The sequence below is a fragment of the Dreissena polymorpha genome, chromosome 5, assembly GCF_020536995.1.
Source record: "Dreissena polymorpha isolate Duluth1 chromosome 5, UMN_Dpol_1.0, whole genome shotgun sequence".
In the NCBI taxonomy this organism is placed as follows: Eukaryota; Metazoa; Mollusca; class Bivalvia; order Myida; family Dreissenidae; genus Dreissena; species Dreissena polymorpha.
Window position 1 is genome coordinate 21,720,270 of NC_068359.1, and position 72,089 is coordinate 21,792,358.

General features: G+C 33.4%; 1 protein-coding gene across 1 annotated transcript; it reads left to right on the forward strand.

Annotated features, from left to right (window-relative positions):
- The first annotated feature begins 7,072 nt into the window (after positions 1-7,072).
- Positions 7,073-45,407, forward strand: LOC127831872 (myeloid differentiation primary response protein MyD88-like). The gene is made up of 12 exons (XM_052356945.1): positions 7,073-7,483; positions 11,546-11,678; positions 14,055-14,117; positions 16,424-16,441; positions 23,358-23,420; positions 25,053-25,067; positions 33,505-33,522; positions 37,813-37,830; positions 40,861-40,896; positions 41,743-41,932; positions 44,014-44,105; positions 44,315-45,407. The coding sequence occupies exons 1-12, from the start codon at positions 7,274-7,276 to the stop codon at positions 45,034-45,036; spliced, it is 1,578 nt and encodes a 525-aa protein (XP_052212905.1). The 5' UTR covers positions 7,073-7,273; the 3' UTR covers positions 45,037-45,407.
- The last annotated feature ends 26,682 nt before the right edge of the window (positions 45,408-72,089 follow it).

Sequence of the window (72,089 nt, forward strand, 5' to 3'; positions counted from 1 at the left end):
TATTTAGAAACATACATTGCAAACTTTATTTCAAAGTCAGCAATTACGCCGACTACATTTTTAAAAGATATTTCTCGTTATATTTAGGTTTTTTTTATATTCGATTTAAGCGAGTTAAAAGCTTTTTTAAGGATGTCTATAGTATACCTGTAGCAATTGGTAAACTTATGTTCAACGTTTTATAAATCGAGAACTGTGAATGTAAACAAGCTTAACCTTCCACTATTGCGTTGTTAGCACCCGTAAATACAAATGATCGCCGCTATCTGTTGAGAACAAAAGAACGTTTCCCAGAAATATCAAAATTAACCCCGCTGTAGAAGCATGAACGAGGTTACAAAACATATAACTCTTGTTATATTTAATTTGTTTTTTATATTCGGTTGTAGCGATTATGAAGCATTTTTGTTGTTGTCTATCGTATCCCTGAAGTTGTTGTTGAAAAGCCTCAGACTATGAATGACCTGTACAACGTCATTAAGACGCAGCAGATAGTGGACTATTTTAATCATTCATGAACAATCTCTTCCGCGACACGCATAATACAAACATTGTTAATCGATTCTTTTCTATATAAGCTCCGTTCAAAAATATACGCGAACAACTAAAACCACACTGGGTGGCAGATGAAAGTCTGGTCATTAAACACAATTGATGATACCACCATGTCTTCTCTTTCTGGTGGTCATTTGGTTGAGTAATTAACCGCCAATGTACCTAACTTTTGCTTCAATTAGATATGTTAAATATTGTAAAAATGTAAAGTCCACTCATGTCGAATATAGATTATCAGAATCTGTATACCGTAAAGATACTAGCCCGTTAAATTAAAAAAAAAGTATTTAATAACTTGAAAATTTACGTGTAAACATTTAACGTATTTACCGGTATCGGGTTATTAAAACTACATCATTCCTTATGAAGATTGAATGTTACGGCAATTCACGAACGACATTGTAAAATACAAGAAATTCTATTTGACAACAACGAGGGTTGTTGTTTTGCACATGTCGGTCAGTCCGTCGGTCGTTCCGTCCACCAAATGGTTTCCGGATGATAAATTAAGAACGCTTAGGCCTAGGATCAGGAAAGTTTATAGGTAAATTGATCATGACTGGCAAATGACCCCTATTGATTTTCAGGTCTCTAGGTCAAAGGTCAAGGTCACAGTGACCTGAAGCAGTAAAATGGATTCCGGATGATAAATCAAGAACGCTTAATCCTGGGATCTAGAAAGTTCAAAGGGACATTGGTCATGCCTTTCAGATGACCCCTATTTAATTTCAGTACTCTATGTAAAAGGTCAAGGTCACAGTGACTTGAAACAGTAAATGGTTTGCGGATGATAACGCACGAATGCTTACGGTTAGGATCAGGAAAGTTCATGGGGACATTGGTCATGACCGACAGATGACTCTTATCGATTTTCAGGACTAGGTCAAAGTTCAAGGTCACAGTGACCTAAAGCAGTAAAATGGTTTCCGGATGATAACTCAAGAACGCTTAGATCTGGTGTCAGGAAAGTTCATAGGGACATTGGTCATGACCGGCAGATGACCCCTATTGATTTTCATGTCACTAGGTCAAAGTTCAAGGTCACAATGACTCGAAGCAGTAAAATGGTTTCTATCTCTATCTCAATACTCTAACGTATTCACACAATGACTGCCACTACAACTGAAAGCCCATTTTGGTGGGTGTAATGGTCAGCGATGCATGCATGATAAGCCTCGCCTCAGCCAATAGAAGCTGGCGGTATTTTATATGCTTGTATTCCATTCAGTTAGTTGCGCTTTGATAGCTGTTGTAAATAAACGTGTGTAAAATCTATCCCTCTTTGGGTCTTGTGTTTTAAACCATCCTATTAAGGTTCTAGAAATTAATAATCGTGAATTAAGCAACATTACAGGGGGCATGCGTGATTTACAAACAGTTCTTGTTGTAATTCATTTTTTCTCTTCTTCAATCAATACGGCGAAGGCTTTATTTTTTTTGGTCAAATTGTTTGTGTTTTAGTCTTCAGACCATCTTTACTTTGATGCTAATGACTAACGCGTGTTTTTTTTTGTAAAGATGAAAATAAATGTAGTAATATACTATATTTGCACTAAATAGGAAATATTATTTAGGTGTTAGGTTTTTTCGGAATCTCTTTTTGATTTATTGACCAAACACTTGCCGTCATCCATGTGTAATCCATGTACTCGTACAGTAACCGTGTTTCGAACCTCACAAGCTTTCGAACTTATTTATATTTTCCGTTTACCGCGTATGCGCGAGCGTTTACGCGTCATCAATCTGTGTGTACTGGTGCCACGTGATCATGGTAAATCACATGCCGATAGGTTACACCACAGTAAATTGTCGTTAGTGTGCAGTTCAACATGATAGCTGATCCACTTTGCAAAAATTGACAGTAGAGAAACATTTCTTTTTTCTCTCTCCTCTTTTCTGGTAGCAATGTTTCAGGTGTTTCCACAAAAAAGTGTATTTAAACACAAAGGATACTCACCATCAGCTATGATGAATGCATACAAAATGGTAATAGAAACTGATGCACCAGTAAAAACTGCTGCTAGACAGTACGGTACCACACAACACCCTAAGAGATAGAGTTAAAGGCTGTGTAGATCCGCAGACTTTCATGACAGGACAGGGTCCATTATTCTCCACTGAAGAGGAAGCAAAACTTGTCAGCCATGTTAAATGTATGGCAAACCTTGGGTATGGTTTCGCAATAAGTGAGGTTGTAGCCAAGGCAACTGACTGCAGTGTTCTTGAAGAAGCGAACACATGACAACCCATTCCAAGTGGTTTAATGGTTTCAGACGACGTTGGTCTGAAAAAAGATAGTACAAACTACAGCCCTGAGTCAGTGTAGAGCAAAATCCACAACTGAGCAGGCAGTAAACTCATACTTAGACAATCTAGAAACTGTCATTAAGAACAATTATCTACACAATAAGCCAAAATGTATATACAATATTGATGAAAAAGGTGTACAAACTGAACACTCTCCCCCATATGTTGTAAGTGGCAAGGCATGTGTCCCAGCCATAACATAATCAAGGTTAGGAATCACTACAATCATTGGTGGTGGCAATGCGTTAGGAACACATATTCTAACATTTTTTTTTATTCAAGGGGCAGCGTATGAATGAAGACTTGTGTGTCCCTTGTGATCACTAAATGGGCACCTTGTGACGTCAATGGCTGCAAACATTGGACACATCTCATATATTGCTGCAAGCAGCGAGTCATTCGGCGTAATGACATATTCATCTGCCTTTGTCATGGCCAATCAAGCACTGAAGAATAAAAGCATCAGTATAAATATGATTTGTTTAAGTAGTTAAATGTTTAAAGTTATTAACTGTTTCAAGTTTTATTGTTTTGGACCAACAGTTATGAACTATACTGTTATTGTGTACATGGTTCGAAAGCAGGTGCTCTAAGAAGGCGACCATATTGGATTTTTTGTGAAAGGGTGGCGGAAACTACCTAGTATATTTCAAAGTTATGATTGGGGATATGCATACTTAAATCCATTCAGGTATGTAGCAAATATTATATTTTTTGAAGGCATTGTTTATTTCGTTGTTATTGTTATAAAAACTATTATTTGATTGCATCTTATATTTAGGGGTTCGAAAGCCGGTTCGTCCACGCTACTGTAATAAGTGCTTTTGCCCACAAGTGCCTTGCGCATGTGTACAAATTCGGAATCAAAACAGTAACAATGAACTTTTCTATTAGGATTTTGGACAGCTGAGTTTTTGAAGCCGCTCTGCTGGGCTGCTAACTTTACGCAGCCCAAGCTGCTTAATATCTGGACTGCTGACACCACGAACCTCCGTTAACGAAATCATGCCATCTTATCATAGTAAAAATAGGCACAAATATCATGCGGACAGAAAATATTTCTGAAAAAAAGCATCAAGAAAAAAGCTAGCCTTGTTGTCCGATGGAAAAGATGAATTAAAGATAGAAAGAGATATCCGAAAACATTTTAACCAATGATGCTACAAATAAAAATCGATTCTATAATCGCTATTAAGAAAAAGTGATAATGACCTGTAAGGACATGTATTCCCTTAGTGCATCCGATTCTGTGCTGTGTACTATAAGGCGTTTAGCGATAATCGTTTGAGAAAGAATTTTTGGTACGTTAGCGCAGTTGTTCACTTGGTCCTCAGGATTGACTCATTACAGCAGAACAAACCAACATTAACCATATGGTTTATAAATATTAAAGCATTTTGAATTTATAGCTCGATACTATGTATATACTTTCAATACAATGTTTAAAATATATCTTTATTTAAAAAAATAAACAAGAGATAACGCTTTTAAAATATACGTATTCCTGAACTTCGATATTCATTTATATCGAATGAATTGCGACATAGGCGACATAGAGCAGCCAAAATAAAAGCAACTACGGAGAAGTTAAGTTCGAACAAGAGTACTACGTGTTACAACGGACATAGTATTGTCCTTTTCTTTGTTGTTACAACTTTTTAAGTAGTCGATTACGTAAGTGACAACTATTGATATGCGTTACATTTGTTGGCACTGCCAGGTTATCAATATCTATCTTACTAATATGCTGTGGTCGAAGTCCTCCCCAATACATGGACTGTTTTTTGTTTTTTTTTATTGGTGGTTATATTTCAACGTATATCATTATACATTATGAGAGCTGATAACTTAAATGTTAACAAGACGATTCTGTCGATGTATCTCATTTATGCGTATTTTATCTTGATCATTAATTTACAATGTAAACTATAATACGTTTATATTCAAGTAACTCAGTAGGTTTTATGTAAATTAATATTTCTGTAAGTTTTGGTTCTTTTAAGTCTTTTGTTTGCGAAGCAGCTATATCTTACACAGAAAAGAACAATGCACGCTATCAGGAAGCCGATAGGCTAGCTTCTAAAGAATATCGCCGGACAAGACATCCGAGGATCATGAGTTTATATTCCTAAACCGTCCATATAATATTTGCACGGATTTGTCTAAAAGCATTTATTACAGTCATTTAGCTCCTACCTTTGATTCAAAAAGGGCAGTTGTCAGTTTATACTAAGCATGAGCTTACCCCTTTACCACTCAGAGACGCACTTTGACGCATTTGAAGTCTCTTAAAAATCAAATTAAATTAAAGACCTTTCTTACTAGATTGAATATTTAAATGCATCATTTCCAACCCTACTGATGAGCAGCAAACAGCATAAATCCTGAACAGTCTGCAAGTTATCCACAGGTTGTTCTGGTTTTATGCTGTTTGCACATAACCATATTCATTTTGCCTCTGAGTGGGAAAGGTTAATACTGGTAAACCTGCTGATGTAGGAAAAGTGTGTGTAGGTTCACTCTGACCGCCGTGACATGAGTGAAATAGTTTTGTTTGAAACCGCGTGAAGTAGGTTTAACCCCTTCCCCCCCAAACCCGCCTCCAATACACCCCGCTGCTGGCAGGCTTTTGATAAATATGATTATAAAGTTATATTATGAGAAAAATGTGTTAATCATATCCTGTATGTCTTAAAGGTTGTAAAGAATGATATTTTATACCGCGATATTTTATGAAGTCATCAACCACTTTGTTTGTAAACCTTATAATTTTATTATAAGGGAATCGTTCAGATCGATTTTCGGATATTTGAAGAATGTCATTAAATTAATCTACTAACAAAACTGTTCTATTTTGAATAGTTTTGAATATTTATAAAAACATGAAGAATGATATGGTAGTTTAAACGCTATGTTGCAAATACACGCTTTTTAAAATAACATATGAAAAGCGTTACAAACAGCTGGTAATATTTTTTCCGAATTCGATTGATGATCATAAATATAGAGAATACTAGGTCGGTGCCGAATAAAGCAAAGTTTATTTTGCGAGGCTTAGAAAATCTGAACCACGAGCCTTGGCGAGTGGTTCAGATTTTCGGGCCGAGCAAGATAAACTTTGCTTTATTCGGCACCGACCTAGTATTCGATTTATCCCATCAATTTTCTTAGTCGTAAATTATTTCTTTAAAAATATAATAGGAAAATCCAACTAGACGGAAAATCCCAAAGACATTTTAAGCAAACATTGTTTCATTATTTTAATCGTGTCGAGCATCATACACTACAAAAAGATCAGTAACTAACCTGTTTTTCTGTTTATCATACCTCTACGTCCCCAATTTTTAAGAAATAATAAAAAAAGACACTGCATCTTTAGCGTGAAACAACATGCATTGTGTCGTATGACGTGTTAATAATGACGTCACGAGTACGCGCACTTAATATTTGTAAATAATGTTTATTTGCTTTTTGAGTTGCATTATGTGTTAAAAATATATTACATCTTGGTATCAAATTGTTTGTTTTGTTGAATCTGATTCGATTTTACTAAAAATGATTACTTTATAGTTGATTCCGAGTAATATGAACATTCTTCGCCGCGCGTGACAGCTATATTTCAGCACTGCTGAAATAGAGGAAAATTTATTCCACAGTGGTTTATTTCGACAATGCACGTCTGATGATGGGATAAAAACTAGTATATATATGTTTAACATTTCTTAGACAGGAGTGGCATTTCGCTTCTCTCAATATAGAGCAAACGTTATGTTTTAAATCTATGAGAACTTTCTTCGAAAACGATCATTTGGCCAAACTGTTAACACGTGCTGTATGCGTTTCTATGCTGCCATACAAACGCGTTTGTGAGGTTTTTTAAAACAAAACTATACAATTCAGAGTTATGACGAGCAAATCAATTAAGTTAAGCTTTAATCTTATACACAACGCCATAAAATTACCCTGCACAAAAGGACACGTATTTGCTTAATCGTTTAATTGATCCCAATATAACGCAACGTTATGTCGCCATACAGTGTTAAACTTTAATAATGTACAGTATAGAGCGGGTATCAGAATAAGTTTATCGAAAAATCAATCGCTACTTAATGTTTAACTTATCTCGTTGTACAACGTGTTGAGTCAAGCAAATCATTAATACAATAGCATAAATATAGGTAAAAAATTGCCTAGTATTCGTATGTTTAACTTTACGTATCCAATAACAGAATAATGTTAACAGATGTGTATGATTACTGATTCAGTGAATATTAAACGTGTCTGCATATATATTCTTAAAAAATAGTGGATATTTATTTAATTACTGTAATATCTTAATTACTAACCACAAAGTAAACATAATTTTATAATAGATAAGTTATTTTTACAATTTCGTGGTCTAAGAAGAGAAATGGCCACTTCAGCAAATCAGGAATATGACGGGGTTCCTTTAAGTGCGCTTCGGAAAGAGACACGACTAAAGCTGTCAAAGTATCTAGATAGAAAAGGCATGCGGTTGAAGGTTGAAATCGACAATATTCCTACGGACATTTTTGATGACTTCACTGGTCTCGCCAAACAGGCAGGTCAAGAAGACTTTATTGATACCGTCAAATGTCAGGTAGGCAATACTCAACTTGCATTAGTAGTGTTTAATCTGTTACCATAACTGTATACATTTATGAATTCTTGTCGCATAACATTGCAACATCGTTATTTTCAATGATTTTACAATCAATTATATGCATAGTGAATACTTAGTTCACATGTCGAAACCGTCATTGAAACACTAGATTAAGTATTGCAATAAAAGTTTGGTATAATATATTTAAATTCCCTGGCATATTTACAAGTTATCGGACGCAGTCACAAACGATATATAAAAAAAAGACGTGAGTGGGTACATCAACATGTATAACATCGGCGCTTCGATGTACGCTAAACGATAGCTACCGGTCACGTGACAAAGTATCGACAAGCTATTTACCAATACGGTCCCGATTCATATCCGTCTGATCTAGAGTCCGTGATTCTACAGAACAGTTACAATGGATGATTTTCAACATTTCTTTAGGTGCAGCATTGCTATGGGTTATGATTGAAATTAATTGCTCATTGCCATGTTTCCATCGCCATTTCGTCGGTTTCATATAATTTGTAATCTCCTTCCACTCTATGAGATAATAGTATAAGCATTTGCTATGTAATGTTGGGGAAGTCGTTCCGTTGTTCGTACACTAGGTTATTTAACCCCTTGGTTAACGCTAACCGCCGGTTAAAGTTATCCAAGCTGGGTAACTAACCAGGCAGGATCAATGTGTTGCTGGAAATATTAACACAGGCTGGATAACTATCCATGTTGGGTAAATTTATCCACTGGTTAACTTAAACACAGATCACATAATCCATTGTAAGAGTAAAATTGCCGACATGTCGTCAAGCTATAAATAGGATTTCATATTCTGGGAAAAAGATTTAATAATATTATAAAATCGTTAATTTTAGATCAGTTATATTCAATCCATTACATGTTTATAGATCAATGAAACAACTATGTATTTTCTGTGTTGTATTTGACATTTGTCGTGATTCTGTAAATAAATTGCGAATGAAAACGTTTATAATTAACCATTAACGCGATCATGAGCGTAAAGAAAACGAATTATTTCGAACCTGCCATTTGTAAACGTTATAGCGAGCATGGTATATAATCATTGAACGCTTTGTCGATCTTTCGATATTTCCGCCATTTGAATTACAAACTCTATCAACATTTTCATTTGAACCGATATCGACTCCGCATTTCATCGCCATTTAACACAACATTCAAAGAATGTTGGCGATTCTTACGTGGATTACGATACAAATAACATTCGGCCATTTTGTTTGTTTACATGGATACATTATAACCAACCTTTAGACCAGGGTTAAACTTATCCAGACAAAACGCTGGATAATTTTAACTTACAGTATGCAACAGCACTTAACCAAAAAAATTAACCCTTGGTTAAATGTATCCGACGTTTATGCCAGGGTTAAAATTTACCCAGGTTTCGAACAACTGGGTCCAGTGACAAATGTTTCGGCAGTAGCCACTTTCCTTGTGAAAAGATTATGCCGCAGTGATTCTAAGAAATCATCTAAGCAATCATTAGACTTGGCATAAAAAGATCCACTATCAAGTATTTTCCAAGATTTCAGACGTGGTTTGAAGGAGCAATGAACTAGCACATGACTTCATGACAGGAACAGGTTTCGCTAATGTCCGAAAGACTGATTTTATTCCAATGCCGAAATCCTTGAAATTCAATCACAGCTCGAGTTAGCAAATCTGTACCCTCGCCTACCCATGTTGTGATGGTATGACGGGATCGTTCCATTGTTGCTTTTACAACCTTTTGAGTCAGGGCTGTGCAGATGAGAGCAATCATGCCTGCCTTGTTTTTTATCGCAAGTCAAAAATGCATCTTTTTGCATGAGCATTATGTTTCTTTGGTAAACCTTGCAATAGGGTTCACGTGTTTTCATCGTCCCTGGTGTATGTGTAGAAGGACAGTCTCCGTAGCCATTGAACACCACTGTCGTTTGTCCGAAATGCTTTATAGTAAAATAGACATGGCTACTGCGATATTTGATTTGCCATTTTTCCATGGTAAACAATGTAGCAATGAGCCACCATCAAGCATTTAACAACCTATTTCAGGAATGCAGTTCATCACAGCTTCACTTGATACGTCTGCAGCATGATCTCTAATAGCCTGAGCTATCTGATGCATATCTGCTTAACGAAGTATGTTCGTGGCTTCAAAGAGGGTAGGGGGAGATGGGGGCTCAGCTTATACGACAATACGTCGTCAATGGAAACGGAAATGCTAGAACAGAAGGGCAGAAGCAATGGCGTGGTTATACGCATTCTTTGCACCGGAGCTTTTCCCAAGAGTTTTGCTCTGTCTTTTCTCTTGAATGTTTAATTTAAGGTCGACTTTCCTATGGTATCTAGAATGATCTTTTCCCAACCGCCTCAAATGCATGAACATTCACATCTGACCCAGCCACTATCCAATTGTCAATATTTCTCAGGAGGATCAGCTGTTAAGGGTGAGCAGGGTGTAATCTTTGTCTGCATTTTCTCGAGATCAGAAGCATCTCTTTGACTCGCGCATTAGTTGAAACTTTATGTGGAGAACGTGTGGTATACGTAAGGTCTGTGAAAAAGTGCCTCGCACTATTGCACCCGGTTGTAATAAATGCAGAAAGGTTCTAAAGGTTTTGCATTTTTCTCGGTCGTCCCGTTGTCTTGACTAATTCACGCAACGGCGGAGAACTGGAAAATCTACTGGCAATGCTCGATGTGTTCGTTATATAAAGTAACTCTGAAACATGTCTTAAAGCATCAGCATTCCATTCAACTACACTACTGCTTGAGTAGTATTTACATCTCTGCAAGTATTTAAGCTTCACTCGCTACCGGTTGAAATCATTAACTCGGGTCACTTAAATTTCTTTGACTACGGCAGGCGCAGATTTCGAATTTTAAGAATCATTTAATCTACTTCGACATTGCGCAAAACAAACACAACATATGACTACAATTTATCAAAGTTAAACCAACCCGCCGAGAGCGGTGGCACTGGTGTTTTGATGTTTGTCTTTATTTATGTCGTTTCCACCACTGAGGAAGTAGAGGAAACGAATAAGTAAGTCGAGGTAACGACTTAACCAACCAAACAACAAGAAAGGACATTTCTTCCTATTTGAAATGCCTAAGTAAATAATGGGAACGAGATAAACAAATCGTGGAAACGAAATAATCAAATAATCACAATACAATCGCTATTCTGTCCGATTTATGTGCGAAATATGTCATTCCACCTCGTGCCAGTAATTTTTTAAACCTGATTTTATATTGATATGTCATAGCCGGGGGTCAGTTGTCTCGATTCCGTTAGTAACTATGTCATAGAAACGAATAAGCTACCCCAACCCAACTAGTTATAAAGTCGTTCTTCGACTTATATATGTCGATTAAATGAGCAGCTACTAAGTCTTAACCATGACTTGCCTACTCGTTTCCGTGACTAACGTTGTCGTTCCAATGACTTACTAACTTATTCCCACGAAAGGTTTATGTAGTTCCCACTGTAAGTCGTGGGAGTCGTGACATAAATGCCACGATTTCTGAGAGAAAGACAGGTTTTTATAAGCTCTGTGGTAAGTTCTTTTCCCGGCTCGAACAATTTTAATGCAGGGAAACAATTAAGGGACATCACTTTACGATAGTAATCTCGAAATCGAAACATGTGTTCGATTTACTATACTAAAGACTTACAATATTCCCCAATTTCATAAATGTTCTAAATTATCATCATCAAATATATATTCATGTGTTACTGTTCTTGAAACTGTGTTTTAAAACAAAGGCCTGCTTCGCCTTCGTAATATGTATATACATGTATATAAGGGCCATTAAAATATATAACAACACGTTATTAAAAACAAATGTTTTACGAACTTATAAAATCCCGGTATTCCATTTTAATTTTTAAAAGATGTTTCAGTTTATCTTAGTTTATAGTATCGTCATGCAATATCGTTCTTATCATATACCACAGCTATATCTGAGTTACTTCGAAGAGGATTTTTTTCATGTAAGCCCTTATTGCATATAAAAATATTTTTGTAGAATCAAGAACAAAGTCCGACTGGGAGGTTATTTGACCGATTGAATGATTGCGGCTACACAATTGAAACTTTCTTGGGTTATCTGCTGGTTATGAAACGTTATGACGTAATTAAAGACTGCATAAAACTAATAGGTAAGCAACATTATATTAATACCATGTATTAAATTTTAACTCGCACATGTAACGAAACACTACAAAAGGTGAATATATTAATGTTTTATTTTGTTTTATTGTACTCTAAATTCGTGACGAAATGGGCCACATTTATATAACGTTTATCTTTTGACATCAAGGTATATAAAAGAAGTAATGTATTTAGAAACGAAAATCAGCGATGAAATGAATTGTGGTGCGAATTTTGTTTTCAATGTAAAGAACAGGCGGACACATTTATATATAACATAAATTTGAGTGTATCGATCATGTAAATCAAATGTCATGGTTGCATATGAAAAGTAGTTGTTTTCAATATTTTAAAAGAGTCTATTGTTAAAGAATAAAAACATGTACACGAACTGGAAAAGTTATATTGACCATGCAATCGTAAAAGGGGCCTTTTCACAGATTTTGGCATTTTTTAACTTATTCATTAAATGCTTTATATTGATAAATGAAAACATTGGATCGTAAAGGCCTAGTAAAAAATCAAGAATAAAATTTAAAAAAGGAAAAGAACATTGCCCGGAGCAGGTTTCGAACCAGTGACCCCTGGAGTCCTGCCAGAGTCCTGAAGTAAAAACGCTTTAGCCTACTGAGCTATTCCGCCGAGTACACATACTTGACGTATTTTATACCTTATATAAGCAATATTCGTAGTTTCACCAAATTTAACGACAAAAACAGAACTCTCCAAATTATTCAATCGTTTCGCGTTGCAACGCTTTATAATTTTTAGGTTTTAAAATCGTCAAAAGATGCATATAATGGCTATATTAGACCATGGTAAATGTTCAGTATTACTGTTTCCTCACAAATATCATAACTAAAACGAAAATTTGCGAATCTGAAACAACTTTTTTCAATTTTGTCAATTTACCAAAGCGTGAAAAGATCCCTTTAACAAGTCGTTAACAGTCGAACAACGCAATCACAATAAATATCAATTTCATTCATGTAAATCGGAGATTTAATCGAATTCTGAATTGTTCATTACGGTAACGAATGCGTTTGTATTAAAAGCGATGTTTTTACATTTAAATGTCTTTTTCCGCGCTAGATAGAATGAATTCATAAGTAGGAAAATAAAATGCAGTATGCTTAAATGATTTAACAAAATTATATAAGAAATACTTTTTAGAGTGTTAAATTGGTTTCACTATTATAATTATAGTAAAAAACACTGCCCTGACCATCGCAGCTCTTGTTTTTCAACGGACCAGAACCATTTTAAAACTCAGCAAATAAAAAATTACAACAAATATTCTGAGCAAGTGTCATGAAGATTGGGCCAACAAATTATTTAACTTCTATAGTGTGGATCCAGTTTCACTTGAGCCGCATTAAAAAAAAAAACTGCACTGCCCCTAAAAACGCCATATTTTTCTACTTACCGAAAGAAGTTCCAAACTTGGTACGAAAATCCACCATAGATATAGATGAAAAATTAACATACCCAAAGGTGGTTATGTTTGTCAAACTGGCGGAACCATTTTCAAATTGTTGCCAATTTTAACAAAAACAGTTTTATTGAAATCGGCAACAAATCAATCCAATTCTTCAAAATCAACCTTCTACGAGCGATGACATTATTTTATGTTTAGATTTTTTTGGTTTTTTAAGTATTATGGCTGTTGTGATAAATTTCACCCTGAACAACACTAACTTTGTAAAAATAACGTGTTTGAACGTCCTACCTATAATACTTTATCCTTTTCTTTGGTGATATTCACTTAAAAGAGACATCATGTTTACTTTACTGTGCACAGGTAAAATGTCATTTGTGTAAAATAGAAATAGAAAGCTTTCACCTTCGAACCTTTTTTTTGATGAACCGATAAGGTTTACGCAATTATGCTTTTGACTGCAATACTCTTCTTAGTAATTGTTTTCACACAGACCAAACCTGACCGTGCACAGTTTACTTATTAAGTATATCACATTGATAACCACGTGAAGGATATATTATATACGCGCTTTTTAAAACAAACAAAGTCATTGGCTTCTACTCCCATTGCCAAAAATATGGCATAACGTGTAGAATGCTTTCAAATCTCTATCGAATATTTTTCCTTTAGTTAATTTAACTATTTATACATTCGTTTTAATATATATGTCCGTTTTTATTGAATTGATGTTTTTTGTTTCCATTTCATATATTGGTATTACACAATAAATGCAACAGACGATGAGACTTGTACTAAAGTCAGCTGAGAAGTTTTGTAATTGTTAATATCTGGAATGAAAATTACTGACCTTTCAAATTTATCATGTTATTATAACTAATGGAATCATCAGTACTAACATATCATTTGTTCTGATATTATCACATAGCTTATAGATTATTTTCAGTGGGCGATCTACTGAGATTTTTAGACCCAAAGCTTGTGACTAGATGGAATGAATTATCTGATGGTGAGCACCTTTTTATTGATGGATTGTAAACGGATATAGACAAAAGTATGATTTCGTGGTTGCCGAACCTGATTAAATTTGAGCACTTTAAAAAGATCGATGGATGTTCAATGATTTCCAATTATATGGACACATAGGCCATAATGATATTTCTGCACACGAGAGACTTATATAATGCGATCATAAAGTATAGAGTTGATCATAACGTTATATGCTTAATGTTTTAAGACTGAATCTACCTGGATTTAATTGTAATCTATCATTCAAAGCATATCTCAAAATCATAATTGGAAACTTATGATCTATGCGCAAGACGTTTTTATTCGTCGTGTGCTAATTATAGCTGTCAAGTTTTCAGTAGTTAATCGACCGCGGTGCCATGATAATATTGAGCTCGTGGTTCAGGTTTTCTAAGTCTCGCAAAAAAATCAGCTGCATGCACTCTCCAAGAATTCTCCATATTCTGCTACATATTGATTTGAAAGTGATCATCGAATACTACCGTGTGAGTTTTTGCTTCCGCATAGCGTCAAATAATGTCATTGCCTTTTTGAGAGAAAGTCACAGAGCTTTAGGGATGGATGTCCATGTGATATATTTACAATTTAATGAACTTCCAGAAAATTGTACAGGTGAAAAATTGTATTATTTATTTGGCTAATTTGTATCTATGACAAGGCATTAATTGCCTTTTGTACATATGGTTATTCAGATAACACAATCTTGAAATTAAAAACGTTAAAAAATCGACCACAATACGTTTAAGTAAACGGGGGATTAAATCGGGTTAAAGTCACGCTGAATCTTAACAAAACATGCAAACGAGCAAATAAACACAAACTCACCATTTGTGAGTTACTGTTTGCATTTGACTTTGACTATATAATTTAAAAAAGAACGATACCAGTGATTTACTGGGTGTGTTTTAATTGCAAAACATTTTATAAGCCTATGTTAAGTATACTTCTTGATGCATTATAAATAATTGTTTGAAGTTAACATTATTTACTGTCAAAAGAGATACATATTTAGAAGCATCTTAAAAATAAATGTAGATCTACATACATGTGTATACATATGATTGTTATCTTTGTAAAATAGTATCAAAACCGTTTTCTTTTTTATTTTGACAACTTCAGTATCAATAATACTCGCATACGTCAAACCCAGATGCATAACCAGATGTATAATAGCAGAAATGGATTGTAAAGATTTTACAGTCTCTATATCTGGCAGTCGCTTTGTCTATTAAGATACATGCGGAATATTACGCTAGTCAATTGTTCCTAGAGTTTGTATCAGTCGAGAGGCTTGTGTGATGACGTATTACACGAGAGGCGGAGCCTCGAGTGTGATGAGAAATAGCACAAGCCACGAGACTGATACAAACTCTTGGAACAAATGACTAGCGTAATATTCCTTTATTATATACAACAACTAACGAAAACATTTAACAATTGAATTTTTTGCTTTAACAAAACTGACAAAATAATGACTTAAACGGTACGCCATAGTTTATTTAAGACGCGTATGAATAGAGTTTATGTAAATTAACGTGTAAACATTTGAACCGGGAAAACACAGGTTTCCGACACGCTTACCTTAATGCCATTGCTAATCCAATTTTTATAACAATTTAGTTGACAGCTTAAATCCAATTATAATAACAAAAACGTTGAAACGATATGCACTTTCACTTCTATTCGTCCATGCCTTTATCGAAACTTAGTTTAAACCACACAATTTTATTGTATTCCTATCGAAATTTACATTTATGCATGATAAATACTCACTCTGAAATACGTCTTGCACTCGTTCGATGTTTTAAACAAACAGTTTACTGTTAAAAAACACCACGTCCGACATGTCCTAATATTCCAGAGAGTTTAAATGCAACATTGTGTTTCGTCACAGAAATGACGTCACATGATGTACTACGTAATATATTCCGTTATATAAAATAGGGGTTTCCTATTTAAGGTGGTCATAATGTGACGTCATTAAATGGTTCAAAGAAAGTAGTCCGGCTAGTATGGTAATACGGATCGGAAAACAGCGAGAAGCATAATACGGGATTTATTTCAACGATTGATACAACCTGTATTTTGTTAAAAGCATTACATAGGTATATAATAAATACGGAAATTTCATTTGTGGGTTGTTTAACGTGTGACATCTGATGGTAGTCATAGACGCAAATATCAATTAGTAAACGTGTTTCGAAATCTGTTCCACCTATAATTTAAGTTACATAAAATGTATTGATTTTGTTGGCACATGGTTAAACTTTATATTTTCTGTTTCAGATTTTGAATCTTCTTCTTGTAAGTATTTTAAACATGTTAAAGATATTCTTCAAATTATACATATATTACATAGATAGTAAAAGTATATATAAAACATAAGCTTTGTGGTATTTTCATATTTGGACGTTATTTCATTTTTTTTTACATATTCATATGTAATCTAATACAATGTTTATAAAGTAAATAATAATATAAAACATTTTGCATTTATAATAAAAAGGACACATGAATTCTAAATAGTATAAACTATTTTAATTTATTAATCAAAATTGTTATGTCTTGTGTATAAATGCACCTCCAAAATGCTATATAATTTTGGCAATGCGTGAATTCAAAGCCTGAGAAATCATTGGGATAAAAATTGATTACGAAACGTTTTAGAACTGTCATTACAAATTTAAGACTTAAATAAAATAAATACCTACTTCTATTTGACGAATTAAAAAGTATATGGGAAACATTAAACATACCAAATGATTGTTAAAATCACAAATATATGAAATGTAGTTGTGTGTGTTTTTCTTGTTGGTGCAAATGTATTTTGCAAAAGTGTTTGCAGCGCAATCTATTCTAACATGTCGACAATAAATATTAAACGCTTACAGCAATTAAGAAATACAACTGGCAACCCCTTTTGAATCAGCTTTGACGAAAATGTAAACCATACAGGAGACTCATTCAGGTTGAAAAAAAACGGTCAATTTAAATGTGCGGTTTACGTTTGAAGTAGTCTCTTTTCCTGAATATTTGGGCTATTTTAAGGGTAATTTTACTTTTTATACTGGATTAAAACAATTTTAACATAAGCGACAATTTTACAATTATGGTGTTGAAAAACTCTACTATAAACATAGATGAAAAAATTACCCTTAACCCAGGTGATCATGTTTTTCAAACAGGCGGAACCATTTTTCAAACTTGGCCCAAATTTAAAAAGAAAACAGTTTCATTGAGATTGGCAACCAATTGTGATATCAAGAGTATAAATGAGGTTTCTGTATAGCCATTTAAGGAAAATTACGCAGCCCACTGGAGCCATTTTCTTAAACGGACCGGCACCAGGTTTTCTAAGCAAGTTGTGCTCAGGTGAGCTTAAGATCCTTAACGTACCAATGTTTCAAAAATAGATTTTTTAACGCTAATAGTGTAAGGAGAATTTTATGTTGTTTGTAGGGAGGAAATATATCCCTATAAAAAAAGGGAAAATGAGCCCTCAATACTCACTACTGCTATGATGAAAATATGTTAATTTATTCAATATATGACTATTCAGTTTCTGTTCATTAAAACCGGTTGTTTGATGTTTTTCAAAAGAACAACGATCGGTACATGCTTGGCCAGAAATGAGACAACACATTCGAGGATCATCGGTTTGATACCCAGCCCGGCCTCATAACTTGTGTAGAGATTTGCTATGTTTTTTTTCTACGACCATTTTCTCTTACCTTTGATTCGAGTAGAGAAGTTTTCAATTACTGCCATACGTGCGTTCACTAAAAAGTGACAAACCTGCAAATCCAGAAAACGTGCGAATCGGTCAATTTTCCGTTGTGATATGACTGAAATACTATTAAAAACGGCGATAAGCCAAACTTAAAAAACAATCTTAACATAAACATAGATTTTTACAAACATTCGGAATGGTTAAATGGAATCAATAATTTTGCATAGATATAATGTTTGCAAACTCTTACCCTGCAGTAATTATATGACTTTATGATGAACGAACATATTTATTAATTATAAATACGAATACATGCTTGCTGCAATAAACAAGCTGCTAAGTAAAGATTTTATTAAGGGTCTTTTTATAACCAAATCCTTTCTTTCAAAATTACCTCTGCACATATTTTAGACTGTTGGAATATGATCGCGATTAAAATTTATGGATAAGTAAAACTTGAATTCAAGTGATTACACAGTAAAATATATAGTTAGGTACATTTATGACAATTTGTATGTGTGCTTAAAATATATTTATGACTACCGTAAAGCCAATAAAAGACGTTAACATTGCACGTTGGTAACTTTTCTTTTTCTATCAAGTTAAACATCTTGAAGAATAGCGACACAGTAAATATATTTATTACTCATTATTTTTATTACTCCATAAAGTTTGGAGAATTTATTTAAGTCTGTCTTTACATGCCTGTAATTGCTAGATTTATATATGACTTTGGCATAGATATCGATTATAATAACACTTATATAATTTAAAATGTGAAAAAAGAAAAAGGGTGTACCCAAAATGTCTGGGATAAGTGTTTTTGTAGATAAAACGGTCATCGCATTAACCACTCGGCCATCCGAACTATATTATATTTGCCAACACATTTGATACTTTAATTAACTGAACAAAGTGCTGTAACACAATCTAACTAAAGCAGCATACATATTCAAAATTATTTAATCTGTTCGCGAGTTTAACACTTTAAAATCATCAATTTCTAATATAAATAATCATAAACGAAGCTGAATTTCCAGTTTAAGTTATTGCAAAGCTTTATATGTTTGTCTATTAAATGATAATTAATAATAAGCAAAACCGCATTTTCGGTATACATCATACAATTGTAATTTTGTTCTCTTTATATATTTGAAACATATCATTTTCTAAATCTGTTCATTAGTACCTTTAACATCGAAGTTATTAAGTTTTATAGGGAAATAGACTTAAAGTTTTTAAATAGCCCTAAACTCCGCCAAAAAAGCTGGGAAGCATTTTAGATTTTTTCAAGTAATTGCGCCGTTCCATTTATTTGATTACTTTTTGTAAAACATTTAGCTAGTTTTTAAAACTCAAAAAAGTAGTACATTGGTGCTTAGTTTAATTTTAACCTTTATATCTTTCAGGGAACAATTATCACACTGTTCTTAAATGTGTCTGAACACTTACTTGAAACACAGTCTATGCGAAAGCTCTTAAACCTTTACTGGCCTTAAGGTCCTGCTATCTCATCACAAGTTACTGAGTGCACGAAACTACCCACGTTTGTTACGAAACACATGAGTACGACTGTTCCCCATGTTGCGACCTCTCATAACAGTAAACAATATTAAAAATTTTGGTGTGTGTGTTCAGGTTAAAAAATTATAGTTTGATTGACAATGCTTAACGTTACAGGAAAATGTATTGTTTGTGCTCAAAATTACCACCGAAACCCGAAATTCGGATGTTAATCATACAATCAATTACAAATGATATCCAGTGATAGTTCCGTCAACAAACCGATAGACTACAGCACATACATGACAAAATGCTTTTCCTTTGGTAGATATTACACGGACTGTAACTGTATTTCTCATGGGAATTTTTGTTTTATAATATAAATATAGATTGACCAATCAGAGAATCGAAGTAGCTTAACCAATCGGAGCGAGTTTAATAATTGATCCAGTTTTTTTGGAGGTAATCTTATTGATACTGAAAATAGAATAAACTGATATTTTAGTCGAAAATAAAAAGGTAAGCATACAAAAAATAGCACCATACGATATTGCACACAAAACTTTAATATTAAATAAAAATTCAACCCCTTACTCTTGCCGTTTCATAGTAGATTTTGTAAGTTACTTACATAAGAAGTAAATATGATTAATATGACCCCTGTGACAAGGCCAGTTTTTAGTGTGAGCGTTAGCTCACGCTAAAGTAGAGAGGCAGTTTTGCAAATCACTCTGCTTTAACTACGATAGGGACGACAACTGCAGCTAGTACAGATAACCAATGCCTGTCTACACTGTAGCAGACAGCATGTATAAGGTTAAAGAGCTTGTTCAACGATATTGTTCAGTCTTGAGTTTTTAACAGCTTGACATTTGCCAGTTTATCATTGAAATCTGTACATATTGGCTGCTTTCAGGGAAAACGGGGCTTAATGCTGCATTAAAAGTCTGTCATGTTGGCAAAATTGTTGCTCAATAATTTAAAGAAACTACATACAGTAATAGAAACACATAACACAACATGAACATGATTAAAGGCTTGTTTTTGTTAAGCAAGGAAACACAATTCTAAAGATGGTTGCCGGTGTAGCAACCAATTGTGAAAAAAGAGACATATTGTTGTTATTTTGTCTAAGTTATCTCTATGACATAAATATGAGGATAAACAGTGCACACAAATCTCGACCTGTGCTTAAAGACTCATTCTTTATAAATTTGAATGGGTTGTGTTCATTTCAAACTTGCGATATAAAAAGCTATAACATAATTTTGAAAACTGAAGTGCGTCTAAGATATAGCGAACACTTCAGTGCCTTCAGCGCTTTGATTTACTTCAGGGGCGTGATTTGAAGAAGTTTAGTTTTAGACCACTATATATATAAGAGAAGATAAGATTTTTGCAGTTTTAATTGTTATATCTATTTTTATCTTCGATGACCTAAATATTCAATGGACCGGAACGATTTAGTCGAAGATAAATAAACTTAAGTTCGTGTTTGGGACTAACAATTTAGTTTTCAAACACAAGTCAAAATTTGTATTTTTTTAACAAGAAATTAAATTTTAATCCGATACAATAATGACTTGATCAAGATTCGAACATGACCAAGATACACCTTCTGACCATGTAACATCAAGATTGAACCATGAATGTACCATCTAGAGCCGTAACAAGACTTAGTTGTTACCCCTTACTTAATCAGTTCAAAATTATGTTCTGTCAAATTCATCATAAACCTATGTTATGAAACATAGTAAAAACGGGTTTTATTTACCTATGTTGGACCAATTGAGCTCGTATATTATATTACCTAAACATTCTTGGGATAAACATTCTGACCAAGATCCAAGAAGACTTTGTCATACACATGGCTCCTTAATCGGTAATAAGGTTTTCACATGAACCAGTTTTAAATTTAACCTACAATTTGTCAAGTTTAATATTCTATCTCAGGGTCATCAAGATTGCACAATACGTGCGGTGTCCAGACTTGTAAAATGATTTTCCTTAAATTCGGCGATGTAACCTAGGTACTGGTCTCAATTGCCCCTGAATTCAACTTTTCATATATATTTCCAAGATAAACATTCTGATTTAGTCATACTTTTTATTGGTGTCAAGTTGGTGTTACTGATGACCTACCTTTTCTCCATACTTGACCCAGAATCGAAATTCTCATTGATATTGTCAAGATGCACAATCTGAATCAGTCTCATCCAAATTGAGTCATGAAAACGGCTTTTATAGTGGTAACAAGGTCTGATCCTTTGAACTAGGTTTTGACCAGCAATTACCCAGAACCTGGCCGTGACATAAGGCAGATAAACATTTTGATCACGTGTCATCAAGACTGGCCTTTTGAGTTGAAAAAAGTTGACGCACTTCGCAATGCGACGGGCGCTGGCCTGATCTCAAAAGGTTACATGGAGAACTTCGCCATAGTACATTTAAATCTAAAATCATTAAAAAAAACTCGCGCATTGTTATTCCCATTGATGTAGATAAGCTGCCAAATAAAAGAGAGATTTTTTACTTTTGACTCCGCCACTCGTGGATATTTGTTTAATGATAGTAGGTTCTAAAAAAGAAATCGACGAATATTCTATCAGACACATTAAACACGAAGTATTAAATGCATGAACATTCTAACATTGCGCATTTTAAGTCTTTCTTCAAAACATACTATAGTTATTATAAATATTCACTTAAACTAAAGTGAAAACACATTATTAGACACATGGCTTGTTTTAGAATCTTGCGAAGGTTTAACAATCCATCAGCCGAAAGGATTCATCATTAAATCTACGTCTTCGAAATGTTTCCTTCCACTAGCGAATGGCATTGTTTTATTTCTAGTTTGTTACAGAATTTTTAAGTATTATTGCTATTTTGATTAATGTTACCCTGAAAAACACTTACTTTGTAATTGAACTTTATGACTAACACAAAAATAATACATTTACAGAATTAAATTATTATATTGTTAAATAAAAGTTGATGCGAATGGTGAAATTAACCTTATTTACCAAATAATTATTTTCCGTATTATATGACCTTATTTAGTTGTTGAAGGAATATTTTTTTAAAGGTCGAAAAAGAAAACAGTTCAACTAACGCGACCTGCTCTAATTGTTCGTGCCGACTCTCTTTTTTGTTTGTATTCAACGTGTAGTTTTCGATTACTTTCGCTACATTCGATCACACTCGGTAAATTCAGTCCAGTAGAGAGAAATTAAGTTACATTTATATTTTTAAAGAAAAATGTTATCGAACATCTTAATATAATCGGGAAAAAGCCATGTATGGTATTCAAAATAACAAAAACGCTTGACCGTCCTACTTATTATATAACCTATATAATTTTGTTTTGAGATGTTCAGTTGAAAGAAGAATCATTTTCATTTGAATTGAACAAGTAAAATGTTTGTTGTGTAAAAAAGAAATACTAAGGTTTTACATTCGAACCAGTTTTTGATTTACCGATAAGATCTAGGAATGCTTTGGATTAAAATAATCATTGTAGTGATTGTATTCACAACCACCAGACCTGACCGTGCACAGTTTACTTATTAAGTATATCCCATTGATAATAACGTGAATTTTAAATTAAATACGCCTTTATGAAAGCAAACCAATTCATTGTTTTCTAATCACATCGCCAACAAATATGGCAACATGTTAAATGCTTTCAAATACCTATCGAATGCATTTTGTAAAGTTACTTTAGCTATTTATAAATTCATTTCAAAGTTTGTGTCTGTTTTTATTGTTTTGATGTGGTTTATTTCCATGTCATGTATTGGTAATACAAAATTAATACAGTAAACGATGTACCGTGTACTTCAATCAGCTGATGAGTTTGTAATGGTTAATATTTGGAGAGAAAATTACTAATCTTAGTGAGTTATCATATTAAAATAACTAATGCAATCATCAGTACACACCCTTTGTTCTGATATAAGCACTTAGCTTATTGATTATTTTCAGTGAGCGAGCTCCTGTGTGTTGTTAACCCAAAGATTGCGGCTAGATGGAGTAAAATATTTAACGGTGAGCAACTGTTTATTGGTGGATTTTGAACGGATAAAGACACAAGTATGATTTCGTGGTTTCCGAAACTTTTTTAGATATTAAATTTAAGCACTTTAAAAAGATCGATGGATGTTCAATGATTTCCGATAATATAGGCCATAATGATATTTCTGCACACGAGAGACAAATAAAATGCGATTATAAAGTATAGAGTTGGTCATAATGCATGATATATGCTTAATGCTTTAAGATTGAATCTACCTGGATTTAAGTGTAATCTATCATTCAAAGCATATCTCAAAATAGTAATTTGATACTTATGATCTGTGTAGCAAGATGTTTTTCTTTCGTCGTGTGCTTATTATAGCTATCAAGTGTTCAGTAATCATTCGACCTCGGTGTCATGATAAGATTGAGCTCGTGGTTCAGGTTTTTTAAGTATCGCTAAAAATCAGTTGTTTACACTTTCAAAGAATTTCTACATTCTTCTACATATTGATTTGAAAGTGTTCATCGAACACTACCGTTTAAGTTTTTGCTTTCGCATAGCGTAAAATAATTTCATTTTGAGACACAGTCATACAACTTATAAGTTAAGGGGTGGATGCCCTTGTGATATATTTACAATATACTGAATTTGAGTCTTCGCTGTTTATATGAACTATTATTGAATTTAATACGCCTAGGTTTCTTAATATAACATTTTTTCACCGCCCTATGACCCTTTGACCCTTGTATTCCGGTGTCGCCATTTTCAGAACGAACGTGCGTTAGGTATAAAAAATTACTGGACATCATATTAAACAAACGGTGTTAAATATACATATTTCCAGAAAAATTTACAGGTGAAAAATTTCATTATTTATTTTGGCTTTTTTTTATGACAAGGCATAACTTGCCTTTTGAACATGTGGTTATTCAGATAACACAACCTTGAAATTAAAACGTAAAAAAAGACCACAATACGTTTAAGTAAACGGGGAATTAAATCGGAATGAAGTCACGCTGAATCTTAACAAAAACATGCAAACGAGTAAATAAACACAAACTCACTATTTGTGAGTTACTGTTTGCATTTGATGTCATTATTATGCCTTTAAATAAATAATTTAAAAATGAACGATACCAGTGATTTATTGGATGTGTTCTTATTGCAAACATTTTATAAGCCTATGTTTAGTATACTTCTTGATTCATTTTAATAAATTGTTAGAAGTAAACACTATTTACTGTCGAAGGAGATAGGATACATATGTTGTAGCATTTTAAAAATAAATGTACATACATTTGAAAAATATGATTTTTACCTTTGTAAAATAGTATCAGTAGCGTTCTCTTTTTTATTTTGACAGCTTCAGTATCAATAATACTCGCATACGTCAAACCCAGATGCATAATCAAATGTATTATAGCAGAAATGAATTGTCGGCGTCTATTTTCCTGTCTCTTTATTTAGCAGTCACTTTTTATATTAAGATACATACGGGTGATTCATTTGTGGGTTGTTTAACGTGTGATATTTGATGTAAGACATACAAGCAAATATCAATTAGTAAACGTGTTTCTAGATCTGTTCCACTTATAATTTAAGTTACATAAAATGTATGGTTTTTGCGGGCACATGGTATTACTTCTTTTATTCTGTTTCAGATATCGAAAATTCTTGTAAGTATTTTAGACATGTTTAAGATATTCTTCAAATTATACATGTATTATTGCTGCTTCTTCCTGTATTTGCGCGATGATTATCTGAAATATTAACTTAATGACGCTATATTCTTAAATCTTTTTCCATAAAGAAGGAATGTAGTTGACACTTGTTTGTATTTTCATTTGATCGTTCGTCAAAAAGTTGTAACTCTGTTGCTCTGGTATCTTCAATACCATTGAGTAATAAAATTGTAATTAAATTTAATGCGTTTTAATTCCCTTTTATTATTGTTTAATTTGAGTTACAATGCTATGACGTTAAATTTTATTAACACTTAAATGTATTATGAATATTGCTTGGCCAAGTGTGAGGTTGAGCGCTCTATAACCGGTTTAAACCCCCAATGCTTTCCAAGGCGGTGACCCCAGCTTTATTCATATTTTGTGTTTATGTTGGTTTCTATTGTGCTGTATTGTGCTGTTTTGTTCTGTTTGGGCAATCGGTCACTTGCCTAAAAAAAAGGACCAACTAATTGTTTATAATGAGAATTCAATACTGCTCCAGCAGTTGGAGTTTCACTTCTTTATAAGGTATTAGAAAGATAATAATAGGATATATAAAACATAAGCTTTGTGGTAATTTCATATTTGGACGTTATTTCTACTTTTTACATATCCATATGTAATATAATACAATTGTATAACGCAAATAATAATATAAAACCATTTTGCAGTTATAATAAAAATGACTAGGGACTTCTATATAGTTTAAAATATTTTAATATATGAATCAAATTGTTATATCTGGTGTATAAATCCGTCTCCAAAATGCTATATTTTTGGCAATTCGTAAATTCAAAGCCTGAGAAATCATTATCATTGGGATTGAAGTCGATTACGAAACGTTTTGGAACTGTAATTACAAATTTAAGACCTTAAATTCCTACTTCTATTTGGCGAATTAAATATGAGAAAAATAAACCATACCAAATGATTGTTAAATCACACAAAAAATATGGCAAATGTAGTTGTGTGTTTTTTTCTTGTTGGTGCGAATGTATTTCGCAAAATTGTTTGCAGCGCAATCTATTCGTATTTTCTAACATGTCAACAATTAATATTAAACGCTTACAGCAATTAAGAAAATAATGTAACTAACCCCTTTTGAATAAGCTTTGACGAAAATGTAAACCATACAGGAGACTCATTCAGGCTGAAAAAAAACGGTCAATTTAAATGTGCGGTTAACGTTTGAAGTAGTCTCTTTTCCTGAATATTTGGGCTATTTTAAGGGTAAATTTTACTTTTTATACTGGATTAAAATCATTTGAACACAAGTGACAATTTTACAGTTATAGTGTTGAAAAATTCTTCCATAAACATAGATGAAAAACAAACTAACCCCAGGTGATCATGTTTTTCAAACAGGCGGAACCATTTTTCAAACTAGGTCCAAATTTAAAAAGAAAACAGTTTCATTGAGATCGGCAACCAATTGTGATATCAAGAGTATAAATGAGGTTTCTGTATAGCCATATAAGGAAAATTACGCAGCTCACTGGCGGCCATTTTCTTAAACGGATCGGCACCAGGTTTTCTGAGCAAGTTGTGCTCAGGTGAGCTCAAGACCCTAAACTAAGCAAATGTTAGCAAAAAAATAGATGTTTTAACGCTTATAGTTTAAGGAAAATTTTATGTTTTTGTATAGGGAAGAAATATATCCCTGTTGAAAAGGGAAATAAGCCCTCAACAAACACTGCTGCTATGATGAAAATATGTTAAGTTATTCAATATATGACTTTACAGTTTATGTTAATTAAAACCGGTTGTTTGATGTTTTTCAAAAGAACAACCATCGGTACATGTTTGGCCAGAAAGGAGACAACACATTCGAGGATCATCGGTTTGATACCCAGCCCGGCCTCATTACTTTTGTAGAGAATTGTAATGATTTTTTCTACGGCCATTTTTCTTTTCGTACCCTTGATTCAAGTAGAGAACTTGTCAGTTACTAGCATACGTGCGTGCACTAAAAAGTGCAAACCTGCAAATCCAGGAAACGTGCGAATTGGTTAAATTTCCGTTGTGATATGACTTGAATACTATTGAAAACGGCGCTAAGCCACTCTTAAAAAACAATCTCAACATAAACATAGATTTAAACAAACATTCGGAATTAAATAGTTAGTTGTAATCGATAATTTTGCATAGATATAATGTTTGCAAACTTTTACCCTACAGTAATTATATGACTTTACTATGAACGAACATAATTATTATAAATTATTTAGAGAACATGCTTGGTGCAATAAACAAGCTGCCAGGTAAAGCATTAGATAGATTTATCTAAAGATAATTTGATATCCAAAACCTTTCTTTCAAAATTACATTTGCACAGGTTTAAGACGGTGTGAATATGATCGCGATTACAATTTATAGATAATCATTACTTGAATTCAAGTGATTGCACAGTAAAATATATAGTTAGGTACATTTATGACAATTTGTATGAGTGCTTAAAATATATTTATGACTTCATAAAGCCAATTAAAGACGTTCACATTGAACGTTGGTAACTTTTCATTTTCGATTAAATTAAGCAAGTTGAAGAATAGCGACACAGTGAATATATTTATTTCTCATTTCTCATTAAAGCTTGGAGATTTTATTAAAGTAGTGTGTCTTTACATGTCTGTAATAACTAGATTTATATATGGCATAGATATCCATTATAATAACACTTATATTATTTAAGAATATGAAAAAAGAAAAAGCGTATACCCAAATGTCTCATATAAGTGTTTTTATGTTGATAACGTTCATCGCATTAACCACTCGGCCATCCGGGCTATTATGATATTGTTCAACACATTTGATACACTAATTAACTGAACAAAGAGCTGTAACAATATTTAACTAAAGCAACTTAAATATTCCAAATTATTTAATCGGTTCGCGTGTTTAACGCTTTAAAATCTATCAATTTCAAATATAAATTATCATCAACGAAGCTGAATTTCCAGTTTAAGTAATTAATGTTCGTAAAGGTTTATATGTTTGTCTTTATTAAATGATGATTAATAAAAAGCAAAACCGCATTTTCGGTATACGTCATGAGATTGTAATTTCGCTCTCTTATTTTTGTTTTCATTTACGAAACAAGTTGGAAACATATCATTTTTAAAATCTGTTGATTAGTTCCTTTAACATCTAAGTTATTGCGTTTTATAGGGAGATACAGTTAACGTTTTTAAAGATCCCCAAACTCGGCCAAAAAAAACTAGGACGGCATTTTACATGTCTCCAAGTCATTGCGCCGTTCCATTTACTGGATTACTGGATTACTTTTTGTAAAACGTTAAACTAGTTCTTCGGCGTAGCTGTTTAACGTCACTTTTGACATTAGATGACGGTCTTTCATGATAGGTCCGAAATGAATAAACCCGAATTGTGCATTTGCTAATAAAACAAAAATCACCGTAAACATCGGTAGTCTAGTTCTCAGATCAAAACATTTGATGCATATCATTTGAACTGAAATATGAATATATTGTAAATAACATGTAATATACTATAAATTAAAAACTGTCATGATACAAAACATCCTCTAAACATTACATCGAAACGTTTCTCCTTAGTTAACGAAGCAGTATAGCATTTATCACATGTCTCTACAATTAAAAGAATCTATTATTTACATGTCATAGCGGCCACACTAAACACTACAAAAACAGGCTAGATTGCACTTTACCGGTACGCAGTTGTTTACCACTATCGACAAAGCGGGGGTTTGGGGCGGTAGCCCGCGATACTAAGGAAATATATAGGTGTTGGAAATATATCTGTATTTGATTTATTATAATCCATATTTGCGTTAATTAGTGTTAATATGTTTCTTTGAATTTTGTTTTGTTCATTTTTTATATAAAATTCTGTTTTGATGCAAAAAATGCATATCATTACAATGCTTGCAATATTGAGTATTTCATATTTACATTCTACTAACATCTGTGCACATTATAACACATAATCTTTTATTTCATTCCAAAATTATGTTCAAAGTATTTCAGTGGCGAATATGTTTTCTTTTCCTATTGAAACTAATGTATTACTCGTTCAATTATGAAAACCTTGTTATTACAATACTTATTGACAATACAACATACAATTGCACCTCTTCTTCCTCATTTTTATTTGTTAATGCATTTAAATATATTATCTTATTGTCACTCACTACCTTCATTACAATACATGGTCGCTTCATTCCATCTCCTTTCACTGGTCGCAAACATTACAACATCAACGCCGTATATCGTTTAAAAGATATTTCAGAAAAGGCAACATAAGTGCTAAGTTCTAATTTTAACCTTTATATCTTTCAGGAAACAATTACCCCCACTGTTCTAAAATGTGTCAGAACACTTAATTGAAACCCTGTCTATGGGAAAGCTCTTAAACCTGTAATGGCCTTAAGGTCCTGCTATCTCATCACAAGTTACTGAGTGCACGTAACTACCCACGTATGTTATGAAACACATGTTTACGACTGTTCCCCGTGTTGCGACCTCTAAAAACAGTAAACAATATTTAAAATCTTGGTGTGTGTGTTTAGGTTGTAAAAATTATAGTTGGATTGACAGTGCTTTACGTTACAGGAGAATTTTTTGTATTTGCTCAAAATTACCACCGAAACCCGAAATTCGGATGTTCATCATACAATCAATTACAAATGCCATCCAGTGATAGTTTTGTCAACAACCCGATAGCATACAGATACATGACAACATGCTTTTCATTTGGAAGATATTACATGGACTGAAACAGTATTTCTCATAGGTAAAGAAAAATATATAATATTAATATATGGATTGACCAATCAGAGAATCGAAGCAGCTTAACAAATCAGAGCGAGTTTTATAATTGTTCCAGTTTTTTTTTTAGAAAATCTTGATACTGCAAATAGGAAAAAATGATTTTTTAGTCAGAAATAAAAAGTGTAAACATGCACAAAATAGCACCATACGATGTTACACACCCAAAAAAATTCAACCCCTTACTCCGGCCGTTTCATAGAAGATTGTGTAAGTTATTTACAAAATAAGTAAATATGAGTCATATGACCCCTGTGACGAGGACCGTTTTTTTACCTCAGGAGCATGATTTGAAGAACTTTAGTTAGTTAAAGACCACTATATACATAAGAGAATGCTATTTTTGCAGGTTTATTTTTTATATCTAGTTTTATCTTAAATTACCTTAATATTCAATGGACTGGAACGAATTAGTTCGTGTTTGGGACTAACAATTAAGTTTTCAAACACAAGCCAATTATGTATTTTTTTAACAAGAAATTAAATTTTAATTCGATACAATAATGACTTGATCAAGATTTGAACATTACCAAGATACACATTCTCAGCATGTATCATCAAGATTGAACCATAAATGTACCATCTAAAATCGTAACAACACTACGTGTTTTAGCCCCAATTTTATCAGTTCAAATAGTATATTCTGTCATATTCATCATAATTGTATCTTATGAAGTGGCAAAAGGGTTTTATTTACCTATGTTTGGACCAATCGAGCTCGGATATAATATTACCAAAACATTCTTGGGATAAACATTCTGTCCAAGTTCCAAGAAAAACTAGTCATATACATGGCTCCTTAAGCGGTAATAAGGTTTTCACTTGAACCAGTTTTAAACTTGACCTACAAATTGTCAAGTTTAATATTCTGTCTCAGGGTCATCACGATTGCATCAAACGTGCGGTCTACAGACTTGTAAAATGTTTTTTTCGTAAATTCGGCGTTGTGACCTATGTTCTGTCTCCATTGCCCCTGAATATAACGTTTCAGATATATTTCCAATATGAACATTCTTACTAAGTTTTATCAAGATTAAGTCATACTTTTTATTGGTGTCAAGTTTGTTTTACTGATGACCTACGTTATTTCCATACTTGACCCAGAATCAAAGTTTTCATTGATATTGTCAATACAATCGGACTCAGTCTCATCCAAATTGAGTCATGAGTAAGGCTTCTAGATTGATTACAAGAATTGAACCTTTGAACAAGGTTTTGACCACAAAATTACCAAGAACTTGGCCGAGGCATAAGGCAGATAAACATTTTGATCACGTGGTCATGAAGACTCTGCAAATTAACTAGCCTTTAGAATGGAAAAAAAAGTTGACGCACTACGCAATGCGACGGGCGCTGGACTAATCTAAAATGTTTACACTGAGAACTTCGCCAAAGTACATTTTAATCTCAAATGTCATAATCTTGCGCATTGTTATTCATATTGATATAGATAGGCTGCCATATAAAATGTAGATTTTTACTTTTGACTCCGCCACTCGTGGAGATATGTTTAATGATAATAGGATCTTATAGAAAAATCACCGCATTTTATATAAAACACATTAAACACGAAGTATGAAATGTATTAACATTCTAATTTTGCGCATTTTAAGTCTTTCTTCAAAACGAAGTATAGTAAGTATAAGTATTCACTAAAACTAAAGTGAAAACGTATTATGAGACACATGTTTTAGGATTTTGCGAAATTTAACAATCCATCAGCCGAAAGTATTTAGCATTCAATCTTCGTATTCGAAATGTTTCCTTCAACGAGCGAATGACAATATTTTATTTCTAGTTTGTTACAGCTTATTTAAGCATTATTGCTACTTTTGATAAATGTCACCCTGAAAAACTTCTACTATGTAATTGCAATTAAAGACGAGCACACAATTAATACATTAACTTAATTAAATTATTATATTGTGATATTAAAATTTAAGCCATTGGTGCAATTAACCTTATTTACCAAATAATATTTTGCCTATTATATGACCTTAAATAGTTGTTGAAGGAATATCTGTAATAGGTCAAAAAGAAAACCTTTACTGTACTTAACTCTACTGTAATGTTTGGTGTCGACTCTCTTTTGTTGTCGTATTCAACTTGTAGTTTTCGATATGTTTTATGTCACACGACAGACACATAAAATGCGATCATAAACTATCGAGTTGGTCATAATGCATGTTATATGCTTAATGCCAGAGTAAATCTACCTGGATTTAATTGTAATCTATCATTCAAAGCATATCCCAAAATAATAATTGGATACTTATAATATGTACAGCAAGATATTTGTCTTCGTCGTGTGCTTATTATAGCTATCGACTGTTCAGTAGTTAATCGACCGCGGTGTCATGATAAGATTGAGCGCATGGTTGAGGTTTTCTAAGTCTCGCTTAAAATCAGTTGTAAACGTAAGAACTCTCCATATTATGCTACATATTGATTTGAAAGTGATCATCGTACACTACCGTTTGAGTTTTTGCTTCCGCAAAGCGTCAATTTAATTACCTTTTGAGAGACAGTCATACGGCTTTAGAGATGGATGTCCTTGTGATAAATAACATTTGTTTGCCCGCCCAATGTACCTTTGACCCATGTATTATAGTGTTGCTATTTTCGGAACGTCTGTACATTTAGTATAAAAAATACTGGACATCATATTAAACAAACGGTGTGTAATATACATATTTAATGAGCTTCCAAAAACATTAACAGGCGAGAAATTGTGTTATATATATATGTTTCTTGTATATAAGGCTAGACAGCAATTGCCTTTTAAACAAAGGGTTATTCACATAACACAACACTGAAATTAAAATCGTAAAAAAGACCACAAAACTTTTCAGTAAAGGGGGATTAAATCGGTTTAAAGTCACGCTGAACCTTAACACAAGTATGCAAACTTGTATATATTAACAACTACTCACTATTTGTGAGTTACTGTCTGCATTTAATGGCATCAGTATACCTTAAAGCGAGATTATATGATTTTGTCAAATATTTATGAATTTATATAAAATGTGTATAAAACACCTTATATTTCAATATAAATTAAAATAAAAGTTAAGAAGAACATGACGGCATAAGCCAGATATTTAATTCTGAAATCGAAAATGTTTGTACAGTCGAATTCGCCAGCATGTATATCATGCATGTTGATGTGAATCTAAATTTAGTTTTACAATTCATTTTAATTTCCTGCAACGGTATCTATTCATACGACACACTAACACTAACTTCGACCCAAATTAAAAGACGAATGCTTCGGTTATTGTAGAAAAATATGTACGAAATATCTTCGTCAAAATTGACTCGGGGCGCTTATTCGTCTTTGCTGCATTTTCTGAAATTCGTCTTCAATGTACATTTACACTTTTTCTTGCCTATTTTGTGTTAATGCAACATATTTTTATCACATATAAAAATCGTATAATCTCGCTTTTAAATATATACATATATAGACGTCAATATCAGTTAGTAAACGTGTTTCCAAATCTGTTCCACCTATAATTTAAGTTACATAAGATTTATTGATTTTGTTGGCGCATTCTAATACTTCTTATTTTTGGTTTCAGATCTTTCGTCATCTTACCGTAAGTACTTATAACGCGTTACAATATATTCTTTAAATAATACATTTATTATAAAGACGATAATAGGATATAGAGAATACTAAGTTAGCGTTGAATACAGAGAAGTTTATGTTGCGAGCAACATAAACTTCTCTGTATTCAGCTCTAATCCTAGTATTCTATTTATCCCATTTGATTTTTTAAACGTGACATTTAACATAAATAGATCTAATAACCTTAACAATAATTTTAATTCAGTCTTATAAGCGCTTAAAATCTAACGAATGTAACCATGCGTAGTGATATAAATGTATTTGTTCTGGTACGCAAAAAAGGCTTAAACAATTCACACACAAACTGTAAAACAAGTAAAAATATCACCATATGCCTCGATTCAATTTTACGCAGTATGCGAATTGTAACACATTACGACCGCGAAAAGAAGATTTTACTTTACTATAATTCATTTTTTTTTCGAAAGAAAATGATCAAAATCTAATATGACGGCGATTGCATCTGACAAAATGATGTCGATGTCAACATACATGTACACCATCGACAACCTTGACAATTTCGACGAGTAAACAGACAATTGCAGCGACTGACACTTTATTTGACTAAATGTAGGGCAATACGTTTTCCGACGTCGGACGACGAATTTAAAGACGTGTTTTTTATATAATGTTATGGGTATGCCGTGTGTGATCCGATGCATCAATGGCACCCATGTTAAAATCATTTCCCCGAGAACAGGGGACGACAAAGGTACAAACAAAAACAAAAACACGTTCGAACTAGTATCTTACCTCTAATTATCCTTTAAAATCCATCTATGAATCCATTTAACTCAATAATTAACGATTTTGCATTTAGGGTCTTTAATAATTATTTTAGCATAGTTAAATAAAGACCCTTATGCCATCATATCACTATATTCAAATGAGTTTACGAACTCGATAAACTTTATTTCTCGTCACACACAACGTCATGTACTCTATCTACATTACTGCTGTTAAAATGAACCGGAGCAGTTTATCAAATAATAGCCGTTGGTAAACTCGGTTGCAATTGCAGATTTCTGCATACAAACATAATTATGTTTAAACTTGCACAATATTTTATTTGTCTATGGTAAATGCCATTATTGTACAAGAAAATAATTTTATATATTAATACACAAAGAATGGAAAACATTCCATTACACAACAGATAAATGAGTGGATTATACCCGTGTACAAAATGGGACGTTCCGAATTCCAATGTGGTGCTATTTTTACCATCTTATATTTTACACAGCTCTATGCCTAACGTGAATTAAATCGGAAAGCAAATATTGCAGATAATTTATGAATTGTGCGATATTTGTATGGCTTGTTGTACATTCTTAAATGGCAAAAGTATATGCATGGGTTATAAGCAATGCACATTACACGAAATAAGGAAAATGTGATAAATTGACAATTCAAATATGTCGATATACAGTTCATGTACTTGTGAAATAAGTCGAGTTTATAATAAATCGTCAAAAAAAATGGGGAAAATGACGCAATAAGTATGTCATTTTATGACGCCATCAATCAGCTGATTCATTATACTGATGGCGAAAAAGTATGTCATATGACTAGAGTTAAAGGTTGAAGGTCGTATAATTTTGAAGCTTAAGTTTTCTCGACTTTATTTCTTATGAAAAATCATTCAGTGGTAAAGTAAAAAGTAGTCCGTGCACGCGACAGGTATATCCCACAAAGTTGAATACAGGCTAGTATATTCCATAAGCTGTTATACCGTCAATGTCTCGTTGAAAATGGGATAAAAATATAACCTGAGCTTTATGAGTTTTTTACGATAAGACGTTATTTAAAATTTAAACAAATACGTGTGTTATCAAATACAATTGTTGAAAAGCAGATCATAATATAAAACCCGTTGTGCATACATTATATGCAAGGCACTGGACTGCTAAATATTTAAAATATTTCAATTAATTATTCATATTGTTATGTCGTGTTTAAAAAAAAACTGCTTCCAAAATTGTATATTTTACAATGCGTAAGATTCGAAGCTTCAGAGACCATTATCACCAGGATTCAAATCGAATACGAAACGTTTCCGCACAGTCATTTAAAATGTAAGACCTTGAATTCCTACTTCTATTTGGCACTTTAAAATGTATAAGAGAAACATAAACCATACCAAACGAACGTTAAATCACAAATGTCTGAAAAAATGTAGTTTTATGTCTTTTTGTTGTTGTTTCGAATGTATTTTTTAGCAAATTGATGGAAGCAAAAATTATGCAAAATTGTTGGAAGCGAAAATTATAATTGTTTTCTAACATGTCAACCACATATATTAAACGCTTGCAACGATTTAGAAATACAAACGGCATCCCCTGTTTAATAAGCTTTGACGCAAATGTAAGGCATACAGGAAACTCATTCAGGTTGAGAAAAGAACGGTCAATTAAAATGTGTGATTTACGTTTACATCCAAGAAGTCTCTTTTGTGTATATTCGAATTTTATGAAGCAAGCTTTATAAAGAATATTCCAACATGTGTTCTGCCTTAGTGATAGTAATATTTTTATCTTTCTCATCACAGTGACGTTGACCTGATTGGCCCCAAATGCCACCAAATGAACTTAGTAATTATACTAGTTGCTTTATCCAGAGTCGTTAAAGGGATCTTTTCACGGTTTGTTAAATTAACAAAATTGAAAAAGTTGTTTCAGATTCGCAAATTTTCGTTTTAGTTATGATATTTGTGAGGAAACAGTATTACTGAACAGTTACCATAGTCCAATATAGCCATTATATGTAACTTTAGACAATTTAAAAACCTAAAAATTATAAAGCGTTGCAATGCGAAACGATTGAATAATTTGGAGAGTTCTGTTGTTGTCGTTTGAATTTACGAAACTACGAAGATTGCTTATATAAGGTATAAAATACTTAAGATGTGTATACACGGCGGAAAAGCCGAGAGGGCTAATGCGTTTTTACTTAAGACTAACTCCAGGACTCCGGGGGTCACTGGTTCGAGCCCTGGTACCGGCTACTTTTTTAAATTTTATTCTTGATTTTTTACTGGAGCTTTTAAGATCCAATGTTTACATTTATCAATATAAAGCATTTAATGACAAACTTAAAAATATGCCAAAATCTGTGAAAAGGCCCCTTTAAATCGATTTTTTATAGCAAGTGAAAGTACACGAACATTTTCACCTGAATTTCTTAGTTACAAAACGGGACATTCTGCTTAATTATAGAAAAGAGTTATGGGCTTTCTTGGCGATTACCACACAGTAAGATCCTAAAGATATGTGAACATCTTCACATAGTTTTTAAACAGATATGAAGCCTTTTTGCCAACAAAATCTTACCTTAATTTCATCTTGGACGTACACTCCATTTCGACTTTCGAAGAATATGAGGAGATATTAATATTAGTTGTGCTAAAACCGCGAGCGCATTCATAGGTTTTGGTCTTACAAATTATCAAGAGCACGAAGACATATATACAGTTTAACTTTAATCTGAAGTAGATATAGAGATTTGGTTATTATTAGCCAAACTTGTAAACTACAAAAAAATCCTGTTAAACAAAAAGTCAACTATTAACCTTGATCACTAACCTTGCATGGTGATCATGGAGACGAGTTTTACGAGAATAAGAATTTTAGTAACATTACTATTTATTTGCTTCAAGCACATCTTAACCTTTATTTTATCTTGTACGAAACCCCTTACCTCATTCGTCTAAGTGAACTTTTTCTATAAAAACTTAAAAATCTTTAAAAAAAAGATATATTTTTTTAACCTATGTTTTGCTCTGTTAACCTATATATGCTGCGGATCTGAATGATTTTTACCCAATTCGGAACGATGGTGATAAAAGGGTAAATCATGTGACGTTTCTTTAAAGTCAGCACATATTTAGGAAAAAGACGTGTTCTTTAAATGTAATGTTTCCACTGGAGGGACAACGTGCGACGCGCCATTTTATACATACCGTGTTGTCAATTGATTATTTTATCTGCATACTTAACCACATAACGCATTGAAAATGTTTGTGATTATACTTCGCTCATTTAGAAACCCGGCGTAATTATACCTGTGCAGGTTACTTTTGTAAAGAAATTTACCTCTACAAACTTTATACTCAGAAAATATGTTTCTATTGCTAATCTTCTTTCCAGTCTTACTGTTCGATATATAAACGTGTCTTGAAATCAGTTCCACCTATAATTTAAGTTACATAAATATATTGATTTTGTTGGCACATTCTAAAAGTTCTTATGTTCGGTTTCAGATCGTTGGGAATGTTTCGGTAAGTACTTATAACGCGTTACAATATATTCTTTAATTGATGAATTTATTATGAAGACCGTATTAGGACAAAACCTAAGCTATGTTAATTTTACGTTAAGACGTTATTTAAATTTTAAACAAATACATGTGTTATCTAATGCAATTGTTGTAAAGCAAATAATAATATATATCCATTCTGCATACATAATTTCAGGGCACAGGACTGCTAAATATTATAAAATATTTTAATTAATGGTTCATATTTTTATGTCTTGGTTAAATAATCTGCTTCCAAAGTTGTATATTTGTGGCAATTCCTAAGATTCAAAGCTTCAGAGATCATAATCACCAGGATTCAAACTGATTACGAAACGTTTCAGCACTGTCATTACAAATATAACACCTTGAATTCCTACTTCTATCTGGCGAATGAAAATGTATAAGAGAAACATAAACCATACCAAATACATGTTTAAATCACAAATGTATAACAAAATGTAGTTTTATGTTGTTTTGTTGTTGTTTCGAATGTATTTTTCGCAAAATTGTTTGAAGCGAAAATTACGAATAATTGTTGGAACCGAAAATCATTATTGTTTTCTAACATGTCAACCCAATCACATATATTAAACGCTTGCAACGATTTAGAAATACAAATGGCAATCCATGTTAAATAAGCTTTTACGCAAATGTTAGGCATACAGGAGACTTATTCAGGCTGAGAAAAGAACGGTAAATTTAAATGTGCGGTTTACGTTTACATTCATGCAGTCTCTTTTCTGTATATTGGGATTAAAGAAGCAAGCTACATAAAGGATTTTCCAACATATGTGCTGCCTTAGTGACCGTTATCTTTTTATCTATCTCATCACAGTGACGTTGACTTTATAGGCTCCAAATACCACCAAAAAATGAACTAGGTAATTATACTAGTTGCTTTATCCAGATATTTTTTGTATTGCAAGTGAACGTGTTGCACGAACATTTTCACCTAGCTTCAATCTGAAGAGTATATATAGACATTTGGTTGTTATAAGCCAAACTTGTTAAGAACAAAATAGATATAATCCTGCTTAACAAAATGTCAACTATTGACATTGATCACTTGCATGGCGATCATGGAAACAAGTTTTACGAGAATATGATAAGAAGTAAAATAAATATTTATTTGCTTCAATCACACCATAACCTTAATTTTACCCCAACCTCACTCGCCTTAGTGAATATTTTCTTCTATAAGAAGTTAAATATAATTTATATTTTCAAATTTTTAATCTATGCTATGATCTGGTGAACTATATATGCTGCGAATCTGCATGACATATTAAGGAAAACAAACGTGTCCTCTGAATATTATGTTTTAACTGGAGGGACAACGTGCGACGCGCCATTTATACATACTGTGACGTCAATTGATTCTTTTTATCTAAATACTTAAGTTAGCCACATAACGAATCGGAAATGTTTGTGATTGTACTACGCCAATTAATAAACCCGGCGTGTTCGTACCTGTGCAGGTTACTTTTGTAAAGCAATTAAACTCTACCAACTATATACACACAGAATTTGTTTCTATTGTATATCTTCTTTCCAAAAATTATTCCATAGCAATGATGAAACGATCAGTCCGACTGCAGATTAAAGAAACTACGAGAAATTTCTTTCGGTCTCTTTTGGGTCGAACAAAGGTGATTGTTTGTCTGTCTAAGTGTTGAAATATTTCTTATATTGATGTACGGCACCGTACCATAGCGTACCGTACAATGCCGTACCGTAACGGTCGGTACATGACCAAGTTGCACGTTTCCATGAACGGCAGAAATTAATACTAAAAATCCAGGTGACACTAACCGTAAAAACTAGGATCTAAATGCAAGGTGTCATTGACAAAAATATATTGTGTCGGACGAATACTTTTAGTAACGTCATCTTTTTATGTAATTGCAAATTTTTATATAGAGATGTTGTTTTTGTAATCATTTCTGAACCCGAAGCTCATTTTACTGATTTTACCTAACACTTATAATAAATAATGAAATGCTACCCCAAACAAACCGAAAAACAAAGGTCTAAACGTTAATGTGTTTAACAAATGAACACAATATAATTCCTCAGAGAAGATAATGAAGATATATACTTATTTTGTGCAATTGTTATATTTAAAGTAATAACAAAATATGAATGTTAAAACGACACAGTTCTTCATTTAACAAATAAATCCAATGCTAAATATATGATCGATTTCATCGATTTCAATCAAAGCGGTCCAAAGTTGGATAACAACTTTTACTCAATCTTGATTGGTCAGACATGTTTGGAAAAAAATGGAAGCTTTGCATTGCATTGGGTTTTGATTGAAATCTTAAGCGAGATTGTTATATCAGAAAACTTGCGCATGTCGAAAGTCTAATCTGTCTTTCTTAGGACGATTTCCTGTTGAAGCGATACAAGCTGCCGTCAACTGTCCATGACATTAATTTATGCAAGATATATGATTACGCGTTTCAAGGTAATCGTCCACAAATTGTTGTAATGACAGTTTCTAATTTTATGTCAAAGATTCAAAAATAAAAGCGCACTTTAAAGTGATGATCGCCAAAACACTTATTACGAAGACTCATACGGAAAATACAGTTTCATTTATGAATAATCATCATTTTAAATCGATACAATTATAAAGCGTCATAAAAGCAAAATGCTAAAATAATGTGGACTATTTTTGTTGCCGTCGTTAAATTTTGTAACAAAACGTGAGTCAGCTTTTTAAAGTATCACGTGCATTTTGAAGTACAATAAACCGGATAGCCGGGCAGTTTCCTCTGTTATTTGTCCAAAAGTCACTGGTTAGATAATTAGTGTGTTTTTATTCGAATGATTGAATTATGTTTTGACCAAATCCAGAAATCGTGTTATATGTATTGAATTCTGCTCGAATGCATCTATTTACAAGAACGTCTTAAAAAATTCCAATCCCATTCGTTTTAAAATTCAGTATGTGATAATCACCATGTACCTTTTGCAGACGTTAAATATATACTTATTGTTTCAGATGCCACGATATCTGAACGTCTACCAATTTATGTATGTAAGTATATTTGACCACAATGTATTTAACTTAAATTGCAGACATGTTAAGCGCTTGCTGTAATGCTGATCTGGATTAAATAGACTTTTAAAAGTCAAACCTCTACTGGCTGATACTCTACCAACCTAAATGTAATTATGGCTAAAAACCACCATGTTTATTTTCTCCCATGTGTGTTGGCTATTAAGATGTATCTGCAAGCGGCATACATTTGCTTAACGACATCTTCCTTTTCCTTTAAAAAACAATCGATATAAGGCTTCTATATTACACATTAAAATTAACATCATGACCATAAGTAAGAAAGATTGGCCATAATAAGGTTCTGTTTAAAGTGTACGTCGTTTTTATGTTCAATGAAATGCAATCCCCCAAAGTATACTACCATTACTTGAATGCATTAATTTACGCCCGAACATGTTTATTACATTAATGTTACATATTACAATACGTGTACAGGCAAATATACAGCAAATGACCTTGGTTTCATTTATCAATTCCGATGGCTATGTATTTAAAAAGTATTTAAATGATGCACATAATGAACGTTTAGACCAAGTAACGCCCTAACAACATTATGGTGATCTTGCAAATGTCGAATAAAAGTGCCTTATGCAAATAGCTATTTCCGCAATACAGCGCACATAAGCGCACAGGTAAGTTGCGAATCGACACATATAAAGACAGTAATAAACATGTGTTTATTACACTCGGAGTTTACCTATACATAAAACATGTTACTCAAACTATGTTTGCTTAAAAATGAAGTCAAGAAGAGTATTTATAACGTTTTATACCCGCCTTATTTTTCCAAAATACTTTGAACTTGTCCTTCTTTTTAATCAGCTGACGTGATCGATTATACTTTCGACGCTTTCGTGTGCTACAACCAAGACGACCCGGGGGACAAGCAATTCGTACAAGACCTAATTGAGGAGCTAGAGTGTAGAAGAGGACTTCGACTCTACGTCCCAGGGCGCGATGATCAACCGGATGCATCCGAACATATCAACAATGCTGGCGAAATTGAGAGAAGGTAAGCAAACATCACGGACAAAAAATCTGAAATACTATATACATACCAATTAAAAAACAAACATGTAATATATTTGCTACTTATATACATTACAAAGAATAAAAAAAATAAATCAAACTGGGGTCATCGAATTGGCACTGCCAATACAAGTAATTGGAGGCTTTAAACGGCCCCAGAAGTTTTCACAACACATTTAAGTGAGGATAAAAAAACTCATAGAATCACGAATTAAATAGTAACACAAGAGAATTACATAACCGTCCTGATGAATTATCCAGATTAAAATTAATTTAATAATGACGTAATACCATCCCGCGCTTTGGTGACACACGATTTTAAATGCTAAGATCTTGAAAGGTACATGATTTCCATCACAAACTATTCCCTAGATCAAAGGAATAATATGTTGATTAAATTATGTTAACATACAAGACAAAATCAAAATTATGCCTCTGATTTGCCGTAACTAAACAAACTTGAAGGACAAGTTGTATTTTAAAAATTCTACAAACGCATATTACGAAAATCCTTTGTTTAAAAAAGTGTCTTAATAATAAAACTTAAAGTGATATAAATCTTGGATAAGAAAACATGTTGTAGTATGTTAACATAGCTTTAACAGAAAAATACAAAATGCTGCGATACTTTGACAGAAAATTGACATTGGTTACTATGAAAGAAATTTGCTTTGAAAACCAAGAAACATATATTGTTCAGTAAATGTATAGTACTATTATATACTTTAGATAAAACAAACATTTATCAAATCAATAAGTATTCATCCAGCGTTCACCTTGCAATATTTACATCTCTTAAGACATTTCAGAACATCATTGTAAACGAAACTAAGCTGACATATATATAAACTTTCAATATCTAAATTGTTATTATTACGTGTGACATATGGGCTTGATTTCAAAGCACATCGCTATATTATAAGTTGATTTACACAATAACTTAATGATTTAACACTTGACTGACTAATAATTAATTTTATATTTAATTATTAAATTTCATGTCTAGACAAACGTTTTTTTCATATTAATTTAGTCAAGGTAACCTGTGTAATCGCCCCTATGTTTGATTGACTAAAATGTTGCAAATTTCTTACAAAATATGGGAACAATACAAATATCTTCAAAAAAGTCCTGGTTTTAAGACAAAACAATCAAAGAGAATTAATGATGTTAACACTCTTAACTTACCAAATAAGGTCAGTCAATCACAACCCACAAAATTGTGGTGATCTTCCATATAGGTAGGTGCCATAAGAAAGAAAGCATATAGCAACCAAAAAATTATCATTTTATTATATGTAATGTCAACAGCAGATGTAAGGTATGTTGTTAGTACCCCTGTGAACCTTTGAATGCGCATGCTCCAAGATGCATAAGGCCCACGAAAATATGCTGAAATGGATTCAATATATGTATAGAGAATATGATATGTATTTGCAGTGTCATATTGTGTTCATTTTTTCTGCAGGTTTTGTGTAATCGAGTGTTGTCTATACTTCATATGTTACATGCCTCGTCGTTTTGCGATATGATCTTTGTCAATTATGTCGGACCGCATTGTATAATAGGATTTTTCCGGAAGGATTCGAGATTGGTTCGTGGTAGCCATACGGGACCGATGAAGTTGTCTCTGGGTACTCCGGCTTCCTCAAAACGAACAAGACACGAGAAAAAATGAACATCTTTCAGTAGAAACTACATAGCTGAAATTACAGCTATGCTTCAATATTCGTCCCAACGTTCATGAGTCTAATAAGATAAACAGTTAGTGTTGAGAAACACTCATTCGAGTCCACATATACTGCAGACTCAAGCGCAAAAGCACCATGTAAACTTCGAAATACACACAATACGGTTTATTATGCTTGTTCAGCTTACTGTTCACTTTGCGCATATGTGCTGTTTTTCTATTTGCTACAAGAACATTTATCATAGATATTACTTTCTTGAAATAATGCGGATAAAAACTTCTACGTTGTTAAAGGAAGAGAAATCAAACTTATTATTATTCATTGGTACATAAATGTAAGTAATTTTGCTATATGTTTTGCTTCTCGTTTTCAGGTGCCGAAGAGTTATAATTGTCATGTCACGTTCGTATCTTCAGAGCACAATTTGGGAATTCCAGGAACAATTTGCACAAGCACTCTTGCCAGGTAAAAATATTGTCTAATACTTTATATGATTGATACCCAGGTGTTATTATGTGCGTTAATCTGGTAAACACTTAAGCGGTATAATTTTCGCAACTGGGATATTTCTTCAGCAGCAAGTAAAGAATCCCATTTCAAATAATAGTCATTATATAAAAGTTTCAGGCTTGTTTATGTCGTTATTTGTTACATCATCTAGTTCTCTGTTTAAGACGCCAGGAGGAACCGGCTGATTACAATGCTTCGAGAAAGAGATGTCGTCCTGCCAGAGGTACTTGAAGGGTGTAATACTCTTGACTATAACGAAATGAACCAGGTAAACTGGGTCCTACTGAGATCAGTAATCAGAACACCGATAAGAGAATATATGAGAAGTACAAATATTGAATACTTGCGAAATATCAGTTTTCCACGAATAGCCGATCAGACACTACTAAAAACGGTTGAACCTGCTCGAAATGTTGCGCCGCCAAACAATAATACAATACCAAAAAAGTTAGTTCCTTCTCAAAATGACCAGCCTCCTCTTAACCTTAATGAATCAACCGAGCCGATCACTGAGCAGTCAGACTTGCGGAATATCAGTGTTCCAGAAATGGCCGATATTACAATACCAAAAAAGTTAACTCAATCTCAAAATGATCAGCCTTCTCTTAACCCTAATGAATCAACCGACCCGATCGCCAAGCTGTCAGGCCCCCAAACACGCCCACTGCTTGAAGACCAGATATTTGAGGAAGTGACAAATGCTTCACCATCAAATGTTCCGCAAACAGAACATGCACATTTATTAATACTCACATCTCAAGAACCTCAAAACGTTGCCGACCAGCTAACCGAAATTGCAAATGACCTAACACCTTCATCTCAAGAGTCTCAAGATACTGTTGGTGAAATGACCTCCGAGGAAATGAAAAAGTCCTGTGACCTTTAATTTCCGAATAGCGTCCCTGACGTGAACTGATTAAACTGAACGTTCTAGAAAAAAATTCAGTAAGCATTACATGAAGCCGCCTGAGACAAGTTTTATTATCATAATTTCTAAAAGTTTCATTTACCTAAATGAATTAAATGCGGTCTATAAAAACAGTTTGCTGCTCACATATTATTATTTTGTTCTAAATTTGTTGCTCTTAGTATTTGTATTGTATTCTGTTTTATTTTCTGTCTGTATTATGACTTTGTACAAAAACAACAAGTGTTGCTATTGTTATTGATTCTTCATCTATACTTATTTGTTATTGATTGTTGTTGATCACTTTGTTTTATCTCTAACAATATCTTGAATTTTGGTTTACTTAAATATATGTGCGTACGATTGCGTTAATTTGTAGAAATTAAAAAATGTACCTGTATAAACACGTTTAAGCAGTTGACTTAAAAACATTAACAGAAATGACGTCATAATGTCTGAATGACTTTATTCCATGAATTTAATGAATTAAGTTGACGACATATTTCTGCTTATTATTACTTTTGAACATTTATGAAAACATAATAAATATTATAATAATAAATATAATCAATAAATGGCGCTACAATTTAGACAAACATATCATCACCAATATTTGATTTGACATGTCACATATGTTGATGCAAATGTAATTCTTTCGATTTGAATATACACAAAGTATAAACATTTTTGCGTTTTTGTGTTGGTTGTTGTTGTGATCATTGTTATTTATCGGTGGATTCGACAGCTGTTTTCCTAATGGCGCGCATAATAACATGCATGTACATTCCGTGAATGATATTCAATACATAATATATGTAAACATAAGCTTTTTTCTAAAACGAGTAAGAAATCAACATGCAAACACACGACTTTCCAACAATAATTTGTTTTAAGATTCCATTACCTCTGTTCTTGGATGTAAATAAAAGACTCATTCGTGTTAATAGCAAAATAATAATAATAATTGTCAACTCAAATTATTGATTTCCCCAATAACTATACTTCAACAGCTAGTCAATATCTGGTTGGTGTAAAAATAAATAGTTTTAACATGTTGTATTTGTGGTATAGAATATAAAAAATATAACGATATTTTACAGATTCAAATTCAATTTTATAAAAAAAGAAATATGCAATAAAACAATAATATTTGTAATGGTTAATACAGTAGGCTGTAACATTCGAATATTGTTTATAATTCGCATCTTTTTTTAAAGCAAATGTAATGGTTCTTGTTGGGGGGCTTGGAGGATTTATGATGACATCGCACAATTGTTAATTGAATGATTAAATAAGACTGTATATGTCAAATTGAACAATTAATTAATGTTTCCAATACATAATGTGAATGTTTGCTAGATCAACTAATAATGCAACTTCAATTTGTTTAAAATAGGGGTACCTTTAATTATTCTCACTTTTTGAAAGGACACATTTTAAATAAGTTCTTCGCGTCATCAAAATAACAGCATTTATGGGTTTGTTAAAACTTAACTTTAATATAGTATGATATTTTTCAGTTATCAGATTGCGAACTTCATTATCTGAAAAATGTTTTCAAATAACTGTGAGTGTTATTATCATATCAAAATTTAGTATATTGAGTCATTTTTGTTGTCTGAAATTATAATTTATATAATCAAGCTTTTTAAAGAAAAACAAACGAAGTATATAAAATTTAAGTCATGTTTAGTCTTTTTATGTACTGAAATCAAGATGTAGAAGACCACTTTCCAAAATTTTAAAATCCACCCGTTGTATTAAGTTGTTAAAAGTTCGCTTATATGATGGCGAAAGTTCATCATTGTTTGGTATTGTACAAGTTGTTTGTGTATGAACATAATGTAGGTGGGCTAAAACAGAAATTCACTTCTTATCCGTATGCCCACAACTGACTTTGACGTTTAGACATTTATCTTGGTTGAATGTTTTCGAGAGATCTACTGTAGATTTTAGTTAATTTTGTTAAAGATGTTTGTTTAATTAAACCCAAAAGAAGTATTCGCAACGTGTAACAGGTGACCGGTAGCTGCGGAATCCGACAGCCAGAGTGCAGAAATATCCTTTCACGTATCCTTTCAGTTAATGAAAAACAGTGTCTTTATGTTCCCAAAAAGTTGCTCATAATATCAAATTATTGTCTTAACCCTAGTTATATCAATTTATTACATAATATTAAACTTTTACTGTGTTTTAATATTGGCATTATATCCGGCATTGTTTTATTTCTTAAGTTTCTTACAGCATTATTATTGATATCACACACTTTTGTATTAATCTTTTAAATAATGCTTCATTATAGTATCAATCACTCTTATTTCATTTCAATTTTATATATGTTTTGTACAACGCCACTGAATATAATTATATAAACATCAAATTAACAAGTTTCAAATACATTTTGTTAGCATTTTGTTAACAATGACCAGTTTTTTTTAAAGAAATATTCCTTTTCGAAATTACAGTAACCTATTTCTTTCTCGTCATATAAAGCTATACTAAACAAAAGCATGAGTCTAATTCAATTGAGGTGATACTGAAAGGGTCTTATTCGTTGTAGAGCTAAATGGATAGATGAGGGAAATCCTTTAAATATTTAAATAAATATCACTTAAAATAATTTTTACAAAAACAAAAACTTTCACAATGCATGCCGAGAAAAGTGTTTACACTTGAAAAATATTTTTTGATCAATTGAATCAAATCATTATGCAAAAAAGTCGATACCTTTTCTTGAATTAGAAAACTAAACTTAGTGACATGAGCATAATCCAATTTTACATAGTACTTCATATTTTAATCTCCGACGATAAAACTGTTTTCATAAAATGTAGATTTATTGGTGAAACAAATATATTGAAAAGCTGCCAATAATACACGTTAATGATATTCTGGGTATGCCCCTTTTACATAACCATAATTTTAAAATTAACGAAAGTGATATTTATATTTACGGTCTACATGAAAGGGGTATTCGTTTTGTTTGAGAAATTTTGAAAAAAAAAGAAAATGTTTTAGTATCAGAAAATCTTTGGACAAACACGTCAGAACAAACATAAATTTCATATTGCACTAAGTGCTTATTAAAATATGACGTAAATATATTACACTTTTGAAGACAGTCCAAATTTTGACAATAAAATCAAGGGCATATATTACCAACATACATAATACAAATTGTTACCAGCCCTTAAGAAGAAAAAATTTATAAACAAAATATTTATATAGAACAATGACATTTCAGCTTGTCATACAAAATGAAATTTAGAATGTTTTAATATTGATTGGAACAACGTACATGCACTCGTGTTCAACCTAATTTAAGATATGTATATCAGATTGTCTCAGTGAAGGCTATCCCATAGAATCTTGGGGACAAAATCTTTATGTTTAAAATGAATAGTATTGCCAATTATATATGAACACTATGCAATAATGATTAAGAAAATATTTCGCACTTGTCCTGGTACTGTCTATTATCCCAGGAAATTGTTACATTTGTGGTTGAAACTATTCATTGATTAATACCTAGCGCATTATTATTATTATTATTATACCGGATTTATATAGCGCCCTTTTCATACAAGAGTGCACGTTCAAAGGCGCTTTACATAAGAACATTTAACGTATCGCAGATACGAATATATTTTTTAACACTGTTACAAAAGAATCGATTAAAACTCCTCAATTATACTTTAAAACTACTCTATTATACCTATACTATAAGTACTACGAAAAAACATGCACAGTAACCATATATTAGAAAGATCAACAAGACGCTATTAAACTACCCTATGTGTATAGCTATAAGACAATTAATGAAACAATAAATTCTTAAACTTGAACTATAAGTACTACATAAAAAACATCATGCACAGTACCCATAGATTAGAAAGATCAACAAAACAAAACAGAGACAAAACAGAACAGAGACAAGGGTAACGTCAGGATACCATTACCACGAATCCACAAACCCCCAAAGGAGTAATTATGCTTCCTTTATGAGGGTTAATTCAAGTTCACGCTGATTGGGGCAAGGGTAACGTCAGGATACCACTACCACGAGTCCACAAACCCCCAAAGGAATAAATATGCTTCCTTTAAAAGGGTTATTTCCAGTTCCCCCCAAAGGAATAATTATGCTTCCTTTAAAAGGGGTTTTACTAGTTCGTGCTGATTGAGATGTTATATAATGAAATGAATAAACCACTGCTTATACTGCATAAGATAAGAAAGAGGTGAGTTTTCGATGCCTTTTTGAAGGAATTCAGTGTTGAAGAACCTCGAATGTTTGAAGGAAGTGAGTATCAGAGTTTGGGAGCAACGTACATGAAACTTTGCTCTCCATATGATACGGATTTAATCTTCGTTGGAATCACTAATGAAGTCGCTTCGTTCTTTGATCTTAAGTTTCGCCTTGGTTCGTAGACTTCAAGTAGGTTTTTCAGATATACATGCGATTGTCCATTTAAGGCTGTGAACGCATTGGTAAGTATTTTGAAGTAGATTTTTTTTCTACTGGGAGCCAGTGTAATTCTTTTAGGATCGGAGTTATATGACTATAGCGGGATGTTGTTGCGATAACACGCGCCGCAGTGTTTTGAACATTTTGTTTCTTGATAGCTGGTGTTTGTGTTCCATACAGCAATGCATTGCAATAGTCTAGCCGAGATGTGACAAGTGAATTGACCAAATATTTTGTGGCATTTGGTGTAAGATATTGCCAGATGTGATGTTTTTGCTTAATTTGACCGAAACATGATCTACTTATAGCATTAATATGGTGTTCCATGTTCATTCTCGAATCAAACCAAGCACCTAAATTTCGAACATATTAAGATGGTTTAATTGTCAAGTCCCCAATTTTAACAGTTAACCCAACGTACTTTGCGTTATTTTGACTTGAAAATACTATGACCTCGGTTTTGTCGGAGTTAAGTTTGAGCATATTCGTATTCATCCACGAGATGATATCTTGGAGACACTTCAACCCGATTTAGTGTTTCGTTTTGGGCTGCTCCATCGGTGGGTTCGAACGAAAGGTACAGCTGCGAGTCATCGGCGTAGAAGTGATGCCCGAGTCCATGTTTTTTGCAAATTTCCCCAACAGGTTTAGTGTACATGGTATACAAATTGGGGCCTAACACAGATCCCTGGGGTACGCTGAAGGTCAGCAGCACTGGTTCTGATACCTTGCCGTCAATGCTCACCGTTTGGAAGCGGTCGGATAGGTAGGAAGCTACCCACTGTAGTGGTTTTTCAGCAAAGCCATATTGTTGTTCGAGGCGGTTTAATAGGGTGTTGTGGTCGATGGTGTCGAAAGCGGCAGAGAGATCTAGCATAACAGTGACTTTTTTCTTATCTAATGGTTGTAGGACATCGTTTTGAACTTTTAATAAAACTGTTTCTGTTGAGTGGAACTTCCTGTATGCAGACTGGTTTTCTAAATTCAAATTGTTTTCTTTCAAATGTTCATCTATTCTTTTGCTGACAACTTTCTCCAATAATTTTGAAACATATGGCAGATTCGAAACCGGGTGATAGTTTTGTAGTGTTTTGTTTTTTTATCTAAGGTGGGCTTTTTCAATAAAGGTCTTATACGCGATGTTTTAAAGGATTGGAAAAATTGATGTTTCCATCGAAAGATTGATGATTTTTGTCAGTATTGGTAGCAGTTCAGTTTTGCATTCTTTCAGTGACCAATTTGGAAAAGGGTCAAGCTCGCAAGATTTATTTTGTGATTGCATGATGATTTTTTCAACTTCTTACTCCGTTGTTGGACGGAAATGTGTTAATCTGCATGTTTCTCCTGTTTAGTTGTTATTCTTACTCTGTTTTGAATTTGAATGAGAAAGGGCGTGTTCAGAAATATTTTTTCTAAAACTTTCAACTTTACATATAAAAATCAATGAAATCTTGTGCTAACTCATCAGACGTTTTGCCAGACGGGAGAGCTATTTCAGATGGGCCATCTATTAATTTTTTTGTGATTTTGTACATGCTCTTTTGATCACGGCCACAGGATGTTACTTTATCTGAATTAAAATCTGCACGTGCTTTTTCAACATTTTGTTCATTTTGGCGCAGTGGTTTCTATAAATTTCATGATCAATAGTGAGTCTCGATTTTAGCCATTTCCTTTCCAAAGTTCGTTTGATATGTTTAGCGTCATGAAGCTCATCTCTGTACCACGGGCAAGTCGGCCGCAGGGTTATAGATTTTGTTCTTAGTGGAGCATGTTTGTCTACCAATGCTGAAAGTTTAATCATACGTTTGGACAAGGGTTTCAGGGTAATGTATATTTTCAAATTGTATTTCTGACTTTCTGATATCCTGTTTAAATGTTTCAATATTGATATCTCGTAATTTCCTAAAGATAACAGCTTTTCTTACGGGAGCTGGTTTAGATGCTCTTGCATTGAAGATGACGGCATAATGGTCTTTAGAAATGTTTCCTGGGCTGACTGAAAGTCCAGAATCGGTAACAACTACGTTGGATACCGTATCCTCAGTGTCCCTGGTAATCACAACGTCCAGAGTGTGTCCTTGTACGTGTGTTGGCTCTTTTACATGCTGCATCTTACCAAAAGAATGGAGTATGTTATTGAATTTTAGAGTATCCTTATCAGACGGATCGTCTAGGTGGAAATTCAAATCGCCGGTCAAAATGATCTTTTTATCTGTTGTTGCATATTTTGATAAAAACTGGGACCATTCTTCCTCTTAGAAAGTACTTGATTTCAAGCCATTGTCGTAGAGAGTAGTCTTTAATATTTACACTACAGTCCATGTGTTCAAAGGTAGTGAATTGTTTGTATTTAGTTGAAGTTAAGATTTTTATTTCAATGCTAGTCTTGTGTATAAGAGCGACTCTGCCCCCACGGCGACCACTGGGACGTGGTACATGTTTTATTTGGTAGCCTTCAGATAAGAGCTCGACAAAGCATGTTTTATCTGTCGATGTGCCAAACCAGGATTATGTTACAGCTACAAGATCAAACTCATTAGTTGATATAAAATCGTTGAGAGACAGGGTCTTGTTTTTAACAGATCTACGATTAATAATGCATATTTTGATGTTTTTCTGCCTGCTTACTGTGATTTTAGCTTCAGTTTTGACTTGTATAAGGTTATCATGTATGGTCGTCTTTTGGGTGGTTTGCAGAGGGTTTGCTGTATTTGACAAGTAACTGGTTATTGTAGGAATTTCTCTTGGTAGTAATTTTATATTCTCCATGTGAACACCCTGGTTTATGTCATGAATTCGTTTCAGCTTATGTTAACCGCCCCGGGCGCCTCTGTATTTCAAGATACTGAATGATTTCAATAATGAAAGAGTTTCATTGTCCGGTTTTATCAATATTCTATCCACGCCTGCACAATGCAGTAATTGATCTCTATTGTACTGAATGAACGATATAATCCCTTGATTTTTCACTCACTAAAAGGTGAACAATTTATGAACACAGTATAAAATTATATACACTATATTTATGAGATTATTTGTATATAATTAATTAACTAAAACGAAAAACTAACTACAAATAAGCAAATAGTACTTAGCTATATGTTCGTGTACCACTGTGACGAAAATCCAGATTCTACAAGTCCAGATAATCACTTAAATCCAACGTTTGATCGGAGCTAAATTTTTGCAGCCGACACTTGGCGCACTCGCTAATTGGAAGATATTACATGTCAGGGTCTAATACTTGGCATTAGAGCCCCAAAAAATTAATTATTTAAACATTGTGTGCCTATAAATTAAAAGGTATATGTTTTATTGTCAGAGGAAAACAGATATTTCCTTACACGTTTGGACTTGTAAATAGTAAATATATATATATATATATATATATATATATATATATATATATATATATATATATATATATATATATATATATATATATATATAATTGCATCGATAAACATGTACATTTATAGTATTTAACATAATGAGATTTTCGATTTCAAAATATGTATTTTACAAATTTAGTTTTTCTTCTTAGACTTGGCAAGAAACGGCAAGTTATGATCTTTTTTACGAACGCCCGAAATTCCGAGTTGAAGTATCCTATCAGATAAGGGTTTATAGTGGAATTAAAAGCATAAGATCTATATACAATCCTAGCCTAAATGGGCAGCACGTAATGAATTTTAGCTAGTATTGATATGACAAATTGAGGAACACAACTCAGGACGGATGCCAACGTAACAATAAACGCCATCTGCGTCAGTCGTCGTTCGATTGTAGAGCTTCAGTGATCTGTGCTTCTTATTTTGATTGTATTCGGGCGAATTGCTGTAGTTCTATCTCTTACAACAACGGTATTTTCATTTGGACTTTGTTTTACGGCCTTTGAAAAAATGTCTGAAAATATCAGTCGATTGCTTCCGTTGAAATAGTGTTCCTCCTTGCACGACGACGTTTGCCAACAGAAGAAACCTTACGTATAATTAACGCATACAGAGTTAGCATTACGATCATTATAACGCTTTGCACAATGAAATCAATTATATTAAAAGTTGTGGCAATTTGTGCGATACTCTTTTCTCTGGTAATCATACAATGCTTACCCATGACGTTAACATTCTCGTCTACAGTTAAGTCTATAGGTACAAATTCAAAAAAGACAAGCTCTCGGATTGCAGACAGGATTGAGAGTCATGTGGTGCAAGTGATGTTACACATCACTGCTTTCCTTCTTGCAAATATTGACTTCCATTTCGATGTCTTGCAGATATTTAAGAACCGATTCACGGCTAAGATGAAAAGCAAAAACACGGAATTCATAACAAACACGTGGCTCAGGAATCCCTGAAGTTTGCACGCCGCCACATTTGTGTACGTCATCGAATGAACGGGCCCAGCTATAGTTGCAAGCAGTACTATAGAGCCAATAAAATCGTTTCCAGTAAGTGCAGTTGGCACTAAAGTTACAGCTGATTTATCTTTCCTTGAAACGTAGAATATCAAGGCGACAAAATTCCCGATAATGCCAGCAGAACAAACAGTTGACATATACACGATGGGTGGTACAATTTCCACAGTATTTGCATCGTTTTTATCAGTATCCATTGTAGTTATGATAACTTTTGAAATGCAACCCTACAAAACTATCGTTGCTAATGTTGAACAGAAAAGAAATGTGAAAATAATGTTAGTAAAAAATGCGACAAAAATATAAGTCGAACGCCTATAGTAATAAGAACAGTTATAGCTAACTGGAAAACAAGCAAAAGTGAGAATAAATGCTATATAGAGAACATATAAACGCATACTTACAGAGGTTAAGCGTCCGTCGACAATTACCACATCTCACTAGTCTTACTGTAGTGCTTATTTCAATATTACTTTCAACAAGAAGTTAACTCCAAAAACCATCATTCATGTTTTTAATGTCATTAAAAGTATTTGCACGACCAGTTTTATTGGCATTTTAAATTAGTTTAAGTACATATGTTTACTCAACCAGAAGCAATCCATTAAAATAAATAGTACGTCGAAACAATTTGCATCTAATCATTGTTTGGAAAATCTGCGTTATTTGTAAGAAAAAACTTACTAATTAATAATGTTTCCGAAAGCAATATCCGTTTTAGTTCACAGAGTTCATATGATGGCAAACAAATGTTAATAGCATACGGACGGATATGTCTACTTGGAGTTGCATTTACGTACCAGTTACCGAATTGTGAACAAAGATATAATATTTAAATGTATATAATACTGTTTAAACACTATCTTAGTGTTCTTAATATTCGAGTCAAAACCTCTCAAGACAATAAAAGCACAAGTTTATAGTATGTGTGTGTGCCTATTTTGTATTTTTTAATCGTTTTGTTAATGTTCATCATCGTATGAGTTCTTCTATCAAATGATGCCATTGTAATAGTTTTCATATTAACAAGCCGATTTTCATTTAAGCAAAACACAGATAGCGGTTGCCACAGCCACAAATATAAACGAAAAGACGTCATCATGTACCGAGTGTTTGCTGTATACAATGTTGAATACACTAATATGTATGAGATTAGGTGTTATTTCGTTATGCGGGCATGAGGATGGGTAGTGGCGTAGAGGGAGTATATACTTGTTGTCGGCCCGGTCATAAATCTATGATACGTCGTGAGACGAATATCAAACGGGATTCTTAATACAATAAGGAACACTTAAGCCGTCATCACTTTTGACCAATCTCCTGTTTAATCAAGCCGTGTGCAAATCGACTTACGTTTCGGACATTTCTTTTAGCGAAATGAAACAAAACGTTGCTTTAAGAAATAGACCTACAACAATGCACCCAAAGACTATTAACGTAAGCATCACACTTAACTGGAGCTCAAAAATCGAACTACGGATGACGGAGATAACGTTTATTCTTACGTAAGCAGCCGTCTTGAGTTTTGTCCCTTACTTCGTCGTGTCAATACTAGCTAAAGTTTATAAAGTGCTGCCAATTTGGACTAGGATTATATACAGTTCTTATACTTTGAATTCTACTATGAACCCTTATCTGATAGGATATTTCAACTTGGAATTTCGGGAGTTCATTAAAAAGATCATGACTTGCCGTTTTTTGCCAAGATAAAGAAGAAACTAAATGTTAAAAATACATATTGTGAAATCGAAATATCCTCATGTAAAATATAATATATCTGAACATGTTTATTGACGCCGTTGTATATATACGTTTAAATACTCTTCGTTATAAACTTAATTGTAATGCGCATGGTGAACTAATACGTTAAATATCAACATGACGCAAAACGGTCCAAACTATATAACATGTTAAAAATATTCGAAATACATCCTGTTTAACAGTATGTCATAACGCAAACATGTAAACTGTAATTCGATCCTTGAATCATTAATTAAAAATGTATGCAACCTAACCGTAGATTGTGTAAGCCGATAAATATTTCATTTATGAATGCTTTGTATAAAACACGATGTTTCTTTTTCATTTATGTTGTAAAATGTGCATACTACATTTATTCGTTTAAATTTGAAGAATATTTCTCTAATCAACTGGCAGATATGTATCATGCAGCAGTGTTTTGTATTATATGGGATGAAGGGCTAAACAAAAGATTGAAAATAAAATTCGAATTTTCGATTGAATGGACACTGTTATAGTAGCGAAGAATTTTTACGAACTTAAAAGTTATATTGATTATAATAAATACTAGCGCGATATCGGTACGTGTGATAACGTGGTTGATAAGCGGTTGCCAGTCACTACTAGATTAGGGACATCATTCGCACGGCCACATACTTATCGAAATTTGCAAAACCACCTCCCTTCGAATGCGAAAGACAGTTGAATTAATTTATGTACAGTGACAATAACTTGTCATAAAAATACGGTGCCGAGCGTAATTTATATTACTTGCTGTTTGAACAAACTTACGCTTATATTATAATTTATAAATGATTCATATGTATGCGAGTGTAACGAATACAACAGGGCTATACAGACCGACCTTCAATGTTTCAATTATTGAAACTCCTCCCAACTAACAACTTTTCATTTAGTAAAATTATTAGCGAGGCATTTGAAGTTTTACAAATATTTTATATATAAAATGACAATGCTTACAATTGTTATCATAATTTTTCTGCAAATCTTAACAACAGTCTAATTACAAATAAAACATGTTCTCAGTGATTCTTATAATAAGTACATGTATATCTTTATTAAATGTTTAATCCTTCTAAGATATTATTAATATCCGATTTGCTGTTTATAAATAGTAACATATTGTATCATACTTTCTTTTAAGGTTGAACCAAAAACATTGATGACTTTTCATGGTTAACTGCCAGTGGTTATTTTAGCTTGCATTATATATATGTTTTAACAATCTATGGGCTATATCCCTAACAAACATTATCACCTTTCTTAAGGCATGTACCGGTATATTTTACATTAAATTTGATTGTTCGTTTTTTAAGCCCATCCATATTTATAATACCTTTTATAATTGTATGAAAAAAATCGTCAATATTTTGGCTGTTTACTAACGATGTGAAACTTTATATTATTGATATCACAATAAAGATGCTTTATTTCAGTTGAAATAAAATTGATGTTATGTTCTTATATGTGTTCGTGCTGAATAAGGCAAAGTTATGCACACAATTTGTTTAAATGTCGTTATTTTTAACAACGTGACATTGTCTTAGTCGTGTTTGTGAAATTGTCGTTGTCATGTTTGTACTAGTTCATCACAAAGCTCACTTGCGCGTTTCAATGGTTTAAGATAGTAACACGACGATACACCTGAATACTAAATTGAGACAGATAACGCGGACAGCACGTGTAGTTGTACAAAACGTTTTCTGTGGCAAACAAGTAGAATTACATTGGGAAATCTCCTTACAAAAAGCAATGTACGTTATGTTACGTCTTAATCTTAATCTTTAGCTTGGGTGTATCAAATAATCCCTTAGTAATTATTATCTCCGACGTTCATGTTCCGTCACCACTCATCCACATAAGAACACTAGTGTCAGCTCCTTGTGTTTTGTGCTCAGTTGACCGAATAATTTGTATGCTTGAAAAGTCAGCCTGCTCAACTTTGTGGTTTGGTTTAGTGTTTTTCTAACAGAACGCGTATGTTCAGCCTGGTGTGCACATACACGCTACAATGTGAAAGTGTGCATGCAGAATGTGTGGCTGGTCATATCATTGCATGCAGCCATAACAGTTTGTTTCCTATTCTGAAAATCTGTTTAGATAGTGTAATTTGACTAGGAATAAAGATATATCATATTCAAGAGGAAAAATGCACTTTCTTAGTGTTTTATAAAATTGTATATGTATCAGAACGGGTCTGTAAAATTTGACCTAGTTCCTAATCCATTCAATTTCTATATCCGCGGTAATTTGCCGAAATTCAAAATATATCTATATAAAATATACATCGTGAGAAGCGGAAAAAATCGATTTAATTGTTGTTGTTTCATTATTATTATTAATATTATATATTTCCTTTGCACGTTTCTTGTGTTACTTCATGCAGTGTGCAAAAATTCAAGATTGTTGAACATTTTAGAAAATCGCATTGGGTTTCATTGAAAAAAACAGGTACAAGCTCAGATACCTTACTGATCTGGAAATATGTAACGTTTGGTGACGGTGTTTTACAGTTGAGCTTTAGTCCAGTGTAGTGTTGTGTACTGTATTGGTGTAACCTTTAGAAGTGAAGTGATTTGAAGTGAATTCACACAGTTGAATATTATTACAGTATGGCCGTTTAATTAAAACAGATAACACGTGATTGCCTATTCGTCTCTTTTTCTCCACATTTAAGTGCTTCACGATCTACAACACAATATCCAGGTAACTGCCTCGTTTGAGTTTTTAAGAAACACTGATATGGGATGCTATGAATTCGACACTGCGTACATAATGCAAACCTTGATAGTGCATGTACGACGCGATTTAGATATTTCTTGCTGAAATGTGTTAACGCATTTTTTCTTCTGTACGGTAAGCTTACCTTTGATGAATTAATGTTATGCCTTTAATCGAACCCACTTTGTTTAAAAATGTTGCTTTATCATCATCTTGCTCGTCCTAATTCATCTCGCCCTTTTTGGTTTGTACTAAAATATGAATGGCACCTATTTAGAATAATTAATTCTAATCACGCTAAAAGCTGCTCGATCGATTGTGTTCATGAAGCAGTATGAAGTTATTATAAACTTGCCAAGTTTACAACTATCCCTTATTTATACCATAAAGTCAAAAGATATTGATAAGTCAAAAGGCTTTTAATTGATGCAAATTTTTACGAAATTAAATACTTATTGATTTCTTGTAAAAGCCTCTGACAGTAATACAGATTAGTTTTGCTTTTAAATTAAGCAACAACCGTTACTTGTTGAGAATGCCAGAAATAAGAACAATTGCTGAGTCCTCTATGTCCTTTGCATGTCCTTTCGTGTAGCATTTTAAAAACAGTTACATTACATGTTATACAAACCGATATTTGCTTTTGTCTTGAACACATTTTGAGTATCCCCCCCCCCCCTTTGCTGTTAATCTGGGGAAAATGCACGCAGCACATTTTCATATATATTTCAACGCTTTTCCAAAGTTATGTTCATAAGTAAAATAGTCTACATGTTTGTTTTTTTAATTAAAAATTTAATTTTTACAGAAAGGTACATACATGAATACACACATCAGATACATAAATACAGAAAAGTTCATGAACTTGATGTAATAAAAACACATTTATATACAATACATACAGTTCTTTATTTCAAAGCGTGCAGATAAAATAAGATACGTGCACATAAAAACTATATACGGTTTTATATGTAAGCATGTATATCATTTATATACATTGTATATAATAATCCTCTTAAAAAAATCTTATTGCTGAAATGCCATGTGTGTTATACAGTTTAACAAAAACAAATACTGGTGTGGTAAACAATATTTACATTATATGAACTGATACATAATGTCTTTTTATAACAGATGTCTACAAATATTTTGAAAAGGGACCAGTCTCTGAATTCTCCATCTGGTTTATTTTAGTTTGTGTTTCCCCTGAATTATTTGCACTGAAATTCAAGTGGAGATAATCAAAGGTATACACTATGTATCATAAGATGTACCATAATTCTGATATTAGGGCTATGTGTTTGCGTAGAGGTTGGCATTGGCTGAGTGAAATTCTGAATCGATACATGTTTGAAAGTGTGTAGTTGAGTAATAGGTACCTCTAGATTTAAACAGTTTGAATACAAGTGTGGTACAGATATGCAAATTAGGTCTCACTGATGTGTTCAAGTCTATATCAATGACATTAACTTTGCAGCGAAATTAAATGAAAAACCATCAAAGGGAAAGGGATATATGGAGCAGACATGAACATTTAGTCTCACAATATTGATCTTTAAGCACGACTTTACCCGGCATGATCAACTGCATTTTGCACAGTGACTTAAAACATAAACATGAACACTGAATATCATATTTTGAATGATGGATATTATGGATGTTATGTTACTGTAGGATATATTTATAAATATATTCAAATATATTAAAATTGATTTAGAGAACCATTGCAAAATTGTCTTTCTATGGTCAGTCTACTTAAAATAAAGTGTTTGTGACCTTAAAGTATGAGTGTCATTTGTATCGTTAATATACCCCTTATTAAAAATAATAATGTATATTGATATATTTAACTACAAGAGTATTAAATTTCATTAATTGAAACAAGTGTGAGTTTATTTAATAAAAAAAGAAAAAATGAATTGTTGTTATTTAAATAATATTTGTGCATACTGTTCCATAAATATCAAAAATGAAGTGATGTTATTTTTAGTTGATGCATCATGTGTTTGTAGTATGTAAGAACAGTTTGCAACGGTTGTAAGAGATATGTAGCGGACATAAAAGCGTTACGGATAACTGAGCGACTGACTGACTGACATATTGATGGTTAAACAAAGGGCATTCGTATAGTTCCCCATATGTTGTTCGTCGGAGGATTAATCATGACTTATTCCATGCTAATCATGCTTAGTGCATTTCTAACCACATATGTCTGTGTTGGATTTCCAGTCTCGGCACCTATGCGTTTTGATTTGTGGTCAATGAACAAGACAGGCGGGTGGTTCCTCCGGGTACTCTGGTCGTCTTCTAACAATTACAGCACAAGACGAATCCAAAATCCATTATATTTGAGTAAACAACTTAATAGCTTCAAGTGAAGCTATAATTCAATATATATTTCCTATCGTTAATGATTCTGTCATACTTTACGATACAAGTGCTGGGATACACGCCTGATGATATCATGCAACCATTTATTAACGTTGGAATGCAAAAACTCAATTCGGATAAGGGCGCAGAAATCCGAACAATATCGAACTAACAAATCTTACGATGAATAATACATTGCATCATGCAATAATAATGTTACCCACTTGTTATTTTCCCTTTATTGTTTCACAGCATTCACATTCCCGGTATAAGTGATGAGAGTTGTGCTTAATATAGCAATCTCAAACATATTGTTAGACCTGTATGTTCCATGTACAAGAATAAGACAAACTAATTAGGTTTGTAATATTAAAATATTTTATTTTGGGCAATTACAAAAGTAGGATTTTTTGCCATTATGTCTATATTAAAATCAAAGTGTTCAAAGAGTTTATCAAACTATCACACAGTTGTAACAACCATACTGTGGCACATTTTTTAAAAACTTATCTATTATCAACAAAATTACTCCGATTGGTAAAACAATACCGCAACCACCACAATCTCATGTTAAACATAGGTAACACATTTCAACTGTCCAAACAAGAATATAAACATTATTGAACAATTAGGTCTACACATTTTTCCGAGTGATTATACAACTTAACCATCTAAAACAGAGACAGAAAAAAATTAAGAACAATGTGAACAATGTTAACTTCTTTTTAAGATCACAAAATATTGAAATATGTATAATCAAGAATGGAAATTCATGTTTTGCAATTGTTTGCATTGCATATAGCACTGCATTTTCTCATAAATAAAATGAGTACAACTAACACATGCAACACACATTGTTTTACAACTTAAATAATAAGCAAATATAATTGACTAGTACGCAAATAATTCCCCTTATTTAGATACCATTTGATTTAACATATTGGTGTTTCTTCAATATTGATGACTGCCGTAATTGCCACCATTTTTAATAAGAATCACGTTTGATGGTCGTCTTAGATTTATGACCGGGCCAGGAAATACTAAATACCCCAGCTACGCCACGGCACATTTTCATGCCCGCATAACGAAATAACACCCACTCTGATTGATATTGGTGTATTCAACATTGTCGAATACATTAAACACTCGTAGCTCAATTGCGTATTTCCGTTTCTATGCATGACTGCTGTACATTGTGTGAAACAATAGTATGACACCGTTAATTATTACTACCCAGAAATAAATAAGTTGCATCCTATACGTAGAATTGAATTTCATGAAATAAACAGACACAAACCGCATTATATGGTATACCTGGGCGGGAAATAAACCAATGTGCCGTTGCTGCATACTGCGCCATGATGTTAACGGACGACTTATGGGAATCAGGGGGAAAATGTGAAGCGCCTCTGAACACACACACTGTATGAAAAGGGCGCTATATAAATGTGGTAAAAAATGATATGCATAATTATAACACGTCTTGTTTATATTTAAGCTGTAACAATGACGTCATTTGATATATAAGGGCTGTTTTCTATGGAAGGGAATATCCGCCAGTCCATTCATGTCAAAGGTGTAATGTTGTAAACCCCTAAGTGCCTAATGTCTAATGCTCAATGCTTAAAGTCACTATCACGCTCACCAATACATACGGCTACTGTATTATGCTATATAAAAACATTCGACAACAAGTAGTACCATACGATGGTTAATTACAATAGGAAGATCCTAAAAACAAGTAACATTGATGTAAAAACGTTATATTACAAGCATTCGGCAAGTTTTAAGCATCTAAATATCTAAATATCGTTCCACGATGTAATCTACTTTCGCTTTCGAGTCAGGATCGGATTCATTCGAGTTGCGTTCATTTGCATATTTTATACAAGCCATTTTCGCATTCGCTAAGTTCCAGTTACCCAGAATTCATTTTGATTTCACAGAATGATTATTCATGAGAGCTACGTCATGCTTCCGACGCTTACCGTATCCAATCTCGTGTTCGCTCGTAAATGTTCGGATATTTCACGGGAGATATAAATGGAATTATTTGTGGCCTCAAAAAAATAAAAACGAGCATTTTGTATCTCGTTAAATCAATTCTACCAGACACGTCTAACGTTGAAAATTTGCATTTTGCTAAAATGAACATTGATTTTTTTATGGGTAAGCTTTATTTTACGAAATATTCGATATTTTTTAGCGTGATTGTTACTTTAACGACAAACCGCAGTACGTCTCACGCTTGACTGCAACTCGAATACGAAACTAAAGTAAATATTAAAACTTGTTTCTTAATATTATACTACTGTCCGTATTGTTTTGGGGCAATGTTGTAAACCGCTTATGCTTAATCCTAAACGATACACCGCAATACGCTTGACTTCAATTCGACTACGAAACTAAAATAATACTTGTCATAGCTAGCTGTAGGTTACAATATACCAAAAGATTTCCTACACAAATTCAATGTAAAAGCAATAACTTAAACAAAAAATAAAGTCAAACTTTTGCGCATAGAGACCCCCCCCCCCCCATAACCATACCTTTTCTTAAAGAGCATTCCAAGCCGCAATGATTTAGACAATAAAAAGGGGGGGGTCATGCGTTTTGCAAGAAAGAACTCGATGCGAATCAGCGGTCACTGTTTTACAGCCATCAATTTACCGGGTTCGTACCAGTGGATGAGGGTTTCCCGCCATCTGTCAAAGTCTCATGTAGTCTTTAACCTTCAACCAAATGAGTGAATTTCTGTTAAACATCAATGTTTTCCCTACCACATGCACAAAGAAACATTCTAAAATAAAGTCATGGCAAGTGCCTTCACAGAAAATTGTGTCTTCTTATATATGATGTTCAGGTTTTTAAAGAGTATAGCATTGCACTCCCAAAAGATTTAGTATATTGTAACCTGTAACTGAAACGGTATCGACGTAAATTGTCGCCCTTCAAGTTTGTCAGTTGTAGCATGGAGTTACTTTCCTCATGTTGACGAGCGGTAACATTAATTAAAGATTTTAATTGTTTAATGATTCATTTCATAGACCGCTCGATTTTTAACGAAAACATAGATAAGCATGGTTGTTTGCCGTAAATCTCGTAAGCTAATTATGCTCCCCGAAAATTTTCGGTGGAGCATTTAGTTGCCAGCCTCACTATTTCCGGTAGAGTCCTGGTCCATCCCGGTTTGCTAACGCCTGTCGACCGGCGAGAACCAGGATGATGGCGCCGAAATTTGTTTAACGCGGTCACACTATTTCCCGGTGCTGCCCCGGTTGAAGCCGGTCAACAACCTGGCAGAATCCCGGTCAACCCCGGACTAGCTACGGTTTATCCCGGTGAAGCCCCGGCAGAGCCACAGTTGTCGCCGGTAATGCCCAGCTGGAGCCCCGGTGAGAGCCGGCAGCGTCCCGGCAGAGTCCCGGTATACTGTAACTCCACCGGCACTCACCGGGGCTATACCGGCATCAGACCCCGGCAGAGCTACTGCAACGCCCCGTTATAACCCCGATCTTCGCCGGTAATGCCAAGGCGGCGGAGCCCCGGTGATTGCCGATGGCGTCCCGGTAGAGCGCCGGTTTACAGATGTACCGTTTCTACACCGGAACTCTGCCGGCATTCAACGGGACACCACCGGCGACAACCGATGCGTTGTCGTAGCTCTGTCGGGGTCTGTTTGGGCCCCGGTTGAGCTTCGGTGCCGTCCCGGTTGTTCCCGGTGCCGCGTCGGTCGTTGCCGGTCCTTCCTGGTGACTCCCGGAGGTATCAAACATTTTAGTACTTTCCCGGTGGAGCCCCAGTTCATCCCGGTTGTCCCCGTAGCATCCCGATAGAGCCCCGGTTCATCCCGGATCCCGCACCGGGGCTGTACCGGCATCATAGTGAGACTGAGCCTTTTCTTCCTTCCGTCATACCTTCCGTCACACTTTTGTTACAGTTTCTCATAGCGCCTTCAATATTTTACCGATCTCTTACATATTTGGCATGAAGGTACCTTGCATGGACCTCTACCTTTTGATGAGGTTTGAAGTCACTGGGGTCAAGGTCACCGAGGCTAATAATAGAGTGCTATTTGGGTTGGAGTTCCATTTTAAAGAAAGAGTGAGTGTATACTATTATTGTCATTAATTATTATTAATACCTGTTTACTTTATTATGAACAAAAGGGCAGCCTCCATCGTTTGCAATGATACTTTCATGAACACGTGCTTTCAAAGCGAACAACCATGTGATTATAAAAATACACGTGCAAATTAATTGACTTAGTAGCATGTGGGTGATTATTTTTTACATAAAACCATTATTCTCCCAATGAAACAATTAAATGTGTAAATATATATGCCGCCATGAGCACGAATCCGTTGGATTTTTTGCGACATCTTGATCCGTTAAAAACAATGGAGCTTCAGTCATTTTTTCCCATATGTTTTTACACAGAGCGGAATAAAAGTCAAGGGGTGGGAAACCTTTGTACCTTTATAACTTTTTAATTGCAGCTTTGTTTTTTAAACGGATTTCATATTCGCGTTCAGCGATTAAACGTCATAAAGATAAACACTCAGTCATTCCCTCACTAACTAACCCACTCACAGTCAGTCACTCAATCACTAAGTCACTCACTCAGTCACTTATACAGTCTATCAGTCATAAAGTGTTTCGGATCAAGATTTAGGTATTACTTATCGGATACATTTAGCCCTTAAATAATATTGCAAGTTTGTTCGCACTGTTGCGTTTGAAAAGTATTTTCTATTAGCTCAAGGCAATATTGACAACAAGTGAGTGTCTGTATTATTATTACAATATTGTGTGTAATAATTTTAATAGTTTCAGACAAAAACCCCTGGGTAGAACCAGTACTTATCATGAATGCATATTAATTGAATATAACAATAAATCAAGTAATTTTCCTGGGTATGGTACTTACAAAGTATACATAATAATTTAACAACATATTTACAACATTATAGTCACGTTCCTGGGTAGAACCAGTACTTGACACAGAAATACATGAATACAACGAGAACATAATCAAGTTTCCTGGGTAGGGTTAGTAGAACCAGTACTTACAAAGTATACACATTTCTTTTACAACATATTTTCAATATAGTAAAGTCATGTTTCTGTTTAGAACCAGTACTTGACACAGAAAAAACTGAATACGAGAACATAGTCAAGTTTCCTGGGTAGGGTTAGTAGAACCAGTAAAACCAGTACTTACAAAGTATACATATTAATATTTACAAACTATTTACAACATAATAAAGTAACGTTCCTGGGTAGAACCAGTACTTGACACAGAAATACATGAATACAACGAGAAAATAACAACATAATATATACAACAGTTTCCTGGGTACAAAAACCAGTACTGTCAGCCAACGCGGGTAACGTGAACTCAAGGATAACCAACTCCTTGAGACTTTTGCAACTTGCGTTTTTTCTCAATGTTGCGTAGTTTCTAATGGAGTTGTTTTTCCCAGAGCTGCGCCATCTTAGATTTACGCTTATCACGTACATCTAAAATAAACACTGTTTTACCCGTGTCGAATGACTCGGCTATCTCCTCTGCAAAAATTAGGCAGATCTCGCGAGTCTCGTCCTCCGAGACTTGCTTGGGGTTACTCTGGCTGATGCGCGACAAGGTCGTCATAGTGAAGACGTCGTCCTCACCACTAGACACCTGTCGCGGCCTCTTTTTAGTGAACCGAATCGGAACGTCCGAATCAGCAGATGAGAATGAGGGAGAGGACTTGTCCGCCTGGCGCTTATGGTATGGTCCTCGAGTTCCCCTTGGGCATCCTCAATTTCACCCTATTGAAAAACGGAATGGAAATTACCGAAAGAAAAGAACATTTACACACATTTCAACAGTGTTTGAATAACATTGTTCATAAAAGAGATAAAAAAAACAAGCAAAACAAGTTTGTAATAATGCGCATTACAATTTTGACATGAATACTGCTCCATAGAAACAAGCAGTTATTTTGTAACAAATACAATAAAGCAAAATTCAATTGTAATTTAGCAATATGTAATTGTCATTTGTCAACATGAATGGACTGGCGGATATTCCCTTCCATAGTTTTCAGTCATTATTTTGTCTTTAATCCCGTTATGAAAAATGCGGAAATTACGGAATGAATAGAATACCAGGTAAGTCTCGAATACAGATTTGTTTATTTACTCGGCTCGAAAACCTGATTTAAGGCCAAGGCTCGTAGTTTCGGTTTTCTAAGCCTCGATAAACTAACACTCACCTAGTATTCTCTTTATAGAAGAAACGTTTCACAAGATGTCAAGACCAATACAACTCTCGTATTCTAAGAATACTACACATAAAGGGATGACAAACCGCTTAATAAGTAGTATACAACAAACTGTTAACGGGCATGTTGTTGATTCGCTACTGCCATTCTGATTATTTCGCTAACGGACGTGGCAAAAATTAGTTATGAAAACAAAAATAAACACGTTCATATTATCAGAACTTTTATTGACTTTATAGATTATGACAACGAGCATAGGAAGACGTATCGATAATTTTTAAGCAGTATTATATAAATGTATATATTGCATGTTTGTTTGCAAATCAGTTCTCAGTTAATAAATACAACGACGAGTAGGCATATCCGTATGCGCTTTACATGTGATTGTCATCATCTACAAAACGGATATTGTTTTAGAAACATTCCTTATTTATAAGATTTTAATTAGAGTAGAGCATAATTACTAAGAAAGAATACTTAAGGAGCGTCTTCAATTATGGGGAAATTTAAATTATTTCGAAATACCACTGTGTTTAATTGGTTGTTTCTTGTTAAGTAGACACACGTACTTAAAGTTTTTGAAACTGTCAAATAGGACTTGTCGCGCAAATTATTTCACGAAAGTTCAACATAACAAACGATAGTTTTGAGTTGACTCTCTGTTAAAAGTGTTATTAAAATAATCACTTTACTTATTCTTCGTATTTCGAGAGTAGTTGCTATGTTAAACGGACACTTAACTTCTGTATGTATGCGTTTATGTGTTTTTTTTATTCTTTTGGTTATTGTCAAGTCAGATCTTATTTTTATTTGCTTTTTCTCTACTTACGTTTTTCAAATTTGTTTTCAGTTCAACATTAGCAATGATAGTTTTGAAGTGTTTTATTCGAAAAGCGGACATTATATGCCTAAAATTGATGATGACAAACTGGTTCAAGAGAAACACGATGCAAATACCGATGAAAATATACCAGTCATCGTGTTTATGGCAATCGTTTGTTCTGCTGGCATCATCGGGAATTTCGTCGCCTTGCTGTTCTACGTTTCAATTAAAAATAAATCAGCTGCAACTTTAGTGCTAACTGCACTGTCTGGAAACGATTTGATTTGTTCTGTGGTACTGCTTGCAAATATAGCTTGGTTCGTTCATTCGATGACGTACACAAATGTGGCGGCGTGCAAACTTCAGGGATTCCTTAGCCAAGTGTTTGTTATGAATTCAGGGTTTTTGCTATTTGTTTTAGCCCTGGATCGGTACTTAAGTATCTGCAAGACATCAAAATGGAAGTCGCTATTTGCAAGAAGGAAAACAGTGGTGTGTAACATCGTTTGCACCACAGGACTCTCAATCCTGTTTTCAATACGAGAACTTGTCTTTTTCACAGTTGGGCCCAATGACTTTACGGTAGCCGAGAATGTTACAGTCATAGGTAATCGCTGTATGACTACCAGAGAAAACCCTCTCGCAAAAATTGCCACCGCTTTTAAAATGTTTGACTTTATTTTGAGCCTCGTGATTATGATCGTAATGCTAACTCTGTATACGTTAATCATACGTAAGGTTTCTTCTGTTGGCAAACGTCATCGTTCACGTCAATCAATGCGAAATAATATCGCTACGAAAGATAGCAAATCGACTGGAGTTTTGGATATTTCTTTAGAGGCCGTGACTCAAAGTTCCAATAAAAATATCGTTGTTGTTAGAAATAGACCTACAACAATGCACCCAAAGACTATGAACATAAGCAGCACCGATCACTGGAGCTCCGCAATCGAACGACGACTGACGCAGATGGCGTTTATTCTTACGTTGGCATCCGTCTTGAGGTTTGTCCCTTACTTCGTCGTGTCCATAATAGCTAAATTTCATAAAGTGCTGCCGATTTGGGCTTGGGTCGTATACAGGTCTTATGCTTCGAATTCCACAATGAATCCTTATCTGATAGGATACTACAACACGGAATTTCGGGCGTTCATTAAAAAGATCATCACTTGCTGTTTCTTGCCACGACAAAAATAATTTTTTTAAATACATATTTTTGCAATCTCAGTCTCTCCATGTAATATAATATTATATAACAAATATATATACAACTACATCGATAAAAATATGTACATGTTTATCGATGTAGTTGTATATATATTCGTTTAAATACACACTTTGGAATAGAATAAATAAGAATGCGAATTGTGAACTAAAATGAGAACGTAACATAGCAAAAAAACGCAAAACGGTTTAAACTCTTTCTCCCTTTTTAAATACATTCTTCTTACAAGTTTTTAATAACGCAAACATGTTAACTGTAATTCGTTGAATCTTGAACTCATGTTGTATGCAACATAAACATGTTGATTGTGTAAGCCGATAAATACTTCATTTATGAATGTTATGCACTAAACAAGATGTTTCTTTTTGAAAATTCATATATGTTGTTTAAATGTATATAATATTATCATTCGTTTAAATTCGAATTATGTTTCTCTATTCAACCTACATATATGTATCATGTAGTTTTGATTTGTGTTATTATAGGAGGTAAAGGGTTGCCTTTATCTTATATTTTTGATGAAAAGTGTTTTAAAAAATATTAACATTCATATATGTTGTTAAAGTGTACATAATATTATTATTCGTTTGAATTTGAAGCATTTTACTCTAATAAACTTAAAGATATGTATCGTGCGGCAGTATTTTGTTGTATTATATGCTGTTAGGGGCTGAAAAAAAGATTGACAATATATTGTTTGGGCACTGATATAGTATCGAGGAATTTTAACGAACATAAAAGTATGATTATATTGATTGTTATAAACAGTGACACGATATTGGTACTTCCGATAACGAGGTTGATAAGCATTGCCGTATCGGTCACTAGATAAGGGACATAATTGGCAATAAATTAATTAAACATGGTGACGCGCGTTATATATTACTTTTAAGAGAAAAATAATTTTATATTAATATTATAATGCATTGATGATCTCCATGTATGCGATTTTAACAAATACCGTTGCGTTATAAAAGCTTACATGGCATGTTTCAATTTTTTTAAATGAGATACTGCTATTTTGTAAACTAATAAAGCATTTCAAGTTAAATCAAATATTTCGTATTATTACTGACATTTTTTCTGCATTTAGAAATGTTAACAACAGATGTATTATATACATGCATAATGTTAGCTGCGATTCTTACAACATTAATTCTAAGAGAGTCAGATATTAAAACAATTATGATTGAGTTTTTTTATAAATAATTACTTATTGCGACATACTTTCTTTACATACGCAAGCATAAATATAGATGCTATTTTACACTTATTATGGTATTTTAATGTTTGCATTATTATGTTTTTAAAAATCGATGGGAAATTTTCCAAATAAACGGTATAGTCTTTCTACAGCATGTTCATTGTCAATGAGATATAATGAGATATAATTGTTTATAATTGTAATCCATCCGTGTTGATATCGTCTATTATAATTATCTAAAAGGAAAAACCATTGGCTCTTACTACTAACGAAATAAACTTTCAATTATATTTATCAAACATATAATGTATTGTTAAAGTAGACATAACAATTCTGTTTTGTGATTGTTTTCTTCCTGAAATGTTCAATAAACAAAATTATAATTATTGATAAATACATGTTTGGTTTTATGAGTCAAGGTGACCTGATTGTTATCGTGTTTATATTTGTTCATCACAGGCTTGTTCGTTTGTTCTAAATCAGTTAAAGATAACCGACTAAATGGCTGACTTATGTCTGATCACGCGAGAAACATTCTGGATTGAGTTCTACTGTATAAGTTCTTACTCCGGAATTCTCCAAAACGTTGTAAGTGACAAATCAGTACATTGTAATTATGAAATCACCTTCCCAGAACAGATATATATTTTTTATCATAATATATGTATATAAAAAACATTGCCCGCGTTTCTTTGTGATTCATATGTGAATACAATTACAACGCAGACCCGTGTAGTAAAAAGTGAAGTAGTTTTCGGTCGTTTTCGGTAATTGAAATTAACAAAACTTTAAGTGTTGGTGACTTTTATCGAAAGGACATAATAGTAAGCGAAATGTAATATATTGTTTTAATTATTGAATATACATACATAAGTGTCCCATTGTAAACAGAGACAGTGAACATTTAATTGCATTAACTGAAACCATCAGATGTAACGTGGAAAAACACATATTCGCAATGGTATTTTGTTTATCAAATCAAACACTCAAACATGCCTTTTTATGAGTAACCTGTACACAAAAACACGCATTTGCGTTCACAAGATTTTGAAAAACATCCTTTCATTGCAGTTAGTTCTAACAAATATTTCCCTTCTTAATTATATGCTGTTTTGAATACCAATAAATGCAGCTGTTTCTCTCACTGTGTAGTGTGTAACTGTGTCTTCATCGCAACAGGACAAAGGTCTTGTAACTCAACGGTCATGGTCAATAGCACTACTCGGAGACACATAAATAACATAAAATAACCCTTCTAAATGTCTCTGTCTTACCAAAACATCAAGAGATTAAGTTTACTTCTAATTTTACAATTCGTCAATCAATTAAAACTTAATTAAGTCAAATACGTTTGTTAGTCGATTGAAATTTCGGACATATATTTAAAGATCGTAAAACAAACTTCAAATGAAAGTACCGAAATGGGAAAAAATAACATTCCTCCGGAATCTGTTCAATAATTGGACATCGATAATTGAACGACGATTGACGCAGATGACGTTCATTATCCCACTAGTATCGGTCTTGAGCTCTGCCCTCACCCCAACCCCTTTCTTGTCAGATTTGCGTAGCTGTCACAAAGAGCTGCACATTTGATCACGGATTGCATACAGGTGGTGCTCTTTGAATTCCATTATAAATCTGATAGGAGTCTACAACTCGTAGGTTCGGGCGTTCCTTAAACAGATCTTGACTTGCCAGTTCTTTCCATGTTGAACAAAATTAAGTTGTAACATATTTATTCTGTTTTCGGGATGGTCTTTAGTGTATT

Bases quoted from the DNA above. Each gene is read 5' to 3' on its own strand.
- LOC127831872 (XM_052356945.1), top strand. From the start codon at position 7,274: ATGGCCACTTCAGCAAATCAGGAATATGACGGGGTTCCTTTAAGTGCG. The intron at 7,484-11,545 runs GTAGGCAATACT...ATATTTTTGTAG, and splicing joins TTGATACCGTCAAATGTCAG to AATCAAGAACAAAGTCCGAC. The intron at 44,106-44,314 runs GTAAAAATATTG...TCTCTGTTTAAG, and splicing joins TGCACAAGCACTCTTGCCAG to ACGCCAGGAGGAACCGGCTG.